Source organism: Sebastes umbrosus, chromosome 9, assembly GCF_015220745.1.
Source record: "Sebastes umbrosus isolate fSebUmb1 chromosome 9, fSebUmb1.pri, whole genome shotgun sequence".
Taxonomy (NCBI): Eukaryota; Metazoa; Chordata; class Actinopteri; order Perciformes; family Sebastidae; genus Sebastes; species Sebastes umbrosus.
The window spans coordinates 33,073,029-33,145,117 of NC_051277.1; the positions used below are offsets into that span (position 1 = coordinate 33,073,029).

Consider the following 72,089-nt stretch of genomic DNA (forward strand, 5'->3'; position numbering starts at 1 on the left):
ATTTCAGCTGTAACCGCCATATGAGAGCAGTGCAGAGCGGCGGTGTCTGAGCTAGCCAGTGGGGAACACTCACATGCACTAAAAGCACATGCAACGGGCCCGGCTACGTAAACAAAGCAGCTCAGATTACAACACATGCAGAGAGAGCGACTTCATTCTCTGCTCAGGTAGACATTACTCCTCTATATCTTTACATAGCTTATAATGGTTTGCTGCTATATTAATGCTCCAAATAGCATACAGAGCACCTTAAATATTGCGGTTTAAAGAAAGTCTCTTTGGGTCTCTACTGTCTCTGTCTCTCTCTGTTCTCACTCTCATTCCAGAGGTCCTCATCTCATATGTCCCCCGAAAGACTCCCTGGCACCAGACGCAGGTTTCCTGGCTCCTGTCGTGTCTCACACTCTTGGATGAAGTTGGGTCTGGAGCCTCCAGCAGCAACACATCAGCCACATTTTCATCTTTTGGAATCGTCAAAACATACATACGGGTAATTCTTGTTTTTTTGCGACCTCTACAAGATTGACCTCTGTTCCACTCAACCCTGGCTGGTTTGGATTGATGTTAGCTGCTAACATTAGCCAACATGGGGACTCCTTTGAGCAGTTTTCACACCGTTTCCTTTGACCTGGAACTCTGCCCTGCAGCGAGTCCGTCACTGTTGACGAACACTACACTCCGCTCTAAATTAATCTCTTTAGTACGTCTCCAACTGAACCCCTCCTGCCCTGCCCTCAACCTCCACCCCCCCCCCCCCCCCCCCCCCCCCACCCCCCTCCTCACCAGCCTCAGATTCCCTCCTAACCCCATTCCACCACCACAACCCCCACCTCAACACACACACTTGCCCCTGTCTTTGTGTTTGTGTGTAAATGTGTGTGTCAGCTCACCCAGAGTAGGGAGCGTCCGGCGACCGAGCCATGACTGGCAGCCTCACAGACACACAGCAGTTTGGCATTTGGATCATTCACACTTCCTGTTGGATCAATACGTTTGTTGTTGTTTTGAGCCTGCTGGGAAAAGGCCAGACCGGTAAGGAGGATCATATTTTGGTTTCTACAGTTGGGATAAAGTTGTGTTGAAGGTGCTGCTGGGCCTGTTTTGAATGTGCATGGCTGGATCAACACTGGAATTGCAACATATCACACTGAGATCCTTTCACTGCGGGGTGAAGGCACCTATTTGACACCACATACTTTTTGTTGCACATGGATGCTTCTGGCAAAGGTGGAAATTCAGTAAAGGAACGTTCTGCGTCATGGTTCACACGTAGCTCGCTGTCACAATAGATGCTGCTCCGGGTAATCAGATGATCAAATGTTGTAATTCACTTGTCGAGGGCCATGAGGTTCCTGATACTGCATGGTATTGATACTGCAGCCAGCGTTGGATTGAATGTGGTGAATTAGTTTGCAGTCAGAAAGAAGAGGACAGCTGGGATGATCTGTCTGGAGCTAAATTTATATGCTGTGTCATGTGTCCATATGCTCAACTATCTATCCATCTATATATCTATATATCTATCTAAAAAGCTCTATGTTTCTGTCTATATATATCTATCTCTATCTAAATGTGTCATATCTCTGTATCTACCTATACGCGTCCATATCTGTCAATCTGTAACATCCGTTTGGGAGTTTAAAGGGCAGAAGTGAAAAAATAAAGTGTGTCAGTTATATAGCCAGCAGGGTGAGGCAACACAAGACATACCAGCCGAAGCTGAGCGGGGGGCGGAGTGTGTGTGTGTGTGTGTGTGTGTGTGGGGGGGGGGGGGGGGGGATTCACAGTGCAAGCCTGGCATGCCAGTATGACGCAGTGTTCGGCCTCGAGCCCTGGTTGGCGGACAGAGAGGCCAGGTGATCCGGTCTGGGCTAAATCGGTCCCGCTAGCAGAGAAGTTGAGGAGTTGGGAGAATTGGAGAGACGGTGGAGGGGTGGAGGAGAGATGGTGGAGAGGTGGTGGAGAGGTGGAGGAGAGATGGAGGAGAGATGGTGGAGAGGTGGAGGAGAGATGGTGTAGAGGAGAGGTGGTGGAGAGATGGTGGAGAGGTGGAGGAGATGGTGGAGAGGTGGTGGAGGAGGTGGAGGAGAGATGGTGGAGAGGTGGAGGAGATGGTGGGAGAGGTGGAGGAGATGGTGGGAGAGGTGGTGGAGAGGTGGAGGAGATGGTGGAGAGGTGGAGGAGAGGTGGAGGAGATGGTGGAGGGTTCAGAGCTTTTTTCAGAATGTTGCAAATGAGACAATTTAAAATGGATTTACAGCAAGTAGAAGGCTTCCTTTCCTCCACCAATAGTCCCTTTCCATCCCAGTTTGAAATCCCATTTTGGAACGTAAAAAAACTGAAAGCTGCAGTTGGCAAGATTCTTATATAATAATGTAGGGGCTGTCAAGAATGAACGTGATAACGTGTTCACGCAAATTAATTTAACGTCACTTATTTCTTTAATACAACTTAGATTTTTAGGTTGTAACCGCTCAGTTTAAAGCTGGAGTGAAGGATAACTGGTATCATCACTAGCTTGTCGGAAGGAGGCTAAATAACGCTCCAAACTCTACATTTTGATGAGGAAAAAACTGGCATTGCCGTTTTTTCAAAGGGTTGACGGAGGACTCTTTTGACAATTCAGGAAGTTGTATTTTGGTTATCTGATTGTTTCCTGTGAAGCATACCATCACCCTATGTAGTGCTTTCTGCACCTTTTCCTGTAGGTAGCAGCCTCTGTGTTCCTAACTTAATTCCCTAATTGGCTCTAGGTAAACCTTATTCCTGTTGTTGTTGTTTTAGTTCAATAATCCATAATTATTTCCTCCCTATTTCTTATATATTTACCTAACAAAAAATCACAGGGCAACTATGTCCCCACCAATTAACATCAAAATGTATTAACTAAAAGGGAATGACATATCAAAAATTATAAAGTAAAAAAGGTTCACAAATACACTCAATAATTAGTAAACCAAGAAAATAGCACTTTGACCTTTCACAGAAATAAACAAGTCAGTATTCACACAAATCAATCTTCTATGTTCCTTTAACCTTCTGGGTCACTAGCATATATGTCACCCTTTAATGTCTTGGTCTAGCCCAAAATAACATAAAGAAATCCCAAAGAATAAGAAATTAACTCTTATGGTTCCTTTTACTTGACCAATAATAACCTGGTGCACTGATACAAGTATCGGGTATCGGGTCCGATACTGTGCTCATGTACTCGTACTCGCAAAGCGGCTCCGATACAACGGCACCGATACCACTTTACAGCAGCATGATGTTAACATCTCGTCACCATCTTTCGGGTCCTCACGCTCCACCCACCCCGACGGTGGCGGGCGAGACGGGCAGGGTGGTGCGCCCGAACCCGCGGGGCCGAGGATTCCACCTGAGCCGGTGCGCGCTAAGCCCTCACTTTCATTGCGCCACAGGGTTTTGCTTGCACCCTCTGACTCGCGCGCGCATTAGACTCCTTGGTCTGTGTTTCAAGACGGGTCCGGGTGGGTTTTGCGACATCGCCACAGACCCCTGGCCACCTTTTACATGGGCCAGCGGCACGCGTTTGGGGCGCCTGAGGACAGTTCGTCCTGGTTGACAGTCGCACCGGGAGCAGGGAGCCCCGTCACGGTGCGGTGAGGCCCTGGCGAGGAGCACTGTATAAGCTGCGTCCGTGAGCCACTTTGGCCGCCGAGCCTTTTCCAAGCCGACCTAGAGTCGGTCGCGGCGCCCCGCCTCGTATGCGGACTCCCCAGCCTGCCGGGTGTCGCTCAAACCCTCCAGCTGGCTGTTAACGAGGGTCTTTTGGCACACAAGTACTCGTATCGGTACTCGGTATCGGCGAGTACCCAAATGTAAGTACTTGTACTCGTACTCGTTCTGAAAAAAAGTGGTATCGGTGCATCCCTAAATGAAACCTTCTTTCTCCCTTGTTGTCAGAGGAGCTACCAGGCTTATCCTGGTCACCTGGAGCGCTATCTGGGAAGTCCAGAATGTCCTTTGTTGGTAGCTAGGCTAGTTAGCTGGAAAGGCTAATGGCGCATTATCAGCTACGGCATCGATACTACTGAACTACTCGCAATGTATACATTCGGCTTTTCCTGGCTTGCAGTCTTACGCTCGGACACACCAGGAACATCAGCAGTGCGTGGCGGCTGCGTTACCTGTTGCTTTTTTATTTTGGCGTCCGTGTTAACAGGTTAGAGCAGCCACACTGCCCGCGTGAGACGTGTGTCTCAGTTGCGTCTCTTCTAGAGAATAGAGGTCCTCGCCTATTTTTGACGCGTGCCGCACGCAATGAAGGTGATGTATTGACTGTATATTGACATCATACCAGCAAGATTACTATAGTTTTGATGTCTATCTGTAGAATATGTTACGGAGATGAAAAAAGTAGAGACTTATTTTAAATCAACACTTCCTGCTTTCATTTTCAAAATAAAAAGCCCTCAAGCGTTTTTTTCTGTGGACAGAATTCCTTCATTTGTTAATACGAGGCTTTTATTCTGAAATTTTGCCGGACAGTGTTTCTAGAACATGCAGTGACTTGGGAGAGCTCCATGAATGAATATAGTACGGAGTTTTAATTGTGGATTATTACTATTATTTACAAATTACCACACGTTTCTTAACCTTTCTCGGTCTAAAAATAAATATAAATGATATTTATAATGAAATGAAGTGGCCATTAAAAAGGCAAACTCTATGTAGAAAGAAAGGGCTGACAGCAGCAGCTGCAGCAGCAGACACGCAGCTGGTGTGACACCAAACGCGTGAATCACGCAGCCACCACGCAGCCGCCACACGCTCCTGACATTCCTAGTGTGTCCCAGGCTTTATGCTCTAGTTTCTACAGCGCTATAACTTGCAAACACACTTTACACCGTAAATCTCTAATTACTACGTCTCTCATTCTTCCTTCTGTTTCCACTCGCTTCTCTCTAACGTCTTCGTCGCTGCCGCTCCCTCACTTCTCTTACTCGACCACGACCGCTCCTCGCTAGCCCCGCTCCACAGCCAATCACAACCAGGTAAGTCACATGACACAATGACACATTATACAACAAATATAATACAATTAACAACATAGGTTGTCCTCTAAGTAAACCACTTGCTCACCAAGTACACTGCAACCAATCTATTTAAGTGACACAATATACTATATATCATAGAAAATTATATAGAGCCTCACAGAGCTGCTAGCATTGCAATAGACTCTTGTTGGAGGAGTGTAGAGTTTAATATTTATGTCATTACTGGGTGATGAAGATTTTAAAAATTGAAGGAACAGTGTTTAACATTTTGGGGGGATCTATTAGCAGGTCAAACCGACGGGAGAGAGCGTCCGGTTTCAGATTCTTCGAACCCGGACGGTACACAGGTTGAAGTCAAACATATTGAGAAGAGGGTGTTTTTGTTAGCTTAGAATGAGCCCTCTGGGCGCTGTGGCTCAGAGTAGAGCAGGTCACTCACCAATCGGTAGCTCGGTGGTTCGATCCCCGGATCCTCCAGTCACATTTAGAACTGTTCTTGAGTAAGACACTTAACTCAAACTGCTCCTGAAGGCATAGCCATCGGTGTGTGAATGAGTATTTAGATTAGATTCTGATGCATGTACCTACTATTTAGATTAGATCCTGATGCATGGTACCTACCTTGCATGGTAGCCTCTGCCATCGGTGGGTGAATGGGTGGGTGAATGGGTGAATGCTGACATGTAGTGTAAAGAGCTTTGAGTGGTCAGAAGACTAGAAAGACAATATACTGTATAAATGCAAGTCATTTACCATTTGCCCTTCATATCTACATAGGTAGCGGTCTTCTTCAGGGAGTCTGCCATGTTGCTCCTCCATGTTTCTACAGTACCAGAACGGAGACAACCAAACACTGCTCCTTACATCCCAGTTTGAAATCACATTTTGAACGTAAAAAGAAGCTGCAGTCGGCAAGATTCGTATATAATAATTAGGGTTGTCAAAAATTAACGCGATAATACATGATATGCAAAATTTGTTTTAACGATACAAATTTTTTATTGTCATTACGCAACTTGGATTTTTAGGTTGTAACGGGGCTCAGTTTTAAAGCTAAAGTGAGGATACTGGTATCATCACCAAGCTGTGTTGAGGAAAGAGGCTTAATAACGCTCCAAACTTAAGCTAATTTTGCGAGGAAAAACACGGCATGACTATTTTCAAAGGGGTCCCCTGACCTCTGACCTCCAGATATGTGAATGTAAATGGTTCTATGGGTACCCACGAGTCTCCCCTTTACAGACATGCCCACTTTATGATAATCACATGCAGTTTGGGGGCAAGTCATAGTCAAGTCAGCACACTGACACACTGACAGCTGTTGTTGCCTGTTGGGCTGCAGTTTGCCATGTTATGATTTGAGCATATTTTTTGTGCTACAGTTTTGTATCTGTTTTGAGTCACATGGATTTTATGCATGCATGAAGGATGGCACAGTTTCACACTGTGCATGCATATGGATTGTTCTTGTGCTTTTGACTGTTGTTGTCTGCTGCTGGATGCACAGATTTTGATGCCTGTCAATCAAAGAAGAGCCCACAGACTTATGTAATGATTGCTCACTAGCTGATTTCAGCTCTGCTGCTAGAATTGCCGCCGCCGCCGCCGCCGCCGCTGCTGTGCTAAATCTGTCCACAGCTGAGAGCTGCTGGGGGTTGAGGATTCATGGTGTTGTATGCAGGGCTTGGGGGTAGGTCTTTTTACTCCTGTTCTCTCATGTGCCTCGGTGTCCTCCGGTGCTCCTAATGGCATCTGCAAGATTTCACAGGACCGGAGAAATCAAGCAATCAGAGCCGAGCTGGAGCCTTGCCGTCTCTGAGCAGCTGTCCAAATCACTCGGAACTCTGATCAAAAGGTCAGAACCAGCAGCGCTGATCAAATATGAATCAATATTCTGTTACTGTATGCCTATTTCTCTCCTCCAATGTTCTCAGAAACATCTTATAGTGTACTGTTTTAGCTGTAAAATGAGAAAGTTTGTGAACCGGCAGCCATGTTGAGATCAGTTGAGGAAATACCAAGCACCGCCCACCAGCCGGAGTGTTTGATCGGAGTTCGCAAGAGATTGACATCTGCCTCTGTTTGAATGAACAGCCAATAGGAACGCTCTCTCTCTGAAATGACCTGTGATTGGCCAAAGTCTTCTGCTAGATTTTTTAAAGCATAAAACAGAGCCATGAGGAGGAGCAGAAATCTAGTTTTCTCTCAGAACACTTGAATTACAATAGGCTGAAAGGTTATTATTGAATGTTTGCCCAATGATGCCAAAAATATTCTGCCTACTGCCGCTCTAATGTATGGAATCAATTACACGACCCAAAGTGGTACAGGGCAAGAGGATATTTCTATAGCAAACAGCTGACACATGAATCACCTCGCAGTGTTTTCCTCCAAATTTCTACCCATCTATTACTGCCAGATTCTGAACACTTTACGGTATATATAGGAAACTAGATGACGAAGTCCCCTACCGTGACTCATCCTGAACGTCTGACTCTCTCTTGTCTGGTGAGAACAGGTGGCTCTGCCTTCGGAAACACGGTAATATACGACTCTGATGTCAGAGAAAGTGCAGCGACTCTTTCCTGTGTAGCAGAACAGGTTGGGAGGATGAACATCGTCCCAGGAGAATATACGCAGTGATATAAAATACCAGCCATTATTCTTCCTCGACACATAAAATACCGGGTTGTGTGCCATAGGTCCAAAACATACTGCAGCACTGCAATAGCAGAACATCTGTTGGTTGTGTTATGTTGTGTATTTGCATAGCAGAATTTGTTTTCCACTTTATAGGCAGACATAATATTTTAGAATGTAAACTGAGGTCAAACTGATCAGTTTTTCCATTTTTGACAGTCTAATCAATCAACCAAACTTTATTTGTATTGCACCTTTTATAAAGCTTAGTGGCAATTCAAAGTGCTTTACAGATGACTGACAAGCCAAAAATAAGACAGCAAGTGTGGACCGTGAAAATTAAATAAAAGACAAAACAATTCAGCAATTTAACAATTTGATGATTTGAAAGCAATGCACATGAGAAATTTATTAAATGATAAAAATGTAATAAAATAGAATTAAAAGCTTTAATAACAGTTAATAGTAGTAAAACAGTGTGAAGTAAAAACTAGATTAATAAAATAATAATAAAACAATACAACTTAAATACAATAAAAGTAGTGATTCATAAATAACAACAAAATAGAATAAAATTATACAAGTTAAATACAATTAAATTAGTTCTTCATAAAATAGCAACAAAATAGAATAAATTATACAACTTGAATAAAATAAAATAAATGATTCATAAAATAACAATAAAATAGAATAACATTTTACAACTTGAATACATAAAATAAAAGAATAAAACCTAAGAACCTTTGTTAATGACTATTAAACAGTGGTGACATGCAAACAACAGTGTAAATGTCCTACTCATTCAAAACCATACGGGCAAATATAAACCTGTTATAGCTATTTCTGATGTAGCTATTTCTGATCTAAATCAGTACAATGTGTTTCTTAAATTATGGCTGAAGATCCAAAAGCAGACTGCAGCGTTCACACATGATTCAAGGTCACTAGTGGAGTTTATTGGTCACTCAGGGACTACAGTAAACTCACTTTGTCTCCACATGCAGAGTGGGCTTGGACTGATACATTAATATGTCAGCTGATTAGACCACTGGTTCCGAGCACCACCACTAGGGGTCACCAAAGCTTCATGGGGAGTTGCGTTGCCTTCTTGATTTTAAGGGGTGTAAGACAACTTTAAAACGAAAAAAAATACACAATACAGAGAATTGTATTAAAAGTCCCTAAAAATAACAGGAAAACTCATCTCTGATGCTGCAATATTCACAGAAAATAATCTGCTCAGAATTCACCCAATTCATCAAAGTAACTGACTTTGTTGCTAAAACCTAAAGAAGCCTTCTTGTTTGTGTTCAAAAGGTAACGTTTCAGTCAGTTTTACATTTAGGAACATGTTGCTTTTAAGTTTCGCTTTCACTTTTACAAAGTTAGTAGGCTTAGCAGGTCCCTAATGACCCACATCTATGGTGCTTATAGCGACTGATACACCATTTAATGAGCTGATAACAGTCTAATCGGGTGCATATGTGGATCTAATAGTTCTAGTAAAACTGTTTTTTGTTTTTTTATGTCAGATCTGGTTCAGCCAATATCATCCACCTCTGAATTGACCAATACAACACTTAATATACAACATTTGTTTGTATATAAGTTGAATTAAACCTTAATTGATAATATTTCTATGGTAATTCTGCATTAGATTCCATACATGCATGAACACCATAGTAGTTGTGTTCGGCTAATAGGTCATAAAATACACAATTCACACCACTGTGAAACTTCTTCAGTGAATAGAATAGGAGTACAACGGACATTGAACTGTTTTCCATAGTCATTTGACTAGTATAAAAGTAAATGGCGATTTTTTGCCAGTTGGTTATGGTGACATCAGAACCACACGTCAGTGGGGCCATAAAGTGTGGTCGCGGCTTCGCCAGGAAGAGAACAAACGCAGCTCCAGATGGCTGGCTAGTTAGCTAGTTAGCTTGTCCTTTTGCGGAGGGGCGGGAGTGAGGTGGCGGGACAGTTCCACCTAGTGCTGCCGCTGAGGTGACCAGCTGTTCACCTCATTCTGGAATTTACAAGCTAGCTAACTAGCCAGCTGTCCACTAGTTAGCCAGCTAGCTAGTTGGTTAAATAGCTAATTCCAGCATGCTTTAATGCTACACAGGTTACAGAAAATGAGCTGAACAAAAGTTGTCACTCTTCTGACGATAGCAATGTGCTGTCGTGACTGACACGAAAGTTACAGTACCCGCCGTTTGGCCCTACGAAAAGTCCGGCTCGACGACCGGCGCACTTTCTGGGGGCTTGCTCTGACCATCCTGCAAACATTGATTTGAATGGGAATGTCCGTTCTATGCTATTCTATTTCTATAGTGAGGACAGTTGCAGTGTATGAGATGCCTACAGTCATCTTTTGAAATTACAGTCATAGATGACATCATAGTGATGTCATAAATGACATCATAGTGATGTCCATCCGGGTTGTCTCGGTTTGGGCCTGTTGAAAGATACTATCAAGTTGCATTATGGGAAATGTAGGATCCAGTTACTTTGGAGCCATACCAGACTTAAAGTCAGGATATCCGCTGCTGCTTCGATTGTTTCCATTCTTTTTTTAGTCTGTTTTCTTGTGACGTCCCCCAACTTTATAGCAATGCAATATTAAATTGCTGAAGTAGCCTTTTAATTGGAACATTTACTGCACCTTGATTTCACATTATGAATATTGTGTGCTCGTTTTGGTTGTCATTGAACTTGTCCACCACTTCCTGCATGGTCTCCATCAATGTGATGCTTGCCAGGCAACAGATTAGAGGGGATGTGTGAATGCAGCTTGTTGCCGCTGCTATAAACCCTTTGGTTATGTAACCGAGAGACAATCGAGACGAGGGGTTCAGCAGCAGTTGTTGTTTTATCAACAGGAGGCTTCACCAAAGTACACACAGACACACAAACACACCTGCTGGGAGTGATTATCCGAGGGGAAAACTGGATGTACACATGGATGTTGTACATGCTGCCGGCTATTTTTTCTTAAGCTGCGATCCTCTGGTGTAGACAGTGTTTAAACTTAGTCTATGTTGCAATCCCTTTTATAGTATATATAACAGACACAACAGACAGAGAGGAAAAACTCAATGAAGGAGGTTAAAGACAGAGCAGGGGCAAAGATCTGGTGTGAGGACAGTTTTATCCTCCACTGTTTATCTGTATGTATCTTGTTAAAAAAGAGACAGAGATTTATCTCAGGTCAGAGAGTCTGTGCTGTGCTCAGGAGGTGGCAGAGTTTAATTTAGCCTGGAAACCTGAACCTCAGCCTCCTCTGTCAGCTCCTTCTCTGGGTCAAGGAGTGAGCCACAGAGTGCAGCAGGCCGGGATCTGTGGGGGTCTTTTGGGCATGAAAAGGATGATTAGCTGCAATAGCCGATACTATTGCTAGTCACTTGATGCTAATGCATCCAGTGAAAGGGCATCCAGGATGGTTTGTCTGAAATTGCAAATTAGAGGTGAATAGTTCAAGAGAAACTGGTTTAAAAGTGGGATTTGGGATATCAAGGCAGCCATGTTTATTTTGTGAACTACAGATTTCATAAGTAAAATTGCAAAAGGAAACTGTTCTTTTCACTCTTCTTAAGCAACTTTGGCATCCATATTTTATGTATTCTTGTACTCTTCATTCCAGTTAACCAAGTCAAGTCAAGTCAATTTTATTGTATAGCCCAAAATCACAAATTTGCCTCAGGGGGCTTTACAATCTGTACAGGACTACAACATCCTCTGTCCTTTACAGTACGACCCTCTCATCGGATAAGGAAAAATTCCCACCAAAAAAAAACTTTTAACAGGGAAAAAAAGAAAAAATGGAAGAAACGTCAGGAAGAGCAACAGAGGAGGGATCCCCCTTCTAAGATGGAACAGACATGCAATAGATGTTGTGTGTACAGAGTAACAACAAAATGAAAAATACAACATAGACAATCCATATGACAAAAGTATACATACAATGTGACATACGGTGAGAAGATGGGTTCAGGAGGATGTCAAGCAGCTTCCCGGCATCTCTAAATGGATAGAGCCAGAGCAACACAACCTCCTCTCCCCGCCAGATAGCTAGAGCCAAAAACAACACAAACCTGCCCTCTCCACGCCAGATAGATAGAGCCAGAGCAACACAACCTCCTCTCCCCATGGAACCTAGAGAGAGGACCATATTTTGTTTTAAATTCACAGTTGCTTAGTAATGTAAACATATGTAACACATGCCAATAAGCCCCTTGACTGAGTAAGTTGGCTAAAGGTTAAATCTCCTGGAGGACGGAGGTCCAGGTATGTCATGTGAAATGAGGCACACCAGCCGGAGAGGCGAGAGAACGTCACAGAACGGCTGATGGTTCAGCACAGAGAAGCCTGAGTAAAAGGAGAAGAGAGGGGAGAGAAAGAGATAGCGAAGAGAGAGAGAGAGAGAGAGAGAGAGAGCAGTGCTTGTGGGACATAAACAACAGGGGGTTATTGAAGGCAGTGGTTAAAAATTAATATATTCTCGTCGGCAGGACTACTAGGCTGAAATTATACATTGAGCCTGAGACCGACCCACCAGCTAACTAATTGGAAGTTAGGGCAAAAAGATAGGTTTTGAGTTTGGATTTAAAGACCTCCACAGAATCAGACTGTCTGATGTCTATAGGGAGGTTATTCCAGAAGGAAAGGGGCTCGATAAGACAAGGCCCTTTGGCCTGCTGACTTCTTTTTCACTCTGGGGACAGACAGGAGCCCTGTATTCTGAGAGCGGAGAGTCCTGATTGGAGTATAAGATTTAAGTAGATCAGACAAGTAGGAAGGAGCGTGGCCATTTAACAATTTTATAGGTCATCAGAAGCACTTTAAAGTCTGATCTGACATGGATTGGGAGCCAGTGTAATGAAGCTAAACTGGTGTAATATGGTCAAATTTTCTAGTTTTAGTTAAGATTCTTACTGCAGCATTCTGACCATTTGAAGGCTTCTGGTACTAAAATGAGGCAGTCCTGATAACAAAACATTACAATACTCCAGTCTGCATGATACAAAGGCGTGGATTAGGATCTCTGCATCAGGCATGGTTAAAGAAGACTGATTTAGTGATGTTGCGTAGGTGAAAGAAGGCAATCTTGGTGATCTCTTTAATGTGCTGACGTTACCGCTAATGCTAGACGTTTCAGAATAAATATCAAATCGAGAATAGATGTGAACTAAATACAGATAGAGTCACAGAGTAGAAAGATAAGGGATTGGTAGATTAACGTTAGCACAGAGAATCAACAAGGATAAAAAGTGAGCAGCAGTGCGGTAGGCCTAACACAATCTCACGGAATCTTTTGGGAAGTGTGTCACAGGAAGCTGGTCCGTCACAGACGCAAATCACTGCTTCTCAACCAGCTGATTAGACTGTTATCAGGGCATTAAACGTGCATTAATCAGTGTTATAAGGCTCATAAATGTGGGTCAGTAGGGGCCTGCTAGGTTTTTATTATTGATTCACATGGTTGATTACTGAAAGAACTTTCACTTTCACTTTTGAAACGTAGTTATTTAACCCAAAAAACGATGATTTTCCCTAAACTTAACCAAGTGGTTTGTTGCCTAAACCTAAAGAATCTAGTTTTGTTGAAAATGTAGTGTTTCAGTTAGATCTAACGTGTTAGATCGTGTTGGTTTTAATATTTGCTTTCACTTTTACAACATAGTATGCCCCTACTGATCCACATCAATGATGCTTATAGCAACTGATAACAGTCCGATCAATGTTAACACATTGTTTATTTGCAGACATCAGACTTTTGGTGACAAGTAAAGTCAGTACCACCACAGACATATACACCATTTTGTGTTTTTTCCTGTGTCCAGACTTCAAATGTATGCATAGTATCTTGTTTATGCTACGTGCTATTTACAAGTTTGTTTTATTTTGTTTCATTATACTGTAGTATGTTTGTCTTCATATGTCCGTGTTGGATTGAAGCTGTGTTTTCTGTTTTGGGTTTTCTTCCCTTTTTCTGTGTGCGTTTATGGATATTGTCAAGTGTGTTAAATTATATTATGTCAGAATCAAATTCAATCAACCACCTGCTGTTCCCCCTAGAAAATGTGTTGTAATGTGTTTGCTCTAACAGGGATTTCCCAGGGAATAACCACACCAAGGCTTTTTCTTACAACTATGCCTATTCATGCCTATTCAGCTAAATCAAAGGTTTTCAAAGTGTGAGGCGGGCCTCCCAGGAGGGCTCCAAACAGTTAGGGGAGGCTCAGTGAACATAATACATTAGTTATTACATTAGTTATCAAAAAAGAAGATCACTTAGAATAGCCTAAAGGTGTGTGATTTGGTTATCCCTCTAAGACCCGTGGGATCATGGGCGATCCTGACCGGACTTTACTGTCTTTCGGAGGCTGTAGCAGGTTCAGTTTTAGAGGTAGTGTGAAGCTACATATATCATATGAAACTAGAAGATATAAGGAATTCGTAACAACCCTGTCATGCTGGCTTGTGGGAAGGAGGTTAAATAAAGCTCAGAGGTTAGGCTAAACTTTGCAGTTTGGGGCAAAACCATGCAGTTTTTTTTAATGCAGTAATAAATATGTAATTTTCGCCTATTCTAAAACGGTGTGTTTGAATATGTCTGCATACTGGGGTCCCTAAACAGTCTTGAATTACATAACTTGGGTATCACTGTAAAGCTGAGACTCTTGTGGATCCAATGAGCCCATTTATTCATGTGTGATGATGTTAGTCCCCATAGGAGACATTTCATTATAGTGAGACCATTTTTTTAAACTTGACCTCACTGTATAAAATGACCTGTGGTGACCTCTAGGATGGTCAAAGCCTCATGAAACTTTACAACCACAAACTAGAGACCTAGAGCATTCAGAGGATGGATGGATCAGACTAGAGACCTAGAGCACTCAGAGGATGGATGGATCAAACTAGAGACCTAGAGCATTCAGAGGATGGATGGATCAAACTAGAGACCTAGAGCATTCAGAGGATGGATGGATCAGACTAGAGACCTAGAGCATTCAGAGGATGGATGGATCAGACTAGAGACCCAGATCATTCAGAGGATGGATAGATCAGACTACAGACCTGGGTTTCTGAGCAGTTTCTAGAACAGAAGTGCTCGCCATCCAATCACCGAAAAAATGCAATTCCTGCAGAAATCTCAAAATGTAAAGAGTTTTTGATACAAATCACATTCAATGTGGTATTTGGAGGGATTACTGATCATTTTTTATCATTCTCGAGAGGTAAAAAATGTTAAATTAACACCAATCTGTGTAACAAATTGTATCAACCCTGAAATAGCTGCAACAACTTATGAGACATAGACTATGGGAATGGTCATCATATACTTCAATCATAATGTTCTAAAACCTTATTCACTTTTACAATTCATTTTCAATAATTAATTAATTAATTAATTAATGTTTATTTCTGATTAATGACTAGAACTTGTCACACAGTGCTGAGCTGCATCTCAAATTAATCTTCAGTTTCCCAGCTATGTGACAGGTAGATGTCTACATCTACCTGTCACATAGAAGTGGCAACTGTCACAACTGTAGAGTTGACCTGCTATCTCCCCCTAAAGACCCCCTGTACACCCCTAAAAAAGACAGAAACGAGTCTATTGTGGGTCTCAGAGGGGTAGGAGAGAAGAGTACATGTCTGACCCTCTGCTTCTGTCTTTCTAGAGAGTAAAACAACATCTGTCACTGCCTCCTGGAACGCCTGAAACATGGCTCAGTAAGTTAAACCTCCATACACACAACACACACACACACACACACACACACACACACACACACACACACACCACACACACACACACAATAATACTAATTATAGATAATACAATTATTAAAACGAAATTGGTTTTGTGGCAAACTTTAAAATAATTATGAAAAACACCCACACTGCCAGATTGGTCAGTAATTTCCAGTGTGCACAAAGTCTCAATAGCCTTTGGTCATGGACTTTATAATAACAAAATGCCAAGGCTACATATTTACAAGAAAACAACAAAGAAGAGAACATAAGCAGATATAATCATTTCCTAATTCTGTATCATGTGTTGCTATGTGATTGTGTAGCATCCAGAGGGTGCAGAAGAAGGACCAGCACCATGTCCCTGACCATCTCCTCTTCCTCATCTGCGTCCTCCTCCTCTCGAGAGCTCTCCTCCTGCTCCTCCAACTCCTCCTCCTCCATCGTCCTCGCTCAGAGACACTCCAGCCTGGTGCAGCCGCTGTGTGTCAGCCCTGACAGGGTAACTACATCCAATTCAAATCAACCTCATTTGATAGACATGATAATGAATAGACTTAAAGGAACAGAGTAACATTTTGGGAGGTCTATTAGAAGAAATGGAATATAATATTCATAGCTATGTTTTCATTAGTGTATAATCACCTGAAAGTAGGAATCGTTGATTTTTGTTAGTTTACAATGAGCCCTCAGATCTACATAGGGAGCGGGTCTTCTTCACGGAGTCCGCCATGTTGCTCCGCCATGTTTCTACAGTAGCCCAGAACGGACAAACCAACACTGATTCTAGAGAGAGACCTTTCGCGTTTTACGTTACCTGAAAGCCACCGTAGTTCTCCGACCGTAGTTACTCGCTCCATTGGCTTCCAGTTCGCTTTAGAATTGATTTAAAGCTCTCGATGTTTGTTTTTAAAGCCATTAACGGCCCTCAGCCCCACCTTATTTGGCCGAGATTTTAACTCTCTGCGAGCATAACAGGGCTTGCGGTCATTGGGTCAACTTTTTTTTTAGAAGTCCCAAGGTCGAGGTATAAGCTGTGGGGTGATCAGTGCTTTTGCTGTCGCTGCTCCTAAATTATGGAACAAGTTCCCCCCTGATATACGCACTGTCACTGACCTAGTACGTTTTAAATCTAAACTCAAAAACTTTTTTATTTAGATTGGCTTTTAATACCACGTAGCCCAGTGACATTTTTCCTGTGCTTTTTATGTACCTTTTTATGATTTTATGATATGTTGTGTTTTTATTCCTGTTATTCTTGATGTTAATGTAAAGCACTTTGGGTGCCTTTGGTTATTGTAAAGGGCTATACAAATACATTTTGATTGATTGATTGATTGACACGCTTGTGAAACTGCGGTAATGTGCGCCGCTCCTCTGAGCCGCTAAGCTTTTGAGTTAATTATTAACATTTCTTTTAACCATTTTAACCGATAGTGTTAATCGGTTAAAATGCTTAATGTCGGTTAAAACGGTTAAACGGTTTATTATGGACATCCCTATTGTCTTCCATTTCCAGACTCAGAGTCCCATCTACAATCAACAGTATTCAGGGAATGGAGTGGCCCCTACTTTTGTTAAGGTAAACCCACACTTATTCTACTTACACATACACTGCTAATCCAGCCCAACACTTTATTATATACATCTGATTAATCATTATTATTATTATTATTATTATTATTATGAAAGAATACTGATCAAAAGACTGAGACTAGTCCTTTCTCTTCCTCTCTCCTCCGTCTCTGCTTCCATCAACCCCACCTCTGCCAGAACCTCCATGACGTGTCCACAGTGAACGGTCAGCTGGTGGTGCTGGAGTGTCAGACTGAGGGGAACACCCCCTCTGCAGGTCCATGTGGTACAGAGAGGACGAGCAAGTGCTGGACTCGGATGATTTCAGGATACTACGCAAGAGTGAGTGTGTGTTTGGCAGTGGGTCGGGGTCACATGACTCGGACTTCAGATTCTAGTTACAGTCACCAAATCAAAAGTCTTTTTTGAAGCTGCATGACCAGATAACTTCAAACATTATATTACAAACTGACTCCTTATCTGGCAATATTATGACCTCATCCCTAATATACACTGCACTGTTGAGCTACTGAGTGATCCATTTCAGCGCAGCTTGGATTTCTATATGGTGATGAGTTCCCTTCAAAAATAAATAACTTTTCTCTCTTCTTGTTTTCCCAGAGGCCAGCTCTGCATCAGTTGCCAGGTAAGTACAGGATATTGGTAATACAATAATGATTTTATCCCTTTAATGTCCTCACTAAGAAAAAAGCAATGGAATTTTTTTCTCTTTGCATTTTTTTATGTCCAGTGTCCTTCCCTAATAACAACAATCAATGTTTTGTTTTTTTAATAGACCCCACAATTGGTTGAGATGTCACTTCATGGTAAACGTAAAATACAAATCATGTACTGTTAATATGCCAGTAATAGGTTAGTTTAGCAACAACTTGTTACCATGGAAGTAGTAGTATTACTAGTAATGGTAAGTAGGCTACTTTTGAAAACATCTCAGAAATGGTTAAAACATCCTGATATATTTCTTTTCATCAAATATATAATGGAATAACATTAAATATATGATATTAACAAATGATATTAACAACAGTGAATGTTCATTCAAATTTTTTTATTTAATAAAAAAATTTAATTTATTATCTTAGTATCATTACTTTTACAAAGGACAATTCAACCGTTTGGTCGAGAATGTTTTGGACAGTAAAAACGTATCAAATTATTCAGCATATATATAGTGGAATAACATTAAATGTATAATATTAGCAGCAATGAATGGTCAGGACGTTTTTTTTTTATTACACAGCAAGTAGTCAATTTTAATTACATTAGCTTAGCTTCACTACCTTTACCATAAAATTACAATCGAACCGTTTGGCATGTTTTTCAAGTTGAATAATTCTGTTCAGTAAAACCTCTGAAACTATAATATGTTGAAAATATGCTTACATTTGAAAATTGGACCTAACAGATTCTAATTATACATTAGACTCCTCATCCTCATCATGGATGTATAAAGAGAACGGTCCTCATGTCTGGAGTGACTTTTTTTGTTGCTAACTTACTGTAAGAAGGCAGACTAAAAAGGCATGCTATTTAAAGGTCCCATATCATGCTAAGTTTCAGGTTCATGCATGTATTTTGTGTTTCTACTAGAGCATGTTTACATGCTTTAATGTTCAAAAACACTTTATTTTTCTCATACTGTCTGTCATACTGTCTGAATATACCTGTATTCACCCTCTGTCTGAAACGCTCCATTTAGCGCATTTCAACGGAATGGCAACGGAATTGCGTTGCTAGGCAACAGCTTGGGTCCATTTCTACATCCTGTCAGCTGATGTCATTCACATACACTGCAACAGGAAATAAACTGGGACACATTTAGAATGTTAACGTTTAAAACTGTGAAATGGTCTAAATATTGTAGATTTGTGACATCACAAATTGACGGCTTGTTTCAAACGCACAGTTTCTGAATACGGGCTGTGTGTGTTTTTCCATGGATTGAGTGTTTTGATACTTTCACAGTATTTATATATCACTAAACCTGCTCTATAATATAAAACACATGAAAATCTCAGCTTTTACAATATGGGACCTTTAAAGACACAGTGGGTAGTGGATTTCTTTAGCGTGACATAACTAAACCGAGTGGTAGAGATGGCTCAATCAGGTTGAGCTAAGTTCAACACATTTTTTCACAAGATGTAGTGACTCAAAATGTGCTCTAACAATCAGTTGAGTAGAACATTAAAGGAAGTGCTTCTCAATGTTGGGGGTGGGGGGGGGGGATGGAGTCCCCAGATAAATCTGAAGAAAATTGTTTACTTTTTTCAACCTTTATTACATTTGTCCATATACACACAGGTACATAGTACATGGAATTTGACCTCTGCATTGAACCCATCCTAAGTATTTTAGGAGCAGTGGGCTGCTGTAAAACGCCCAGGGAGCAATTTGGGGTTTAATTTGGGGTTTCTCTGTGGTTAAAGTTAAAGAGGTTTCTTACTTTACTCTCTATTTTCTCAACATTAGTTTTGTTTTTTGTGAAATACTGGATACTTTCAACTCTATAGTACCCTAATATTCTTCATTATGACACAAATCCTATGTAAACATTGTTCTTTGGTTGAACAGCTCATAACTCATGTCCAGACTAAAGCCATGCCTGTGTAGTGAGTACACTGCTGCAAACAAATCTGTCATAACTGCACTGTTGATATTGACAACTCTGCCACTTGCACACTAGCGGCTCCATGTGGAAGAAAAGAAGGAACAGCTTGAAAATAGTTTGAACTTCAATTGTCGTGCAATCATGTAAGATTTTGTAGTGACGTGTATCAAGGAGTAAGGGACAAAATAAGGATTGGTAAATGTATTACATCACTGGTCATTGATTGGTTGATTTCAAGAGATCATTTCTATCTTGATTTGTCGCCTCTCTTGGGCCATAAAACTATCAGAAGCCTTTAGCCTAGCAGCAAACATTCATACAAACATGGCAAGAGCTCATGGCAAGAGCTCAAACTGAGCGTTTCAGGCAGAGGGTGAAAAGAGGGTGCTGCAGCACAGCTGGTATGAGAAAATAAAGCTTTTTGGAACATTGAAGCATGTAAACATGTTCTAGTAGAAACCCCAACTATGTTAAAGTAAGTAGGTATGAACCTGAAAATAAGCATAATAGATGTAAAGAGTATTGGTCTTTAGACACAGTGCAGCTTAAATCCTGTGTGGAAATGACACCTTTTATTTAATAAAAAAAATGCATTCATGTTTTGGTGTTACCCTCTGCAGAGGAGCTGTGTACACTGGTGATCACAGAGGCTTTTCCAGAAGACTCTGGCCTGTTTAAATGTGTGGCCATCAACTCCTTCGGCATGGTCTCCTGCTCAGCAATCCTGGAAGTTTACAATGGTCAGATACTGTATTCCATTTATGTAGCACCTTCATTTCTCTATTTCAAGTTCACTGTTCAACTGTATTAAACAATAAAAATGATCAGTTTTGCTTTTAGGGTCACTCATTTCTTGCTTTGCACCCCTCCATGCAGACCTGGAGGAGCAGCTGGAGATCGAGGCCGTTCATCAGCAGGAAGCAGTTTCTCTCCGACAGGAAAAGGAAGCCGTTTTCCAACAGGAGACTTCCTCCTTCAGAGAGAGCAGCGATGACTTTCCGTCTGAGCTGCCTGACTCCATGACCCTCCCCCCTCCTGAGTGGCCCGACAGCCCTCTGGAAGATAACATCCCTTATGCAGAGTGAGTAGATGGTACACACACACATCAGTCTCAGTCAGACAGTATATGAACATGTTACATAACACTGAACACAGCATTATTTCAAACCAGCAATGCTTCTTCTTTATGGTGCTATCTATTGTGTATGATAGTGAGTATGTAGTACTCCTACTTGCTAGAAAATGGTCTTGTTGTGAAGTAAAAAACAATTTACTTAATTTTTTCTTGCACTCATTTCTCACATGCAGGAATGACCTCTGACCCTTATTTGTAGTTACTTGCAACACAGTGATGTAGTAGTTGAAGCGTCTTGTACAACTTGCAGTGTTGTCCTCACCGCAAGTCATTACAGTAGCAATCACTAAAATGATGATCAATTGTATGGACTTTATTATATTTAATGGAAACACAATTTATAATTTTAGTTTATGGAAAAGGTTAAAAAGCATATGTATTATTATTATTATTATTACCGTTATTATTATTGTTATCAATATTATGTATTCTTCTTATTCTTAGTCTTAGTACTGTTATTGTTATCAATGTTATTATTTATTTATTTTTATTTTTATTATTATTTATTATTATTACTTTCCTATGGGGCTCAGTGAGAACTTCATGATAATGATGAGGATACTATATTGATTTATAATAATAATAATAATGCAGCTTTTTATTAGGGCTTTAAAACACAAATGTATATAAACATTGAATGAATCGAGCAGTGAGTCAGAGAGGAGCTCCTCTGTGTTCACTGAGGTTCAACAGATGAGGTTATGATGATGACGATGCAAAATGAACCAATCAGATGGACCCGCGCGACCCCGACTCTCCGCCTCGTGAGCGCGCGGTGTCACCTGTTGCAGTGCACCCCCCCCCCCTATGGTGCAGCCTCCCACTTCAGACCGGAGTTTGGAGTGAAAAGTCCAGTTGCATTGAGCCAGTAGGTCTGCTGCTGAAGTTTAAGGACAGAGGTGGAGAACCGTTAACCGGGTAAGAGCCTCCTCTCTGGACATGCACCGGCTGTCTATTGCACCGGACCGGAGCTATTAGGAGTCTCAGTTGTAACCCTGTGTAACTTCAATGTATTTCTATATTGACGTTAATCTTGAAAACAAGCTAGTTGTCCTGTCTTGTTTATATCCTGGAGACAGAATATGTGATGTCCTCCTGAAAAGGTCAAACTATGTTTGGAGCTGTGGGACAGTGGTCTATTCTGGGTTTTTATGTCATCTGGCTGGTTCTCTCTCAGACAGGCAGGAGGAGATTCATTTAAATGAAACTAACTAACTGTTAGCTAACGTTATCCAACAACCCCATTCATCTCTTAGTGATTAGTTTGAGCCAGCAGGTTAGAGCTCTTCATTACTAATGTGTCGGATCAGTGTTTTTCAACACTCTCTTGTGTCTGCTTCTCAAAGGTGAAGCTGTAGACCCGAAACACATTTATTTGTCGTAAGAAGCAAGTTTTACGTTTTTTTTTTTTTTATATATATAGGCTAATGTTGCAGTAAATGCGACGCCTGGTTTGTAACTAGCTGTAGGTAGGGAGATATGTGACACATCTCCACACACATCTGGTAACGTTACCTGAACTGAACTATGATATTAACTCTCACTTTCCTGGGGATCCTCTGGAGCTCTTAGGGAAGCAGTAGAACTGTGCTGTTGAGTTGTGTTTGCTGTATGCAGGACAGTCCATCCATACTTTAGCCAAGTGGTACCTTAGAATGGGCTATGAGCTCATCTGTGAAGTGGTGATCTGGCCTGTGTGTCCTTCAGACTTAACCCTTTACCAGCAGTCGCACAGAGCTCATGTTGCTGAACAGATTTTGCACTACAGTACTCAAAAAGATTTTTGTTGTATTTTTGTGTGATGAAATCCTCAAACCACTGTCTGAGGAGTCTGAAGTGACTGATTAGGAATGGTGCATTAATGTGCAGTCTTCTAATCAGACACTAGCCTTGTGAATACAATGCTGTTTTGCAGTTTTTGATACTGCACCACAAATAAATGTTCAACATGTGTGAAATCCAGAATAAGATATTCGAAAATTTACCACCAAAAGTGCAGTAATATCTAGGGATGCACCGGGCAGGTATTGACTCAAATAGCTGGATCGGGTATCGGTGACAATGGCACCAATCTGTTCAATTCAATTTTATATTTATATTCTATATACATTTTATACTGGAATTTTAATTCCTGTTTGAGTTTTCACCTATTTGTTGCTGCATTAAAAATGTTTAAATTTCAATTATAATTCCTGTTAATTTTGAAGATTTTTTATCAAGTTGCGTGTGTACGATTTATTATTTTGATAATAAATCTATGTATTTTTTTGTTAGGAAAGCAATGTTTAAGTCAAGCCTGATGTTGCCTTACACATAAAAGAATGATCCAGTCATTTCTACAAAGATTGGCACAGCTTATTGATTAAATACTGGTATCGGATCGCTCCTCGGTATCAGCCAATACTCAAAGCCACGTATTGCTATCGATATCGGGACTGAAAAAATTGGATCGGTGCATCTCTAGTAATATCACTGCAGATGTAAAATACCACACAGATGCTACTTAAGGAATATAAAGTAATATGTTGAGCTTTTGTATCATTGGTGATTCATTTCAGCAAGACATGTGTCTTTAATGTTGACTTGGTTCATGTTCAAATCCAGTGGTGTGAACTGAGTGCAATGTGCCCACTCTATATCCGTGTCCGGGGCTATGATCTCATCTGTAATGTGAAGAGCAGACATGGCGTCTGTGTCCTTCAGATACCCCTACCTTCCTCAGTGCTGCACACAACAACAGTTGTTCATAAACTGTTGGCAGCGGTCTGGCTTTTAAGGTCATGTTGAGGTTCTCTGATCAACTTGAAGTTGATTGTTGTATTGATTCGATGAGGAAGATGAATTGCATCGTCTGTAGCGTGAGGCGCTTCTCTTGGTTTTGACTATTTACCTACAGTAATAATAGAGACCTTAGATAAATGATGAGAAGGTGTCTTTATTATGGTCGGGGTAAAGATTACTTTCAACTGTGAAAACAAATTGTGGTTTTGCTTTTAGACATTTTGTAAGACATGCTAGGCATATCTAAGTAACTCTTAACTGGCTGTCACCAAAATATGGTAAAATAACATCGTAAATGTTCCAAATTGATCAAAATCAACTTGATGGATCAGTTTATTGCAGTAGTTTAGACTGATTTGTAGATAACTTACCAGGTTGATTTATATAACCTTATGCACCCTGTGATGCTTCATTTGTCCAATTTTCATGAATGAATCCAATTTTGTCTCTGCTCATCGGATAGACATATAATTGGACAAATTAATGAGTAAATGAAGAAAATGATGCTCACACAATCCCTCTTTCAGTGAAAGTTGTGTTTCTTATCTTTTGCCACCCAATACAAATAATGTATCTCACTACACAGTGTTGAGGGATTTTCAGAATCCAGCAGAGACTTTTATTTTCCAAAAGTCTACTAGATTCTGTTTAGTGTTCATATTGTCTCTGTTGTCACTGGTCATACAGAGGACTTAGTACAGCTTAGCATTCTCCTACTCACAATGCCATGCATATCTTGTGAGTGTGTTTTTAAAAGGGTTGGGTCACCAGTAGAGCGTCTGCACCTGCCAGCTGATGTCCGAATTCCAAGACCAATATAGCTTTGCCCACTTAATCGCACAAACACAAATACACATACTGTATACCATCACAGTACTAAATCTCTCTCTCACACACACACACACACACACACACACACACACACACAAACACATCACTTTCACATAGCAGCATTTAAAGGAAGGTAGTAGGCCGACAACACATACTAATTAACACACTATGGTTTCTGCGATTTACTCGTTTGCTTATTACTAGTGCAGTGCCCGTTCAAAACATGCCTGTTCAGAACAGGCCCAATGCCTGACCTGTGGTGTTGCTGCTCTCAGCTTTCTCGAGAACCACTCATTCAAAGAACTTCACACTCGACACTGTGCTTCCTTTGGTCCTGAGCAATAGACCCTGCCTGACATACGTAGTTGCATCACACACCCAAGTCTACTCGCCGTCAGAAACACCGGTGAAATACGAATACGAAATACTTATTGTGTACTTCTACTTACTGACTTTCTAATAATTGTACTAATAGTTAGGCTAAAAGTTTCACTTCAGAAAGAAAGTTTAGAGTACTGTTAATAAAAGCTGTTAATATGTCACTTGACAAGTTTCAATATGTTTTCATACGAGAAAGTAACAATTTAGATTCCCAATATATCATCAGTTTATCCAAATACTGCCTGTTTGCTCTGCTGGTAAAATCAAACGTAATGGTTCATTTAGTTTGCAGTATGCAGTAGGTATGTACTGTCAGTATGGGAGCATGGGACTGTCGATAAGTAACAAGAAATTTCAGTTCAGAAATACCAAAAACATCTTTCAGGTTATGTAGATATAGTTGCTAGTACATAGTATGTCCCCCGAAGAGCACTTACAAGTTTAGTTTTTATCTGTGAAATGGCCCAGTCAGATCTTAACTTGGTCATATTTCTTTAATAACTAAATCTTAAGATTCTCATCAAAAAATGTTTATATTATGTGTTTATGTTAAAAAAAGTAATATCGGCCAGCACAAACTTTCTGTCTTAAAAAGTACAAGTCGGACTATAGACTGCATCCTCCGAAGAGCTTTTAGATTTCCATTTGTCTTTTAGTTAGTTAGTTTCAAAGATGACTTTTGGCCATGCAAACAGAACATTTAGCTCATTACTTGCATGGTATATAGTCCAAAGAGACTCCTTGGTCTAACGTGTATCCATCCATAAACGCCTTTTAACTACACACATTTTCTGCCATTCAGAAACCACTCTTTCTACGGATTTAAGTATACATAGGGTAAAAATCAGGATTGTCCGTCAGTGTACAGTATTTTCAGAGGTCAGCTGATGCTGCTGGCCAACACAGTGTTGTGCCCTCAGGGGACCAGGAGAAACACAGAAAAACAGTGAGCAAGTGTGTGTGAGTAAATGAGTGTGTGAGAGAGAGCGATGAGAGAGACTGCTATTGTCATTATGCTCCTGCGTAGCCCCGACTACGTGGTAGTCATGGGAACAACATTCTTTCCTAGAATAAAAGTAGGGGACCAGCCAGGCTTGGTGTTACAGGAAGAAAACTACTGAGTGGGCTGAAATGGGAGCAGAACCATTGATATCTGTTGCTCTCATTAGACAGTCCCAGTAGTACGATGCAGTAGTACTGGAGTATAGATTCTGTAGTTAAAGATACTTTTTAATGTTGTTCACCAGTTGACGTAAAGATCTTGATGGAGAGAATCTCAGCCATTGATAGTACGTACAGGCTGTGTCACAAAGTTGTCCGCTGAAATAATATCATGGTGAGGTTCAGAATCAGCTTTGGATGAGTGTAATGCCAACATGACAACCACTGGGAAATAAATGAGATACATACATTTTGTCTGTTTGCATGGTAGCTTGTGCAGCCTGTGTCAACATTCTTCAAAATAGCTGAACAAGAATTTCTGTTTTTCAGAGTTCTTCAAAGCAAAATGATCACACTGACTCATGTAACTCTGATCTAATGATCAGAGGACCATCTTGTTCTAGTTCTCCAGCGTGCTGCCCCCCCTCTTAGTCGATTAGTTGACTAATCAGTCTTTTTGGTCTTAGTTGCTACAATTTCTTTTCTCGATCAGTAATTTTTTTTATGAAGGAAATTATGAGCACATCTCTAGTGAACACAAGATTTAAAGGGACTGTTTGTAAGAATCAGAAATGTCTTGTTAACAGGGACACCTGTTGCCGTTAAGTCAACGAAAGTCAGCGTCCTGTTGCTCGCGCTCGTGCTCGCTCTACATAGACATGAACGAGCATCGCTCAAAACAGTGAGGAGACACACGTCAGCTAAAAGCACAATATCACTCTATATTTCAGCTGCTTGGCAGTAATGTTAGCTGACCAGACGAAGGTCTCTCCATGAATCAATGCTTATCCTAGTGTTGGCTTTTCCTGCCTCAGCCTCCCGACCGCGGCCGGAGGGAACAGGGGAGACGCCGGAGTTTTGGTCGGAGACGATAACGTTTCTCTCTGCGGAGCCCCGTCACTTCACAAGACACGGGAAACCTCTGTTGGTCTGGAGGAGCTGCAGCAGTTATTTCTGCACAAACGTCCACTGAACATTCACTAGATATTCTCAGCGCTAAACTAACTCTTCTGCAGTGTGGAGTGTGCAGCATGCACGTGAGAGTGGAGCGAGAGAGTGAGAACGAGCGCGGTGTGTGAGTGAAGACAGGCAGAGGAGCAGAGTACAGCAGAGACTCCGGTCCTGGAGACCAAAGCTACGGTCTCCCCCGCGTCCTCCAACCGTAGCCAACACTGTTTAACGGACGGGCTTCACTAGATACAACCAAGAGGTTTTGGTGCTTCCGTGTAGTTTGTGTTGGAGTCTGAGTCTGAACAGCGTAGAGACACAAGCACACATGGGACACCGACCCGGGAATGATTTATACGTGTAAGAAGTTACAAACAGTCCCTTTAAAATGATGCCTTTTTTTTGCCCATCTCTTCCACTGTTTTACTTTGATATTTTGGGTCTCAGTTTAGTGTTTTCGGAAAAGACTAAAAAGCGAGTTTAACCTAGTCTCGTTTTTTTATGTGTATTTCCCCCAAAATAAGTTCACTATTAAAAAATGTGATTTTTGAAATTTTGCAAAATTAAAAGAACTTCCCTGAAAAGAATTTCCTGACCTTTTGCAAACCTAATCTCACCCTCCTGCTTCTCATCCCAGAACCTGTAGTTTTTCTGAATATATTCAAATCTTTACTTGCCTACATGTCTGTTTTTGTCTGTCAGTTTTCCAGAGCCTCAGCCGGCCAACCACTCCTCTGAAGAACCCTTCGGTTACAGCGAGGAGGGAAGTGCGCTGAGCTCAGAGGGCCACAGGTCACCAGGAGTCACTGTCCGAGCCTGCACTCCCAGCCCTCCCCCTCCACCCTCACCACCACTACCACCAACCCAAGTCAAGGAGAACACCCAAACAACCAAGCTGTTCACCCCAAGCAAGCTCAGTTTCACTGTAAGAAGAACATTCCTTACACGTTTTGTGCTCTCGGATACGTTTTTTGCACAGTTATTAAAGGGATAGTTTGGATGTTTCTCAGTGGGGTTGTATGAGGTACTCATCCATACTCAGTGTATTACCTACAGTAGATGGCGGTTGGCACACCCCCAGCTTTGAGAAGCAGACAGGAGTTAACGCGTGGGAGCAACGCAATGTACTTCTGTGGACGGGGCTGTCAGCAAAACATATTTTAGCCACCTAAATGAAAAGTTCACCTAAAAAAATCAATATCATTTTAAGTGTACGCTATATTTAGAATACTTTCGTTTACCTTGCTGTGAGACCGCTATACAGTCTATGTTTCCAACAGGGAACTGAAGTCGTTATCTAGGCTCTAGCCAAAGCAACCAGACTCCATTGGGAAAAAAATAAAATTTGACCTCGCAGAACACAGGAACTGCTGGTCTACTGCTACCGCTGCCTCAATCGGTTAGTAACGCAACATTGTTATTGTGTAACTGTGGTTAGTTCGGAGTCACCAAAATCACACAATAACACAAACTAACCGTTTGAGGCAGCAATAGACCAGCAACTCCCGTGCTCTGTGATGTCAAATTACAGTTTTTTTCAATAGAGTCTGGTTGCTTTGAAGAGAGCATAAATGGATACAACAGCCTCAATTCCCCATCGGAAAGTGTTATCTGACGGCAAGGTAAAGAGGTGAAAATATTCCAAATATAGTGTAGGTGAGCCTTTCTTTTAGGTGGCTGAAATACGTTTTGCTGCCGGCCCCATCCACAGCAGTACATTGCTTTGCCCCTGTGCTGTAACTCCTGTCTGTTTCTCCAAACTGGGGCCGCAGAGAGAAACGTTATCGTCTCCGACCAAAACTCCGATGTCTCTCCTGTTCCCTCCGGCCGCGGTCGGGAGGCTGAGGCAGGAAAAGCTAACGTTAGGATCAGCATTGATTCATGGAGAGACCTTCGTCTGGTCAGCTAACATTACTGCCAAGCAGCTGAAATATAGAGAATCAGACATTAGTGGACAAGAACAAACAACTTCCCCAACACTGATTGTCCTAATTCCACCTTGAATTCTCTTTTGAATGTGTTCTCTAGATTAGGTACATTTGGCATTCAAGACACATGTTAATTAGCTTCATCCCAGCAAATGTAAATGTGTAAAAGTTTCTGAATGTCTCTTCATTACACCGTGTCCTAACCGGATGTGACGCAAGCGAGCGTCAGCAACAAAATCAGCTTGATTACATTGCTTTCTATTGGAGTTTCCTAACTGGCCGTGAACGTCTGGTACGTCTGGTAACGTCTCCAGCCGTTTTGAGCTGAACTTTTGGTCGGACGCCCTGTTCCTATTTTTTTCCTGTCGCTCGCGTTGAGAGCGCCGCAATATGGCTGATTAGTTTAGATTAAATGAGCCGTCAGGGACGCGGACAAGAAATGTAACAGCCACCTCACTAATGGTTAAAACTATAAACCAGCACAAATGTGACAACTAGCCTACCAAAGAAGAGCATCCTGTGCTCCTCTTACATCTTATTTCTGCTACCTGTTTGGATTATTCTGTTCAGTATTGTGGAATACACAATGGATTAATGTTACACTATGCAGCAGGCTGAGCAACAACTGATGAGTGAAAAATCCACAATTGGTCTTTATTAACTTGAATTGTGGTTAAGAAGAAATCAGTCAGAATGTTAGATTAATCAGTCGTTTAACTCCGTTTACCGGATCTCAACACCTGTGTCATTGCCTGTGGGGTTGTCCCATCTTGTCCATGGCACAAGCAAGATGCACGGCGGACCAGGGGAGATATCGGTACAATACCTCCTCATTTCATTACAAACACCTCAATAAAGTGGCAGCTGGCTGGAGGAAGATCGCTAGATAATAACCTACTTGCTGTTGGTTATATTGTATGTTATTAAAATATCACAATATAAAACGTGTGTTTTCTGTTTAAAAAGTACAAATGTAGGAAGATAGTAAGTACTACTAACCCATCTTTTAAATGTTTACGTCTCCAGTCTGATCTGGAGCACACAGCTGATATGTACGTGGTTTGTTTACATGACAGAACAGAAGTGCATCTCCATCCATCCATCCATTCATCCATTTTCTTCCGCTTATCTGGGGCTGGGTTTCGGGGGGCAACAGGCTTAGCAGGGAGTTCCACACACAGTAATGTTTTCTAGCTCTCTCCAGAAGTGCATATTTAACGTATTCAGTGTGGACAGAGAGAGCCCGGTTCCACGCGATGCAGCACAATAGTCAAATGCTCGCGTCAAGTTAGGACACGGTGTTTGACTCAGACATGGTAGAATCCCACTTTTTATTCATTTTTTTTTAATATGTTTATGTCTTTTCCCTTCCAGTCCTCCCAGTCAGGAGGTAACAACATGAACCTGTCAGACCTGCCTACCTTCACTCCCAGCGTCTTCCCTCCCAGCGCCTTTAACTATGAGCGACCGAGGCATTTCATCCAATCACAGCCGGCCTTTCAGGCACCCAGCTATGAAAGCGTTCTGAAAGAGGCCCAGGAGAACCAAACCAACTCCCAACAGAACCTCAACAGTTACCCAAATAGTCCAAATGCTACGGAGACACAGAGTCAAGCTAAAATGACACAAAGTCAGTCTTTTTCTCAAACTCAGTCAGTGTCCAAGTCCTTGTCACAGACCAAGTCTCAGTTTCAGTCACTAAGCCTCAGTCAGAGCCAAGCCCAGATCCAGACCCAGATCCAGACCCAGACCCAGTCCAACGGCACAAGCAAGTCCTCTCCCTCCTCATCATGTCTCAGCTCTCCGATCTCCACCTTGGCCTCCTCCTCTGCTGCCCCTCCTCATTCCTCCACTGCCCGGTTGCTCAGTTCCTCTGCCACCACCACCCCCACCTCCCCATTCCCTGGCCCCCTATCCTCTCTCCCCCGCACCACCATGCGTTCCACCATCACCCTCACCCCCAGCATCCCCAGCGCCACCGGTCTTGGTAGCGCCACCCTGCCGGCCAATCAGGACACCATGTCAGCACCTGCCGCCTACCTCTGCTCTGTGCTGCCCTCCCCGTCCGCCTTCTCCCCTTTTTCCTCCTCCAAGCTGTCTCCCAACTCCAACCTCTCCCACCCCTCCACCTCCCCCTCCCGCTCCCCACTCGCCCCCTCCAGTCCCCTCCTCCCCATAAGGGCCTCCTCCTCTCCTTCCTCCCTCCCTCAGCAGCGTCTTCCAGTGTCACTCCCTTGCTCCCCTCTCTCTCCCTCCTCCTCCTCCTCTCTCTCACAGCCCATTACTCCCAACGGTCAGAACAGAGTACCGCCTGCTGTGGTCTCCTTGCCTGCCAGCTACAAGGGACCGCCAAGCATGTGAGTCAAAGAATACATCTATTTGACATGCAGATACATGTTACACTTGGAAGTTTCCCACACTTAAAAAAAAGCATTGCTTTGAGGAGCAAAATGTATATATTTATTAGGGCTGTCAATTGATTCAAATATTTAAGTGCGGTTAATCGCATGATTGTCCATGATTAATCGTTATTAATTGCAAATTAATTACACATTTTATATCTGTTGAAAATGTGCCTTAAAGGGAGATTTGTTAAGTATTTAATCCTCTTATCAACATGGGAGTGGACAAATATGCTGCTTAATGCAAATGTATGTATATATTTATTATTGGAAATCAATTAACAATTGTCCAGAAACCCTCACAGGTACTGCATTTAGCATAAAACAGTATGCTAAGATCATAACATGTCAAACTGCAGCCCAACAGGCAACAACAGCTGTCAGTGTGTCAGTGTGCTGACTTGACTATGACTTGCCCCAAACTGCATGTGATTATCATAAAGTGGGCATGTCTGTAAAGGGGAGACTCGTGGGTACCCATAGAACCCATTTACATTCACATATCTGGAGGTCAGAGGTCAAGGGACCCCTTTGAAGATGGCCATGACAGTTTGGATGGATTCTTTAGGTTTTTTATTTTCATATGATACCAGTATCTTATCTCTGGCTTTAAACCTGAGCCCGCTACAACGTAAAAATCTCAAGTTGTGTTAATGTGTTAAAGAAGTTAGTGGTGTTAAAATTTGCCTGAACGTGTTATTATCGTGTCAACTTTGACGGCCCTAATATTTAAGCATATTCATGTGTATGTGAAACTGTAAACAAGTTGTGCCTTCTCTTTTCAAGAGAGTTTATCCAATGATTTAGCATCACCAGGGACATTCTTTGGCTCTTTAATTTTAAATATTTTGATCATTTTGGCTGTGTTAATGCATTTGGCATAAATTTCGGCAAGGGTGTGTGCCAAAATACGGACACTCAGACCCGTGAGGACAAATATGTTTTCACATGCTATTTTACTTTTTTTGGGGGGGAGGGTCATAAAAAACAACAGCAATATTATGTAAACAAACTGGCATTTAAAGGGTTAAAATTCTGAAAATGAATACATATTTGGTATTTATAATCTGGACTGATGCTATTTAAAAGATTAACTCAGTGAATGTGGAAAATAATATAAATACATCATTTTGTCATTTTTGACATTTTTATCCTCATCAGAGGACATCAGAGCAACTTGTTTTACAGTAATACTGGTGAATACATACCATCCCTCATTGAAGTGTTTCAGATGAATGGTGAAATGTTTAAAACTGTAATCCAGTTATATGAATTCATTTTTCTGCAGATTGCATAACAGCTGGATGATTGAAAAGAACCTTCAATGAAGCATAAAACAATCTCAGACTGTTTTTCATCTCAGGAAGCCAAAAACAATCACAGAGCAACTTTGACTTAGTTATGTTTATGGACCATCCATGGTGTTTTACATCTAATCCATGATGGGAACTCTGTTGTATAAAAGCATGGAGCAGGTGTGGCAATCACTTCTTTGCAGTCTCTGCATTCAATGCATTTAAAGGAACAGTGTGTAACAATTAGGGGGATCTATTAGTAGAAACGGAATACAATATTAATAAGTATTTTTTCTTTAGTGTATAATCACCTGAAAATAAGAGATGTGTTTTCGTTACCTTAGAATTAGCCAAAAACTGCAACCTCACCGCTAGATGTCGCCAGATCTTACAAACTGGACCTTTAAATAGCAAATGTCCCCACGGGGACAATAAAAGTATATCTTATCTTAGCTATTAGTAAAACATGTCCAACACAGATGTTTGTGCTTTCTTTCATAAATGAGGTAACCTATATAGGTCAAAGCACATTTCCACTAGTCAGCTAAAGCCAATTTATTTCCAGGAGTGTTGGATACAAGTCTGTTGCAGCATTATTGTTCTTTGATGCCTTTAATGTCTTTTTCATCTTTGCTTCCTTCTTGTGCACTAGTTAATGTCTGTTCCTTTTATCTCTCTCTCTCTCTATCCCCAGCCTTCCCAAGCCCATTCTGAAGAAGTCTGTAGCTCCTCGGCCTTCTTCCTCTCGCTCCACAGATGACGACATCCAGGGCTCCAAAGACGCCCTCATCCAGGATCTGGAGAAGAAGCTGCGTTCAAAGGAGGCCAGGAGGAGTAACAGCCAGGTGTGTGTGTGCGTGTGTGTGTGTGTGTCTCCTGCAAAGTGTGTTGTAAGAGCAAGAATCATAAAACAACAACCCACGGACACTCATGCTCCAGCCCATTCACACTTACACAGTGTTATTATACATTTATTATCTCACACTGATTGCCTTTTATGTATTGTGTTGTTTTTTGTGTATTTATTGTCATGTGGTTGTTTTTTCTGTCTACCTGCCAACAGATGCAAATTAGCTTCTAGCTAACTCTGGTGCAGTTGATTTTAATGGTGCGCTGTCCCTGCAACAATTAAAAAATAGTGTGTGCCTGTTTGAACGTGAAAGAATACAGAATTGCAATAGGTTACCAAAACACATCACAGCACGCTTTCTATTTGCGTGAAAAATTACAATTTAACAGTATAAAGCTTCATTTTCAAACAGAAACTGTCCTATGAGGAGCGTATGGCTCGTAGGCTGCTGGGTCCAGACAACGCCAACTACATGTTTGACCAAGACAGTCTCTCAGACTCACAACTCGACCAGGTACGACAACACATTTTTATTTAGTGAGTGGACATCGTAATTACTATAACCAAATCCTCCAATCTCAACATTTCTAGCAGTGTGTTTCAGATTGTACTGCTGTGTGTTGCAGTGCTGACTGTGCTGCACAAACATTTATGTTGGCTCTGGTCCGAAGCCCATTAGCTTTCATGTTGCTATAAAGTAATTACACACATTATTACAGTCATTTGGGTTTGAATGGCTGCACAGAGAGCCAGTTTCCCTCTCAGGGCCTCCTGACAGGCTCCCCAAACTCAAAGCAGCCCCAGTGAGCTGCCTCATGCTGTCATTTTGACCAGTTGTGTGTGTATGTGTTTGTGTGCAGGATTGTTCCGTCAAAAAGCCTCGGCCGCTCACAGGGCTTTGCACCATCTATTTTCTCTCTCCTTCACACACAATACCAACACACAGAGGCACATTTTGTCAGCGGCTATTTCTTGCCTGCTTTCTGAGAGTGAGCCCCTTTCACTGGTGACAACAGGAATATTGTGAGAATAGAAAACACACACACACACACACACGCACAGTTACCCTCCTGGCATTTTGTCAAACCGAAACAGTTCATTTTCAAAGTTCAAACCTGTGATTACCTCTTAAATTGGTCTGTTTTCTGTTGCAGCCAGATTCACCAGAAGGAAGACACACGGGTGGACTATGGTAATAGAAATTATTCATTTATTTATATTGCTCATGTATGTGTGATATCATGTGAAAAAATCTTCCACTATGATGAGATTAGGGATGCACCGATACTACTTTTTTTCAGACCGAGTACGAGTACAAGTACTTACATTTGGGTACTCACCGATACCGAGTACCGATACGAGTACTTCTCTGTGCCAAAAGACCCTTGTTAACAGTCAGCTGGAGGGTGTGAGCGACACACGGCAGGCTAGGGAGTCCCGCATACGAGGCAGTGTGCCGCGATCGGCTCTAGGTTGGCTTGTAAAGGCTCGAGGCGAAGGTGGCTCGCGGCCGCAGCTTTACAGCGCTCCCCGCCCGGACCTCGCCGCACCGTGGGCAAAAGACTCTGCGCCCTCTCTCCCCGCCGGGGACGGCCCCCTGCTCCTGGTGCGACTGTCGACCGGGGAAGATTGTCCTCAGTGCGCCCCAACCGCGTCGTGCTGCCAGATTCGGGCTCGGCCCACGTAAAAGGCGCCAGGGGTCTGCGGCGATGTCGGAAACCCACCCGACCCGTCTTGAAACACGGACCAAGGAGTCTAACGCACCTGCGAGTCAGATGGTGCAAGCAAAACCCTGTGGCGCAATGAAAGTGAGGGCCGGTGCGCGCACTCACTTTGTGGGATCCCGGCCCAGCGGGGTCGGGCGCACCACCGTAAAGTGGTATCTGTGCCATTTTGCGAGTACGAGTACATGAGCACAGTATCAGACCCGATACCCGATACTGGTATGGGTATCGGTGCATCCCTAGATGAGATAGTAATTACGTACTTATTTCCCAGATATGTGTTTCAAGTTTTCTGGAGTTCTTGAAACTGAGGAAACTGTGTTGTATCCAGTGGTGGGTAGATTAGCCAAAAACTGTACTCAAGTAAAAGTACTATTACTTTGCAAGAAAAAGTACTCAAGTAGAAGTAAAAGTAGTTATCAAAATAACTACTTGAGTAAGTATTACATAAGAAGTAAAAGTATTTACTGAAAGCGTTACTTGAGTAGTGAGTAACTTAAGAAGTTAAATGATAATGAAAACCACTGGCACACCACTGTCTTTTATTTGATGTGGATATGACTGCATTATTTCAACCACAGATGGTCTTCCTCAGGTAAAGCTAAAGAAGTGAACACCTGTATTTATTTGTGCTGAAATGACAAGTCGTCATCTCCTAATAAGATAACCTGCCGCATATACACGAGACAATATCAGCAGTCTGTATCTCTCAAGTGTGATCACAAAATATTATATTAATATTATAGGCTACTCTATTAAGTTCACCAATAATTAAAGATCTTTTTAAAATGACATTATTTGCTTGTTGTCTCTTATATTATGATTTGGCAAATAAATCAGCAAATGTGAAGATGTCTCATATCAGCTGACTCATTTAGGCTAATTGGGAAATAATGATGGGATGTTTCATCATGAATTGCCTATTAAATACTGGTGTGTTCACTTCTTCACTTTGACCTGAGGAAGACTATCTGTGGTTGAAACGTTTTATCAGCCATGTCCACATGAAATAAAAGCAGTTTGTCTTTTTTTCGTGTGCATAATCTGGTCTCTACTCTTCTGTCTGTCTTCATCAGGCTACACAAAGCATGACGAGTTCAATGAATACCACTCACATGCCGTTAGCTTGAATATTTACATTACAAAAGAAAGCAAAAGTAGTACTAATTTAGAAGTATGATATACTGTGTGTGTATATCATTAAACTTCTTCAGACCAGCGTTCATAAACCGAGCCCACTGCACTGTGCGCTGTTAATTCATCTGTAAATATTAGCTGCTACTTGAAGGCCATAACATGCCTGCCTCTTAACGGATCATGAATTCATCAAATAAATAAAAGTAGCACAATGAATGCATCCAAATGTAACGGAATAAGAATAATGATTTTCTCTAAAAAATTACAAAGTACAAAGTATGCTGCATTTAAACTTCTCTGACAAGTACATTTTACTCCAAAAAGTTACTAGCCACCTCTGGTTGTATCAAAGTGAATTGTATTCACTCCATCCCAATGGCAGATTGTTGCACCAAGAAGAACCAAGATTTAAAGGGACAGTTCACCCCAAAATAAAAGCACATATTTTTCCTCTTACCTGTAGTGCTATTTATCTATCTAGATTGTTTTGGTGTAAGGTGGCGAATGTTGGAGATATCGGTGTGTCTGCTTTCTCTCCAATATAATGGAACCACACCCCAACCATATCCCTGCGCAGAAGGAAGCGTGCATCTACTCACGGTCGAGAGGCTTGTGCTCGTGATAGTGAGGGATGTAAACATTAATGACTTCCTCCTCGGCTGAGCTGTAACGTTAGCTAGCTCAGTGGTGCTAGGTGAGCTAGCAGTATCGAGTATAGATGAACTCTTCCTTCCGTGCATTGATACGGTTGGCCTGTGTAGTTCGGTAGAAAGAACATAGTTCCTAACTGCGTCATGATTTCTAGAAAGAGACATTGCTGTTGAGTTTTATCAAATGTATTTTGTTTGCGCTTCGAGCAGCACAAGCCGAGTGCCGTCTAGTTCCATCATATTAGAGAGAAGGCAGACATCTCTACGGCCGATATCTCCAACACTTGGCAACTCACACCAAAACACATCTAGATTGATAAATAGCACAAGATGTAAGAGGAAAAATATGTCATTTTGATTTTGCGCCCCAATATGAATGTGAATATTAAAGCCAAGCTAAATGACTTGTCCCGATGTTTGCACTGTAGTAGGAACCACCGGTTGAAATAAAACCCAGGCAAGGAATTAACCATTCTGAATATGACACTATTTGAATGGGATTTAAAGTAGAAATAGGAGGATTTTATACTTGACAGTTTCCAGGAAAGTATTTATTCATCCCTAATTTTAACCCATGCCATAAATGTTTCTAGTGTCTTATAACTACAACTGTCTGACTCAAGTCCCTCATTCAGTAGCCATGCTGTCAGAGGACAGAGACAGAACAGGAATCAGCATTCATGTGGTTGCTTGTTTGTGTGTGTGTGCTGTCACTAGTAGTCTGTGAATCCAGTCATTGAAGGTGAGGTAAAGTGAGGTTGTGATAAATAATCCCTCTCTCCCTGCAGGGGGAGGCGCCACACAGGGACAGATGAGAGGGGAAATGAGGGCTCAGCTATCCAGGAGAAATGTTACGCTCCTCGCTTCCTGCAGATCCCTTCAGACCTCACTGTAGAGGAGGGACGCTTCTGTAGGATTGACTTCAAGGTGAATCACTCAATCACACACACGTGCACGCATTAACACCAAGGGCTTCACGTTTTCAAGTTTATTAATACACTCAAGTGCGTATCACTACAAGGTCAGGGGATCCCTCATAGAAATAATACCAAACAATCGATGCAATAATGGTGCGGTCAGGTAAAGGTAAATAAAGAAGGAATACAAATGCAACTAGAGGTGAAAGAAAATATCGATACACTTGAGTATCGTGATATTATATTTTGTGACTGTATCAATTCTCAAAAACACTTAGATTTTTTATCAATGGTATACATTACAAAAAGATTTGTGGCAGACAGTGGTTCATTTTGTGTTGTTTCAACCCCCGGCCACTAGATAGCAGCGTTGTAATCTATCTTCAGGCATTTGACTCTTCCACTCCAACTAAACAACGTAAACTGACACAGGAAGTAGTGTAAGGCCGTACGTTAGCATTAGCAAAGCTAGCTGGCTAGTAACGTTGCCAACGAACCGAATCCGAAAGAGCTAGACCGGTGTTATGTTGAAGTCTGTTCTCCTGTCGAATAGTGTTTCCCTCCTATTTAAATAATAGCGCCCCCCCCCTCGGTGGTTAGGGTGAGGGATAAGAGTTGGTTCAGCTTTAAGGCCCAGACACACCAACCCGACATCAGAGTGGCGACGAATGCCACTACTTGCATCGCCTCACGTTGCACTCAAACGGCCAACTACATTACGACGTACGTTCTGCACCTGCCTGAGCTGAAATAACTCTCCACACCAGCAGGCGGTGGGAGTCTGTATTTGTCATTCAAAAAGGGAAACCAGAAGACCGAGGACTATGGATATACAAGCCGTTGTTATGAAATAAAGCAGCGTTTGGCGACCATTTTCACACCACTCTCACTCATCACTTAGCTTCATTCCAGATGTTCATGTCGTTGTGAAAATATCCGTGTGTTGGAATGATCAGATGAGATGAAGATGAAAAATGAGAAGAGCCTTCTGGGTTTTTACTCTTGGCTTTACTCGTTTGCTTGTTTTCCTCACTTCTGTTTCTCTCCTCGTGCACTGATTCGTTTAAGCTGAACAGCCAATCAGAGTGATTTCTCTCACCAGCGGGCGGCGCCGCTGATTCAACATGCTGAATCGGCCAAAAAAACTCTGACACAGGCAGACTAGAGCCGACGGTGAGGGACACACCGAAAAACTAGGCCGACGGACGCTCACCGACGGTCCCAAACTGTCCGACAGCCAACCGTCGGCTCGGTGTGTCAGGTGCTTTAGGGAGGGGGAAACAGTATTTGACACAACACCGGCACCCCGCGGCGTACAAGAGCCGCGCCCGTGGAAAAAAGGGCCATGCCAAAATCAAATACTCAGGGAACACACCGAGTCTTAGAGCAGACTTGGCAAGACACTATTTATATAATATTAAATATGTAACACTGTCAGTTTACATTTTTTGATTTATTTAATTTGTTTACCTAAGTAATCCTGCTTTTATTTATTGATATTGTTTTACTGATATAGGCAAATGTTTCTGTTCTGATTCATAAAGAAGTCAACCTTACTCATCATATAGTATAGAATGTGTTCTTTACTATGACAGTTTTCCTAAAATTAGATATAAAAAAACGCTCTAATAGCAATGTCTCTCTTTTCTCTGTCCAGGTGGGAGGCCTCCCTACACCAGACGTCTGCTGGTACCTGGACGGTAAAGCCATTCGTCCAGACGACTACCATAAGATGTTGGTGTGTGAGAAAGGGATGCACTCGTTTATCATAGAGATCGTCACAGTGCACCACGCCGGCGTTTATGAGTGTGTGGCCAGGAACCGAGCAGGGGAGAGCAAATTTACCATGAGGCTCGATGTAATAGGTAAAAATGTCATGACAGTACATCCTGTTTTTGGGCTGGAAATGCTGTATTATTTGAATAGAACTTCATCAATAATGATCATGATTGATTTATTAATCTATACCAGTGCTGCTTTGTAAAGTTCTTCTTCAGGGTGGGAGAGAATTTAATCACTTATGCTGTGCAACCTCCTCCCTGCAGCCCAAGAGGCTCTCCGTCCTCCCACCTTTGTCCAGAAGATGTCGAACTCTAGAGCTCTAGAAGGCGACACTGTTCGGTTAGAGTGTAAAGTGGACGCTTCCCCTCCTCCACAGCTCCACTGGAAGAAAGATAAAGACATGCTGCGCATTGACCCGAACAGAATGAGGTGGGTTACCTTATTATACCCAAACTCTTTAAATGCACTCCACTGCTGCACATTAAACTCCATAGACGATACTGAAGGGACACTCTTTTGGCACTTTTCCATTTGATTTGCGTCGTTTTAGCATGCCAAGTCGCGCCCAAGATAGACCATCTCCGGAATGGGGGCCAAAGTGCGCCCCCACCTTCCTCCAAGCGGGTCGCGGTGACGTCTCGCCGACCGCGGCCAACAACCCCTCTTCCCCCCCCCCTGGTGCGAGACTAAACCCATGTCTGAGTCTGCTTTATTTTACGGTTTGGTTTTCAGCTGTATAGGAGTCGTGCTAAGTTGCTGCTGATGAAAACCCAACATTTCCTGATTTTGCTGCTTCATAATAAAAGATTTTAAATAACAAAATAAAACATATCACCAAAGTAGCGGAGCTTTGTTAGTGGCTATTCATCAATAACAACAAGTCTACTAATACTGGGAGGAAGAGTACAAGCAGCAAAAATAACAAGGGACTTGTATTGTGAAGAATATAGGAATTAAATGTGTTCATCCACTGTTTTACAGCCACTCCTTTGACCACTAGTCACAGCCACGGTTACACACACCCTCAAGCGGGTAGCCCTGTTGTAATGGAGAAGCAAATTCCTGCTGTGATGGGCTGATATGCCGAGTAAAACCGAGTCAGGCCAAGCCAGCACATGTGTATGGATTTTGGTAAACATACCAAATCTAACAAGTCATTTTATTTTCTGCCTCAATCCTGTTCTTGAATCATATTCACATTTACTTGAGAAGTTTGACTCAATATTTCCTTTAATAGGCCATATACCCGTCTGTCTCTCCCCTTGTTTCTGTTAACTATCAAATAAATGCAAAAAAAAGAAAAAAGATAGGGGTTGCTCGTAGTAATGAGCCCACTGAAAATTAGCACCTGACTCTGCGGTTCCCCAGAGGTCTACAGAACTTTACTGTATAGTCAATTTCAGGTTATTGTCCTGGTTTTACAGCCTGCTACTGTACTGTTTGATTCACTCTCGCCACTATCATCAGCATCCTTTCCAGCCTGAGCAGGCAGTTGTTTTCAGTGAAAAAAAAGCATCTCTAAAAAGCTGCTCACTACACGACCACTACCTGCCCAGCACCAAATGACAGACAGACACAACATAGTGGTGCAACTTAGTGGAGCAGCTAAGGAGCCAGATAATATCCCTCTGGAGTTAAAAACAGAGCTAAAACAGAGTGAATATTGGACTGGCGTTAATCAGATCAGCTGAAACGCAACTCCAAATGAATGTTGCTTCATATAGCTGGATGTGTAAATAAGCTATTCCTCCATATCAACTTAAAAGGTGATTGTTGTATGTATGTTGTATGTGTTGTTCACAACTTGTTTCTGCTGCCCCCGAGTGGCCAAAAAGTCTGTTATTGCAGGTTTACTGACGGGCCAGTGGCGCCGCAAGATTTGTACATTTCCATTTCTTTACTGTATTTTTTTCTTTTATGTTTTTAAACACATCAGAACAGAAGAAATAGGTCTGTGTGCCATGAAAAATAATCTCTATGAAAGGGTAATGTGGTTTTAAAAAAGTGATGTGCACAGTGAGCTTTAATGGTATTAAAACATGTTTGAGAATGAAGACTTAAGAATTATTAACTCATTGTGTAGGTGATTCCTGATGGCAGGTCACAACTGTATTTTGAAAAGAAAACTGCACCTATGCACAGTTTACCCGGACTCTAGTTCCTGCTGACTTTCATGGGGAAATATATGAAATCAATTATGCACTAATTCATTTCTCAGTTTATGTGTGTGTGCTGTTATTTTTTAAAATTGTGTGTGTATTTGTTCTTTTGAATGCTCAGCCTGCATCAGGATGCTTTGGTCACCATGTGTAGTGAAGATATAAACATTTGAACTTTGTTTGTCCACAGTCTGTATCAGGACGGTTCAGGCCGCCAGTGCTTGTTGCTAGAGAGGGTGATGAAGTCTGATGCCGGTTGGTACACCCTCTCTGCCATCAACGAAGCCGGAATGTCCACATGCAACGCCAGGCTGGATGTCGGCAGTAAGTCCACCTCATGTGTGTTCCTCTTTCTATGCAAATGAGCTTTAAATGGCCCATCTCAGCTATCTAGTTCCCATAGTAGCCCAGGCTGTAAAATCAAACAACAGATGGAGAACGCCGTGCGCTCTACGCTTCAGTGAGTCCAGCTCTCCAGCCTGGAACACGTCAAACAAATGCTGATATGTGATCGAGCGGAAACTTGATGAAGGTACGAGGCATCGAGCTGTCGGCCTGTTTCCTAAAGAATACTGCATTAATCACTGAGTCCGAGTGATAAGTATGATGAGAGAGGAAAATACAACACAGCTATTAGGTTTCTGCTCGATCACATAACACACCATCTGCTCTGTGGAGAGGGAGCTGAGTGAGAGGCTGACAAAGGCTGACCCTCTGTTTCACATGAGCTGGACTGTATACCTTACCACTTCATCTGAACCAGGATTCAGACATTGTGCAGTAGTTGAACAGGACCTCATAACAATACAAGATGTAATGTGTTTACAGGGTGTTTTCTAGTGTATGGAAGAGTTTCATCTCAAGTCTTTAACTTAATCACTACAGACCTATAGTTAGTGTAATAGTAAACATAGTAATAGAACTAGAATTGTTTTTTTTTTTTTTAAAGTTATTTTTTTGGGGGCATTTTCCATTTTTATTGACAGGACAGTGGATAGAGTCTTGAAAGGGGGGAGAGAGAGAGTGGATGCGGAAAGGGCCACAGACCGGATTCGAACCCGGGCCGCCGCGGTCAGGACCAAGCCTTAATACATGGACGCCCGCTCTACCAACTGAGCTAACCCAGGCGCCCGAACTAGAATTGTTAGCGATATAAGTTAGTAAGGAAATTGTTGTTCTTGATCCCATTTAAGGGTCAACAATAAACCTTTGAATGATCGTGGAATACGACGTGCCATGATTGGTCGTGGTCATACGTATAGTCTTGCCAGACCGAGACACTGCAAGAGTTTATGGTGAGTCAAAGACAAAAATATCGTGTAGTCTGATCCCGGCATTAAGTGAAAATATAGATAAAAAGGATATAAATATAGCCCTAGTCTATATCGCAATACAAACGATATATAAAAATATATACAATAAAAATGATTGTAGCGTTTTCACAACATACTGTATATCGCCATCTTGCCCAGCCCTACTTCCAATAGATCCTATTGATCTGTTTGAATTTTGTGAATATTTGCACACAGCTAGTTGACGTTGGCATACAGCTGTGTGTCAGTATTCAGATGTGAGTGCAAGGGGCAGAGCTCTTTCTATTTAACATGCCTACACTGCTTCGGTCTGTGTGTTATTTGTGTTCTATTATTTGTACATTTTGAGTCTTGATGCAGTGTAAATCGTTGTGATTGATTACAATTACTACAACTGATTTGCAGTGACAAACATATAGTCTAACTGTGAACAGTGACTCACCCCAGAGGACATGTACACACATACAACACATCAGGCCCAGATGCATGAAACTCTAACATCACTAGTGAATCATTCTGTGAGTTTGACAACAGAAGGTGAACCATGGAGACCCATTGTCTCTCTACAAATGAGTGTTGATTCCATATCTGGCTCTGAGCCGTGCCATGCCGTCCTGTGCTATGTAGTACAGGGCAGAAGAGTTATTTTCAGACACCTGGCATGAAAGGAATGTTTAGCCGGTAATCCACCAATAAAATCTGTTGCAGTGACACCAGTAGTGTCATTCCTATTATTAATATCAATAAGCAAACAAAACAAAACCAAAAGTCTTTTTCACCCTGGTGGGAGGTTACTGAGCATCACAACTCCACTCTCACTCTGGTCTGCGCTGCCTTTGTCAAGGTTGAAAGGAGTTTGCCGTCTTGGTTCGGACTACGGAGCCTCTGTGTTGTTGTTTCATAAATACAGGAGCAACTCAACCCATTCCGCAAAGTGCCTTTATTAGTGGTACGAAAGTTCAGGAAATTTACATTGTTCCAAAAAAAAACCCCAATTATGCTGCCTCTTAATTTTCAATGCGTAATGTTCACATTCTGTGTAAAAGTACTCATGACAAAAACAATAATTCATAAAAATATATTGAGGTGGGAACTATTCGCACAAAAACAAACGCTTCCATTGCGTAAAGGCCATTACACATGAAGTTTTTAATTAGCTATAAATTTAAAATAATAAAGTAGTGGATCACAGCATTAGACATTGTTTTTAAATGACATTACATAACTGCGACTGTAGGGTCATACTGCAATAAAATACTAACAGTTGTAATAATTACAGTTACTTCTTCACGTTTAAAACTGGTGTTCGTCAAACAATGTGACAGTGAAAACATCATACATGTATCACTGATCTGTAAAACATCAGACATGTATCATTGATCTATAAAACATCATACATGTATCATTGATTGTTAAAACATCATACATGTATCATTGATGTGTAAAAGTACATTTGAATCCATTGCACCCCTCTTCTCTGCCTCTCGCAGCTCGCACGGCGCCGGCCATGAAGACGGCGCCCCCTGGCTCGAAGACGTTGAAGCTGCTGTCCTCTCTGAGCCACGTGCCCTCTCTGACCGTAGAGAGCCCGGCCCAGCACACCGCCCCGCTGTACGAGAGTGAAGAGCTGTAGACCCCCCTACTGAACCCAGTCAGATAACCATCACATATCTCAGAACTGTAAAGCTGGGCCGGAGCCTGTATTATCTGTCACCTCGAGGCAGATGCGGTACAAATCATGCTCCGGTCCAGATTAACAGCATCGCAGCAGACCAGGACACAGAACACTTTTAAAGGCCGATCCAGGTCAGGTCAATTAAACATAAAAGGCCGATGAACGTCACAGTTTACTTTAAAATTTCTTGAACAATTTAAGTTGATACATTTTCAAGATTAAGGTACATTTACAGGGAACATTTTTAAATAAACTGCAATATGGTATTTTTCTTCAATTGGAAAAAGTTGAAACTCGTCATGCTAACACGCTCAAAACAAGCCTTCCTCCATCCATTACATGTTGAGGAAACAACAACCCGAAACATGAGAAGCACTTTGTAGCTGCCTCCAGACAAACGTTTTCACAGTCAAGTGCCTTGAAGAGTTCAAATAACGACACCTCATACTGTCCATCTGCTGCTGTTTGTCACCACTGTGCCTGTCCTCTGTCTGTCTGTCTGTTGTTTAAGGCTGCAGAGCTGATGTTTGATACATGCCTATAAGCCTCTCTTCATCTGCTCTCAGTTAAATGCTGCGTCTAGGTATTAATAGACCTGGAGTCAGACCTGCTGCCACTTTTAACCCAGAGGCCTACTACAACACTGCAACACAAATACCCCTGTAGTCAAGTTTCCCCATAGAGAGGTGACCACCAGGGAACCTTATTTAAGAAAAATCTGAACAGTGGTCAACGGTGAGAGACAGATAATTTTTTGATCCCGTTTGAATTGCGCCGTGAATCACACATTTGTCCATTTTGTCAAGAAAGTCTCAGTTTGTTGTAAAACTGTTGAAGTATCAGACTGTGAAAATACGTAATTAGAAAGACGACACACCCAAAAGTTGCCTAAGTGACGTCTCTCTCTCTCTGAAGCTACAATGTCTGTGTGTTTCCTACTGGGATGAACTAAAAAAAACAGGAGTTTCTGGATAAAACACATCAGGCGAGATAAGGTTTCATCTGTGCGTTGTCATAGCTCAGTTAGCGTGTTAGTGACGTTTAGTGTGTGAGACGAGAGATGTAGTTCACTGAGCGGTTTCACATAAAACTAAATGATACTACAACAAACTGCGACTTTCTTGACTAGCAAAATTATGTTTTAAATTGACAAACATCATGTGTGTGATTCATGGTGCATTTAAAAATGGGCTAAAAAATTATTTGTCTCTCGCCGTTGACTACTGTTCATATTTTTTCCAAAATAAGGTCCCATGGTGGTCCACCGGAAGGGGCATCTTAAAACAAATCTATGAATTCGACACTGGGAAAAGTGTTTTCCCACTCTCTTCCGTGGCCTAGGTTAGAAAACAGGAAGCAACCTATAGGAGTCCAGTAGCCACAGTCCACTTTAATCCTGACAACATGTCTGCTGGTCGCTCTCTCTCATCCAGCACCTGCTCTCCTGTCCTCCAGCTCGTAGCCGAATGAAGCTCCATTAACTGAAGAGGAAGCTCAGATCGGTCACTCTCTTCAGACTCTCTGCTGTGGTATAAATTCAGTGTAATATGTGTTTTTAAAGTTGGTTTCTAATATACAGTGTATGTGAATGAAGCTATTTATTTGAACTGGAGTTAATAGTTATCAGTGTTGGGACTTGAAGTTGCCCCCTCTCTTGGCCTGCGACCAGAGGTGTATCATATCAACGAGTGTTGGTCAAAGAGCAACAGGCTGCCATTCTGATACCCACTGAGCACAAAACCTCATCTGCACTCATCAGAACTAACTCAAGTCTACATTTGATCACATCTGCAGTGCAGATAAGACATGTTTTTAACAGTATACTCAAGAGGAAAAAAAAATCTGTTTCTTTCTCCTTCTGTATGTTCAGGTGATAAATAGGTATCAGTAAATCAGCCTGTGCCCAGATTTGCCAAACTCTCCATTATGACCAGAGCCTTACATAGAAAGATCCATCAATAAGAGGCTGGGTTCACCTGCTTACCTTGGAGCTGCTCATTGTTACTGCTAGCCAGGAAGAAAAAATGCTATTTTTGGCTGGATCTGCATGCAAACAGAAAATGTCGTATTTAACTCTGTATGGCCACAGTTCAGTCTGCTCATCGGCAGGAGTCCCTTTCAAAATGCCCGTAAAATCACAGATTGATGTCTCAAGATGAAAACTGCCTTTTCTGCTTCAAATGCAGCGTAGTTGGGCTGCATTTAAACATTTAAACATATAAGCTGCCTTTCGCTAAGAAGAACTAGATAAAGGATGTTTTCAGTTTGTCATGATGTTTGGATCAGAGGGTTAAACATTAGATTTGCTTCTTAAAGCATTAAAATCGTTTTGGTAAGTTCGGCCCTTTCTGTTGAGATTTGAAACTGCAGGTAGTCGTGTGTGTATTCTCCTTCAGTATTGTTTGTTGTGTAAGTTCTACATATCACTGGATGAATGAGGAATAAAGTTATGTGACCTTAGCTTTGCCTCCTGGTGTGTATGTTTTTAATAGTTTAACACTGTGGTCTAGTGTTAAAAGATCTCAGAAGGCTAGATTCTTTATTCTTGCAGTATTAATATGTCCTCTCTGCCTTGTCCCTCGCATCGATGAGCAAAAGTGCTGATCTTTGAAAGGTCTCCTTTTGTTTGTCTTTCTTACCTAAAAGATAAACCAGGTCCTAGATCCTAGGTCCTAGGTCCTAGATCCTAGGTCCTAGATCCTAGGTCAGGGGTCTGCAACCTACAGCTCCCTCCACATTGGCTCACTGTGGATTTTCAAAAATGGAAATGAATAACTCTTTTTTTGTTTACATTTTCATTGTTATTTATCATTGTTGTAGGGCTATGGTACGACAGTAAGACGGAATATTAGGGCCACATTGAGGAAAAGAAAAAAATCTGAGATTTCATGAATAAAGTCATAATATTATGAGAATAAAGTCATAATATTATAAAGTAGTAATTTTACATGCTATTTTCTTTTTTTCTCGTAAAGTTATGACTTTATTCTTGCAATATTGCAACTTTTATTCTCGTAATATTTTTACTTTATTGTGTAAATCTCAGATGTTTTTTCCCTCAATGTGGCCCTAATACTTCATAGTACATTGTCTCTTTGGCCCTCACTGCATTAGACTTATATACTATATACTTAGACTATAAACTGTGTTACCTTCATTACAATGCTCAAATGTTTTGCAGCTCCAGACAATTTTTTGTTGTTGTTTTTGCCTAAAATGTCTCTTTTGATAGTAAAGGTTGCTGACCTGTGTCCTAGGTCCTAGATCCTAGGTCCTAGGTCCTCAGCCTCAGAGATGCTTGATTGTGTCCCCTCAGTCCCTGTGTTGGGCTATTTCAACTTCCTGCCAGAAGAGGGTGCCGTTGCTCCATGTAGCCATTTCACCTCTTTTTCAGACAAAGAGTTCAAAAGTGACATTGAAGAGTGCAATATATCTTTATAACAGTAAAAACTACATCATTTCCTCAGGATGCACAAGCCATTTGAGATGACTCAATCATCTGCTAGACTTATTCATTGATTCATTATAGTCCTGACAGATTTTTTTCAGATACTGTACAACAGTCGTTCTCAAAGTTTTGATGACCAAGGGCCAATTTATGGAGCCGGCATACGATGGAGGGCCACACGGGAAAAGTGCACACATAAAACAAAACAGCTTTTTTTCTTCATTAAACTGTTGAGTTGTCCACCGAAATTGCTAACTTCAGCCGAGTAGTATATTTAATGTAATATATTGAAAGTGAAAGTATTGAATGATAAAAATATAATCCATGCTCATACCATGACTTTTTTTTACATAGTATACTATAACTGTTTTGACAAACAATACTATGACTTTTTGACATACTATACCTTCACTTTTTGATTACTTTTCGGACATAACATACTATATCCTTTTTCACATACAATACTATGGCTTTTTTTTTTTTTTTTTTTACTTTTTCGACATACTATACTATGGCTTTTTTCCACTATTTTTGGTGACGAAGTTTAAAGAACACACAAACACAAAGTTTTCATCCAGGAGACTGGTGTTCGCTTCCTGTGCGTCACGTTACAATCAGCTGTTCGTTCGTGTCCCGTGTTCACAAAGTTCAGCGACATCTTCACTGTACAAACGTAGTCGTTTTAAGCCCAACCATGTAGTTCTTTCCTAAACCTAACTGTAATGGTTTTGATGCCAAAAATAAAGCGACGCCAAGGGCGTGACAAAGCGGCGGTGTGTGACGAGTGGTGATGAGAACGTGTTGGTTGTGTTGAAGCCAAGAGCAGCAGCACGGACCAGACTTCCCTGGACCTGGACCTGATCCCAGCTGTGTGTCCTTGAAGAGTGTCCTGTCCATGAATCCTCCACCTGCTTTTAAGAGACATGACTGTGAGACAGAGTAAGTCAACAGAATGTCTCTGAATAGTTCACATGTACAAACCTCAGTCTGCTGCTGCTGTTCCTTCACCTCAACTGACTTTATGGGCTTTTCTGCAAACTATAATAAGAATGTGAGACAGCAGTAGAGCCACCTGATTATTAATCTCTCTCAGTGTGTCTAAAGTACACACTACATATTACTGGTATACAGTATATACTATACTATACTCATTATAATAGCAGTTACTAAACAAACAATCAATACACTTTACTATATTATACTAATTATTAGGGCTGTCAATCAATTCAAATATTTAATCGCAAATTAATTACAAATTTTGTATCTGTTCAAAATTAATCTTAAAGGGAGATTTGTCAAGTATCTAATACTCATATCAACATGGGAGTGGACAAATGTGCTGCCACTAGGAGACCAGAGGACACTCCCTCTGCTGCTGCTGCTCCTCAACCCGTTCCTCCACCCACTAACGGGGAGGTGTCTTCAGGAGGAGATGAAATAGTGGACTTGACAGAGGACAATCTAGACACACTGTTAAAGGTCTCTTATTATGCTCATTTACAGGTTCATAGATGTATTTTAATGTTGTACTAGAACATGTTTACATGCTGCAATGTTCAAAAAAAAAATTATTCTTCTCAAACTGTCTGAGAGACTCTGATTTAGAGCCTGTCTCCTCCCAATCTGCTCTGATTGGACAGCGTTTCCTGCTGTCCGCTGTCAATCAAACGCCCTCAACACAGCGTCACTTTCTCCCCTGAGCTCTCCGTGCAGCAGCAGCCCTGAGCTGGAGACTGTAGCCGTAGAGTTTTACATATAAACTACTTCAAAATTTATAAACCAGAAACTTCACCCAGCGCATGTTACCGGAGGAATCTGATCAGAAATCGTTGAGAAATGATGAACATCTGCGGTCCAGACTCCAGGTTTTCCTGACGGTTTCTCTCAGGTACATAATGCTATTTATAGCTCTGTTAGTTAGCTCAGTGTTTACCTTATGCATCAACTCTGTAAACCGTAAACATACACTCTGTTTTACGTCTGTCTTTACAGATCCATCTGTGAGAAATGACCGACAGAATCATCCCAGAGGAGAAAACATTAGCTGTGAGCAGATGGGACATACAGAGCTAACCCGTTAGCATGTAGCTACATGCTACCGCTATGTAGCTACATGCTACCGCTATGTGACGGTGTGTAAACACAGCGAACATCAGGGTGGAAAATAGAAGATGTGAAACAGTAGTCAGTTCATTATTTCTGGTAAAAGACACCTGATAAACGTAGTAAAGTAATCAGAGTAATGGTATATTAATTACTGTAGGAGCTGTCTCTGTGTTACCATGACTACAGGCCGGTTAACGTTACACTCGCCGGAGCTTAGCTCGCCGGAGCTTAGCTTGCCGGAGCTGAAAGACTTTCTCCTGTACCATGTCAACATAACTAACTAACAGGTGGGATTAAAAATGCTGTGAATAATTAATATTGTCATCTGTCTACTCAAATCAAGTTTGACTGTGAAACAGAAATGTGTTGTGTTGCTTACAGTCCCTACCTGTACTCTTCTACATGCATGACATCAAATTAATGTTTCATATCAGCTGTTTAAACAGTGTAATCACATAAAGCCTTTGTGAAAGAACATGTTATATTTAGATGATGGGACTCATGAAGACTGTTCTGCTGGTTCTTGCAGACTAACAGAAGTAGGAGCAGATGTTGCTTATAGTTAGGAGGCGGACGGCCAGTGACACTCTGTGGGCGGGGTCACCTAGCTGGAGGTTCTCCTCTGGTTCTAACCGTTGTTCTAACAGGAAACCCTTATATGGCTTGCAATTCGCCCCCCACGTCACCAGTGTAAGGAAAAGCTGCTCAGCTGTTTTTTAGACTCATTTTCTGAGAGATGGAGAAGGAGAAAAAGAGAGAGGATGGTCTTTTATGATACTATGGTGGCCTGTAGACACACTGGGGACAGATATTGATGTTTAAAAGACATGGAAAGGTGCATTTTGCATAATAGGTGACCTTTGATTCAACTTTTTGTAATTATTCCCTCGCAGTTTGTTTCTTTATTTGTTATGGTCCCAGAACCAGGACATAACAATATACCAACATAAATACAGAGATGGGCCTGCAGGCGGACCAAACAGTCATGAACAGGTATCCGGACAGGTCAACACCCCATACACTTACCATGATGGAGTGTCATGGTATGGGGGGGCATCTCCCTCACTGGCAAAACAAGGCTTGTCATCATTGAAGGCCATTTCAATGCAGTGAGATATCGGGATGAGATTCTGCAGCCAGTGGCGATCCCATATCTCCACAATCTGGGACCTAACTTCATCCTCCAAGATGACAACGCTCACCCCCACAGAGCCAGGGTTATCACAGACTACCTCCACAATTTACAATGAAGGCACAATATAAAGCATACTTTCATCTTAATTGACGCACATAATCTCTTCAGCAAGACAACCTTCATCGCATACATATGCATTGAACTCACTGCAGTGAACTAGCAGACCAGAATACAAAGGCTAACGAGCCAATATACCACTTATAAACTCCAAGTAGCTGATTGGCTCCTGACATGCTGTCCAATGTAATGAAGGGGCTGCTGTGCCTGAACTCTAAGTGAACTGCAAATCTTCTTAACACACCCACTGCTACTGAGGCTCCTGACGGTGTATTAAATGAATAAAGTGTAAAATAGCCAATATTTTTATAGCAATTTTTTCTTGGGCGCTACCCACATAATCAGCTGTGCTGCTCATCCCACAAATGCATGATCCTTACAAGTTGGACATCATTGTGAAGGTAAATAAACAGGCTTTCCAACGATGTAAAATACAATGCCAATTAGCATTGTAACAACAGAGAAATAATCCACCAAACACAAGTTTCCGAACTTTTTTTTCCGAGTTTATTTATATTTTCTATTGTATATTTTATTGCTCTTCTATGAATTTGACCTTTTATACTATGCACTTTGTTTAATTAGTACTGTTAAGTTTGAACAGTGACGATGGACGTAACCTGGCATCTTTTAAGGTTGGAGGGAATCATTCTCTTACACATTGACGCCATCTACTGGGCAAATGTTTTTATAACAGCTCACTTCCCATATATCACATTATATTGTTTTCAAGCTTCTTTTAATAAAGACATTTTTCTTAAATAATAGTGCTTATTTTTTTACATATATTTATATATTTAATACTAACTCACGGACTGCAAGACTTGTTGTGTTTTAATATCCTATTCACAGCACTTGTAATATCTTTTTAATAGCACTTATATTAATATATTAAACCACGGCATGTATTGTCTGTTGTGTTTTACATATTATCTATTTTTACCTTTACATTTTAAGAGTAAATTATTTATTTATCTATCTAATTACTTGAGCTGCTATTTTAACATTTTCTTTTAAATTAAAGGGTTTTAGCAGGACATATTCAGGGGAACCTTACAGTCTTTTAAACCGCTCTCTCCTCTGTCCTTCATGAGCTAGTGGACCCTATGAATTCTAGTATTTTTGACAGCATTTTAGTCCTTTTAACCTAACCCTAACACCGTCTTAGACCCTTACCCTAACCATTCAACTACAAGAAACCAGGGGTCATAATAATAATATTAAAAAAAGAAAAAAAAACAGATTTTAATACAGTATATCGGTATATCTAAGTTATGATATTGCAGTCTGGACTCCTGGGGGCTTAAAATACTACGAGTTTCCTTTACTTCTGTTGGGAATCTATCACTTTGAACTCGACTTCCTACTCATCTCTAACCCTTTTCCAAATGTTGAACATAAACCAATAAGTATAAACCATAATGGATTTCTATTAGAAAAAACTATTTAGGTTACATTCTATTTTGGTTAATATGAGGATGGAGAGCTGCAGATGACGTGCGCCAGCCAGTGCTTTACCTTTGGCTCCCCAGTTCAACCGCCCAGTCGATGGACAAAGCGGGGGGAGACATCGAGACATCTCTCACTAACCTAACCTTTCCAGTGCCTTCAGAAGAACGAGCTCTCTTTAAACTCCAGTCAATATTACCTTTCCAACTCTTCCATCTCTTCTGTTTTCATAGGTTTCAACCATGGCACAACCAAAGGTTCTAAACAATTTCCAACTCTTGTTCCGGGCATTCTCTCAATCCATGAAGGCCCAGCACCATCTACAACATGCAAACTGTCTATCAGACACTCAGACACCTGAACGACTACAACGCACCCAAAACAAAATAATAAGAACAGTTCGCCCAGCCTGTCCCACCGCATATACGGACCTCCTCAAAACCTACAATGCAAAGAATTTGACTTACACAACACTCCAAATGCTGGAAGAACATTACTGTTCAGTACTAGAAGACGCTCAAAACAAGATACGCTCCCTGCCTAGCAATGTTTGGGGACGAGCACTTACCGTGGCAACGCAGAATGAAGACACCGACCCTGGAACAATCAACAAAAAAACTCTGTGAACTAATGATTATTGGGGACTCTAACCTCTCCCGGATCCCAGCATTTACAGACCCACACATACAGATTGAAAGGCCATCCTCAAAAAACTTCCCCCATGTCTAGACCCCCAACACATCATTCTTTCAGTTGGACTGAACAACTACCTTTCAGAACAAGAACCCACCACCACAATCAAACAACTAGTACAGTTATGGAAAACAAGCTGTACCACTTTTCCCAATGCCCATGCTACGAAAAGGACATCCTGTCCTGAGGAAACCTGCGCCTGGGTGCAAGAATTGCCTGTTTCATTCTGTTCCGTTCTTCATAAACCATACAGAATGGACGGTTAAAGCATTGTACTTGCTTACTTGTGACTTTATTAAATCAGACAGTCCACACATCAACTCAGCTCTCGCTAGTATTACTTTGGTCTGTGTCACACTCTAACAGTTCCCTGGAACAACATCAACTAGGAACAAACAATGCTATTGTTACACTGCCAGGTTCTGTTTGCTGAACTAAAGGTGGTGAAGCAGCTGCTCGAGTCTGAAATTGAAAGGAATGATGAGCTCAAGCAGCTACATTTCTCAACAAAGCATACAAACATGAGTATTGTGTTATTCCACTGATGGAGTATGTCGCAAAATTCTGTCAGTTACTTTTTATAAACAAATCTGCTTCATAGACTTTTTTTTATTTCAGACAGTTAAATATAGCCGACGTAAACCTTTTCCGCCCAGCAATGCCCCTCGTTATGGTAAATATAACACTCCTATCAAAGTTACTAGTGTTTAACTTATTAAATGGAGAGAATCTTGTGTTATGCATGCCTGTCCATCCTGGGAGGGGGGTCCCTCCTCTGTTGCTCTTCCTGAGATGTCTTCCATTTTATCTCCCTGTTAAAAGGTTTTTTTTTTTGGTTAAGTTTTTCCCCTCAAGGACAGAGGGTGTCGTATCCTGCAGATTGTAAAGCCCCCGCCCCCCCACCCCCCCGAGGCAAATTTGTGATTTGGGGCTATACAAATCAAATTGACTTGACTTGATCCCTTCTCTGTTGCTTTCCATGAAAACTTTTTCCTTATTCGATGTGAGGGTCTAAGGATAGGGGTTGTTGTATCAATGTGCAATAGTGATGTGTCGGTCACCCACAGAGCCGGCTCTTTTAAATGAACAATGGGAGTTCAGACAAGGATCATACCATCAAGGAGGGAGGGGTGGGGGTGGGCGGCGCGCTGACGTTCTGCAGGTACAGAGCAGGAGGGAGAGGAGGAGAGAGAGAGAGAGAGAGGAGTACGGTGCGCGAATAGCAGACAAGATGAGTGACAGTCGGAAACGAAGCAGCATGTAAAATTATGGTATTCTGGAAATTATAAGGTTTAGTATAATTATATTGAATCATTTAAGTGATATATGTGCACACATACTAATCATAGGTCAAAACAGCGCTAAATTTAGCTGAACTATAAAAGGCAAAAGTGGTAAAACGAAGAGTCGTTTGGGAGCCGAAAGAGCCGGCTCTTCTTGGTGAGCTGAGCCAAATGATCTGGCTCACTAAAAGGAGCTAGAATTCCCATTACTAATGTGCAGATTGTAAAGCCCCCTTAGGCAAAGGATTTAAGAATGTAGGCTAAGCAAATATATTTTATTTGATTTATGTTCTCGTCTCTTCAGTAATACTGGTCGAAGAGTTAAGGGGCCAAACAAAAGGCGCGAACCAACGCAGGAAAACACGTGAAAATGCAAAGCAAAGCAAAGCCACTCATGTAATCCAGGTTATTGTATTTTTGACTCAAGTTTTGTAGCGCACCTCCAAGCAAAAGGGTTTAAACCAACAACCCAGAGACGTCATTTGATGGACGCTGTGGCTTTCATGAAATACTGTATGTTTCGAACATGTCACCACCACCTGTCAGACTCGGAAATAAAAGGATCAACGCCCTCTTGGTTGAACTGAGGGCACGTATCAGAGATATTGGCCGGGACGTAGTTGGACACCAGCTCAGCGTGCGCCGATCCAAGTCTGGTAAGTTTAAGATGCAAACCTCCACCTCCATTTATTAAAGGTCACCTATTATGCAAAATGCACTTTTCCATGTCTTTTAAACATCAATATCTGTCCCCAGTGTGTCTACAGGACACCATAGTATCATAAAAGACCATCCTCTCTCTTTTTCTCCTGCTCCATCTCTCAGAAAATGGGTCTGAAAAAACATTGATCAGCACTTCCTTAAACTGGTGACGTCGGTGACATTTTTCAGGCCATATAAGGGTTTCCTGGTGGAACGGTTAGAACTAGGTAGAAAAACCTCCAGCTAGGTGACCCCGCCCACAGACTGTCTCTCTCGCCATCCGCCTCGTAACTATAAGCAAAGACTGCTCCTACTTCTGTTAGTCTGCAAGAACCAGCAGAACAGTCTTCATGTACTCCCATCATCTAAATATAACATGTTCTTTCGCAAAGGCTTTATGTAATTACACTGTTTCAACAGCTGATATGAAACATTAATATGATGTCATGCATGTAGAAGAGTACAGGTAGTAAATAGTGACTGTAAGCAACACAACACATTTCTGTTTCACAGTCAAACTTTATTTGAGTAGACAGATGACAATATTAATTATTCACAGCATTTTGAACGTGAACAGATAACCTGCAGCTTTGACAAACATTTCACAGCATAAATATGGCAATAACTGTCTGACAAGTAAAACCGTTACTCTGAAACATGGACACACTACCCTATAACGTAAGTCCTCCCAGTAGCTGCTGATACTGTGGTTACTGAGCAGTTTTATATAACATCAGTAATTCTACCTTCACTTATGTTGACATGGTACAGGATAAAGTCTATCAGCTCCGGTAAGCTCCTGTGAGTTTAACGTTAACCGGCCTGTAGTCATGGTAACACAGAGACAGCTCCTACAGTAAATAATATACCATTACTCTGATTGTAAACCAAGCTGATTGACCAAGCATGTAGCTACATGCTAACATGTAGCATGGAGGGGAAGAAAGTGATGCTGTGTTGAGGGCGTTTGATTGACAGCGGACAGCAGGAAACACTGACCAATCAGAGCAGAGTGGGAGGAGACAGGCTGTGAATCAGGGGCTGTATTCGAAACCGCATACTACTGAGGAGCGCAGTATGCAGTATACAGTATACAGTATACAGTACATACTGCATACTGCGTTCCTCAGTAGTATGCAGTATGCGGCAGTTAAAGCGATGTATTTGCAGTATGCTAGACGAGGCTTTAGCCTTTAAACCAGCTCTTAAAGCACTGGACGAAAAAAACAAACTCGTACCACTATTACAATATTATCTAACAATACAACTTTGATTTTGTTGTTTATGTTTGTTTACTTTTAAAGGTACTGCAGGTTTAAACTATTTATTCTAACAGCTCATAATGAAGTCCGACAAACAGGATCATCAACGAGGGGAGACGGGAAATATAAAACATTCGTCCACAACATTTACTGGTTACTCAAACTGCTTTTTCAGTTACAGCAACCAAACAGTGGACTGATCTCCCTCCAGATATTAGAGGAATGGTAAAAAGGGTCATGTTGTCTCAGCAGGTATCTCTGCCCCGTCAGAGGCTGCTCTTTCCTCTCCTCTCTCCTCTTCCCTCGCCACTCTGCTGCTCTGTATCCGCTCGGTGAGCATCACTGGCCAGCACTCCAGCGAGCTACACCCGCGGGCGATTGTGGAGCTTTTTAACTCCAAAAAGGCAGATAAACACAGATTCCTGTTAATTTATATGGACATCTGTGTTGTGATATTTAAACAAACTATCCGTCAACAAGGAAATCAAAGCCTCTCGTCTACAGACCGATCTCTAGAGAGCTCCAGCCAGCTCATAGCGGTCTCTGAGCGTGACTACCCGGCTGGAGAGGCAGTGACCCCGGCAGGCGCTCGCTGGCTGTCACAGCATTTTATGGAGCTTCTAAACTCCGACAACGGTGGAGCAAATGTTCGATTCGCAATCTAACTTTGTGAAACTGCCAATATTAATAATCTACACAGTTGATTTCTCGCCTCAAAAACTTTCAGAAGTGAATTTAGTGATGAAATGGCTACAAAAAACGTAAAAAACAAGCAGCTTTTGGCTGCTGTTTTTGTACCCGTAGCCTATACTGTTCCAGAGCTTTGCATTGTGGGATACAGTAGGCGAGATAGACTGGTCCTATGCATACTGGAGAATTTTTCCAAATCAGTACGACATCCGGGTATTTTTGGCATACTGTAGATTTTGCTTTTGTTCGCATACTGCATACTACATACTACATACTACATTTTGGCCAAATCAGTACGTACTACTAGTATAGTATGCGGTTTTGAATACAGCCAGGGTCTCTCAGACAGAGGGTGAAAGAGGCTTCATGCAGGCAGACCGAGGAAGACAGTATGAGAAGAATACATTTTTTTTAAACATTACAGCATGTAAACATGTTCTAGTACAACATAAAAATACATCTATGAACCTGGAAATGAGCATAATATGAGACCTTTAACATCACATCATTAAAGGCTGGAAAAGTGTTTAATAAATTGTATCTAAAATTGTTTTCAGATAGACTTGTCAAAGTAGAAAAAACATACTTTGTTTATCGAGCAGGCTGCTCAGAAGATTCCTGCCGCACTGGTTATGGATTACTGCTCACTGCAATTATTTGATCTGTAAATAAAATGTATATTTTACTAAAGAGGGATTATACAGACTGGAGCTCTGTGGTTAAGATGGAGCCCTACAGATTTTTACATTACAGGGACTTACATGTTGAAGCTGGGTTTTTAGGTATATGTTGGTCTAATGACAAAGATGTCTTCCAATTTCTATAGAAGAATACTGTGGTGCTTGGTGAAGTAGCGGTGACATAATCAGTGCACTGTCCATGAAAACGGACTCTGAGTTAGGACTGAGGCAGCCACTCCATACCGCAGCCCTGTTCCACAATTAACAATTTAATTTCGTCCCTGAATTGGGATCGGTGATTCAAAAAATTAGACTCTATTGTCCTTCAAATACTAAGTATTACCTCTGTTGCAATGTTTCAGAATTGTTTTTCCTTCATCCGGCAAAGGCAGACTGACTGGTCTTGTATTCTGACCTTTATAGGGGGCTCCTTTTGGCTCCTCCGGTGAGCCGTGCACACTTTGCACTCTTGTTGCAAAAGTTGCATTTGTCTATGAATTTTTACATGTCCAAATTAAGCTCATTAGTACTCTGTATTGAGTTACATATGTTGTGCTTAGTGTGACATGGTAATCAGGACTTTATTTCGTACTCGGTATTGAGTTTCGAACATAAGTACTCTATTTTGAGCTTTACTTGTCCAGATTTTAGTCCTGTCTAGAGTCTTATGGTACACAAAAAAATGATGTTTGGCCCCCCCACACTAATGTTAGGTTTAGGGAAAGGTCAACGGGGTCAGGTTAGCCCATTATGGGATTCCGTGCAGCAGGTCCGGGGCAGGAAATAACCACCGCAGCGAGTACGGTCTAGGCATGGGGCTGGTTAGGAATTATAGGGGGTTGGATTCTTGCACCGCGAAGCGGTGACATAATCAGTACACTGTCCATGAAGACTGACTCTGAGTCTGGACCGAGGCAGCCATTCTGTACTGCGGCCCTGGTTAGGGGTTAGGTTACCGACTAACCTACTACAAAAACACTGAGAGAGAATGCACGCAGAGCACTACCGAGCGAGACGGCATTATCTGGCAGAGTGGTGGAGTGAAGACCTGGGTTGCGTTCGAAAAGTCAAAAAATGACGTCCTAACGTCTTTTCCTAACCACTTTTCCTTGACCGCGATGGAAAACGTCATGAGGTCTAGGAAAGATGAGAAGGAGAATTCAGAAGGAGTTAGGAAAAGACAACCGTGGTGTTCAGAGAATCTGACTGTTCTTTCACTAGACTCCGTAATTATGATGCGACGGTGGTGGATGTTAGTGACGTCAGTCTGCTGTGGTGAAACTACAATGTTCTGAAGATGGACTACAAATGGCGCTGCTCCCTCCGTGTGTTTTAAATAGGTCTTTCAGTGACAGACTGCTTCACCCGCGGTGTATTAAAGAGAGATACCACAGGTCCTCCTGCTGCTGGAACACTTTACATCAACAGATAATAAAGGATCATCTGACCTAACGAGGACCACCGGTGAAAAATATCACTTCATTACCAATAAACAAAGAAATATATGATAAATATTGAGTTAATTGTTGGAGTTCTGGAGAAGGTGTAGGACCATATACTTCTTCCAACTCCTTTTTGGACATGTAATATTTATTTATGTTGATTACTTGTTAATTGATTGTTTACTGTTCATTTTATTAGTTATTCTTGTTCTAAATCCAATGTCTATAATATAAGCGCTGACCAAAGTGTTGTTCAGCGCTGTCCCATCACTGTTAAATTCATACTGGGAAAAGATGGCTATCTGGTTCTCAGTTTGATAAATGATGACTCTGACAGTCCATCACTTTAATTGTGTATTTATTTTACCTGAGGCACTTTCCAATAATCACAAGGCTTTCAGTCAGGAGACCGCTGTTTGTGTCTCGTGCGGCTTTTTGTATCCTGTGCTTACAACGCTAAGTTTCAGTTTCACTTTACAAATGTTGTAATTTTAAGCCAAATCATTGTGTTTTCCTAAACCTAAATGGTTTTGTTGCCTAAACCTAAGGGAGTGTTTTTGTTTGAATTGAAAATACTAACCACGTGTTTACTGCGAGCGTAAAGTGACGCAAAGGGGTCCTGACAAAAAAAAAGAAAAGTTGGGATGAGAATGTGTTGTCACATTCTGTTAATAATGTTATGCATTATTTGTTTATGTTTTAACTAAAATTCTGTCCATATCTTACACATTGCACCTTTACACTGAGTTTGGGGTAAAGCTCGGCTGTTATGTAGCGGAGGTAACTAATCTAGTGAAAGACATATCTCAGTAACGCTGGCATGATGATGGACATTATTGATTCTTAGAAGAAACATGACAAGCCAATTACATGCCATTGGATGAATGAAGTGGGCAGGCACCTCCTTTTAGTAATCCTGTTGTTGCTCATTTGAAATAGGCTATTAGGGGTCTCTATCTATCCTTCCCTTGACACATTAACCCACTAACAACTACAGTGAAGTACTAAATGATACTGATGGTGATTTAAAGAGATGGGTTCCATAACATATATATTACGAATTAAACAGCAATGAATCCCATTCTCTTCAAACCCTCACTCCCTGTGTCACTGCCTGTGTTAGAATAGGGAAAGAGTCATGAGGGCAACAAGTGGTAATGGAAACCAGTGAATGAGGACCAAGCGCAGACACAGACACAGGGAGTGAGGGTTTGAAGTGAATGGGATTTATTCCTGTTTAATTCGTAATATATATGTTATGGAACCCATCTCTTTAAATCACCATCAGTATCATTTAGGACTTCACTGTAGTTGTTCCAACGATGTAAAATACAATGGCAATTAGCATTGTTACAACAGAGAAATAATCAACCAAACACAAGTTTCCCAACTTTTTTTCCCCAGTTTATTTATTCATTAATTGGCAGATTACAGACGTAGGCAAAGTTGTTGGTAACGTTCCGTTAAAGAGAGAAAAACCCACAATGGTCACTGAAATAACTTGAAACTGACAAAAGTAATAATAAATAAAAATTCACTGAAAATGAACTAATGAAAATCAGATATTGTTTTTGAATTATGGTTCAGCAGAATCATTTAAAAAAACAAACTAATGAAACTGGCCTATACAAAAATTATGGTACTCTTAACTTAATATTTTGTTGCACAACCTTTTGAGGCAATCACTGCAATCAAGTGATTTCTGTAACTCTCAATGAGACTTCTGCACCTGTTGACAGGTATGTTGGCCCACTCCTCGTGAGCAAACTGCTCCAGCTGTCTCAGGTTTGAAGGGTGCCTTCTCCAGACTGCATGTTTCAGCTCCTTCCACAGATGTTCAATAGGATTTAGATCAGGGCTCATAGAAGGCCACTTCAGAATAGTCCAATGTTTTGTTCTTAGCCATTCTTGGGTGTTTTTAGCTGTGTTTTGGGTCATTATCCTGTTTGAGGACCCATGACCTGCAACTGAGACCAAGCTTTCTGACACTGGGCAGCACATTTCGCTCCAGAATGCCTTGATAGTCTTGAGATTTCATTGCACCCTGCACAGATTCAAGACACCCTGTGCCAGATGCAACAAAGCAGCCCCATAACATAACCGAGCCTCCTCCATGTTTCACATTAGGTACAGTGTTCTTTTCTTTGGATGCTTCATTTTTGTGTCTGTGAACATAGAGCTGATGTGACTTGCCAAAAAGCTCCAGTTTTGTCTCATCTGTCCAAAGGACATTCTCCCAGAAGTTTTGTGGCTTGTCAATATGCATTTTGGAAAATTCCAGTCTCGCTTTTTTATGATTTGGTGTCCTCCTCGGTTGTCTTCCATTAAGTCCACTTTGGCTCAAACAGTGACGGATGGTGCGATCTGACACTGATGTACCTTGACCTTGGAGTTCACCTCTAATCTCTTTGGAAGTTGTTCTAGGCTCTTTGGTTACCATTCGTATTATCCGTCTCTTCAATATGTCATCAATTTTCCTCTTGCGGCCACGTCCAGGGAGGTTGGCTACAGTCCCATGGACCTTAAACTTCTGAATAATATGTGCAGCTGTAGTCACAGGAACATCACGCTGCTTGGAGATGGTCTTATAGCCTTTACCTTTAACATGAAGGTCTATAATGTTCTTTCTAATCTCCTGAGACAACTCTCTCCTTAGCTTTCTGTGGTCCATGTTCAGTGTGGTAAACACCATGATACCAAACAGCACAGTGACTACTTTTCACCCTTTAAATAGGCAGACTGACTGATTACAAGTTTGAAGATACCTGTGATGCTATTTACAGGACACACCTTAGTTTAATATGTCCCTATGGTTACATTATTTTACATCTTTTCTAGGGGTACCATCATTTTTTGTCCAGGTCAGTTTCATTAGTTTGTTTTTTAAAATGATTCTGTTGAACCACAATTCAAAAACAATGTCTGATTTTCATTAATTTATTTTCAGTAAATTTTTATTTATTATTACTTTTGTCAGTTTCAAGTTATTTCAGTGACCATTGTGGGTTTTTCTCTCTTTAACGGAAGGGTACCAACAACTTTGCCTACGTCTGTATATTCGGGGCAAGGGTATTGTTTTAGAGTTTGGGAAAATTCTCCAAAGGTCATTAATGTAAAATCGTCTATATGGGCAGAATGAACGATATAACCCACCAAGCTGTTCCAGATATTGCTGTTCAGGTAGAAACTTGAGTTATTGGAAAAAACGAGAAAAACAAAATTAGTTTTCAAAACTCGCAAAACACCATGATGATCCAAAACAGCTTAAACCCAAAAGAGAAGGTTTTTCATCTATCCACTGCACCTCTCAGCTGTCAATCACTCACCAATCTATGCCTTGAGAAGTCAGTCTTTTATCCATCATGCTACTTGGGCTGCAGCTGTCATTCAAGATCAAGGTTCTGTTACATCGCCCCCGGGACCTCCCCTTCTATGCCCTCCACCTCTAATTCAACACCTTCTTAATTGCTGCCACTCCCAGAGTGGCTCTCGCCTAGTGATGGGAATTCCGGCTCATTTTAGTGAGTCAGATCATTTGGCTCAACTCACCAAGAAGAGCCGGCTTTTTCGGCTCCTAAACGGCTCTTCGTTTGAACTCTTCTGCCTTTTATAATTCAGCCAAATTTAGCGCTGTTTTGACCTATGATTAGTATGTGTGCACATATGTCACTTAAATTATTAAATATAATTAAACTAAACCTCATAATTTCCAGAATACCATAATTTTACATGCTGCTTCGTTTCCGACCGTCACTCATCTTGTCTGCTATTCGCGCACCGCACTCCTCTCCTCTTCCTCCTGCTGTACATGTAGACCGTCAGCGCGCCGCGCACCCCCGCCCCCCCCCTGCTTGATGGTATGATCCTTGTGTGTCATCACCTGATTGGTCGCACGGACGTCATTAACAAAACATTCAATCACAGTCAGTGCATGGAGAAGATCATCCTATCATTCTGCCTTGAATTAATAAAAATTTAAAAAAAAAACGGCTCTTGGACGGAAGCCGGCTCCCATCATTCACTTTAAAGAGCCGGCTCCTTCACGACCGACACATCACTACTCACTCCTTCTTTCTCTGTGTGATTAGGCTTGTTGGAGATGAGCTGCGCCTCGCCTGGAAAGTAGACGAAATCAGGCAGCAGCAGCAGTGGGCGGAGACTGAAGCTGCGGCCCAGTCAGACAGTTTCCAGCCGTTTTGAGCAGCCTTCGCTGAATTTACAGGAAGTTACAGAAAAATGTACTTCCTGTAGGCTACTTGTATCAGACCACGTTGGGATTTATTTATATTTCTTTGTAAATATATGTGGAAATCTGCGTGTATCTGGCATTGGATTCTATCTTTTATTATTTTTATGTCTGCCGGCTGTCAATCACTCGCAAACAGTCAAACTAGGCAGCGCTGATCAAATATGAATCAATATTTTGTTACGTTAATGCCTATTTCTCTCCTCAAATGTTTTCAGAAACATCTTGTAGTGCACGGTTTAGCTGTAAAATGAGTTTGTGACGCTGCCGCCATCGTGAAATCTGGTGAAGGAACGCCAAGTACCGGTCACATGACCGGAGCACAGCCAAAAGGAACGCTCTCTCTCTGAAATGCCCTGTGATTGGTCAAAGTCTCCCGTCACGGGCTAGATGTTCTAAAGCCTGAAAACAGAGCCATGAGGAGAAGCAGAAGTCTAGTTTTCTCTCAGAACACTTGAATTACAATATGCTGAAAGGTTATTATGGAATTTTTGCCCAATGATGCCAAAAATATACTGCCTACTGCCACTTTAATGAGCAGTAAGTGTTATATATAGATAACCTTCATTATTATAATAATTATTATTATCAACCACACAAGATGTGTTTGTTAACAGATGAAACCTTCATTGCACAACATGAGACTAATATCCTACAATCTAGCGTTAAATATTACAATTGCACAGAAAGTTCAGATTTTCTACAACACGTGGTGTTTGGTGTCTAAACTAAGAGCCAATCAGTTCTTTGATCAGATGCGAGCTAGGCGTTTCCCATAATGCCCTGGGCCTTGCAGACGCTGGAGAGCAACTGCGGCGCCTGGCTCTAAAAACTGTGGCCGCCTCGATCTCGTGAGGTTATCGTTGCCCACATGTGCGTGACGTCGGATCAAGTCGGCATCAAGTCGGACACAAATCTAACCGGCGTGCATTGCGCAGCGATCGCCGGTGATGGATTCTGCGCAGGCCTGGCTCATCTCCAACGAGCATGTTGTCTACGGGTGTGCTGGAGTCAGAGCAGAGCCCCACCAGCTGTAACCTGTTCCATAATCAAGATTTCTATTTCTACTCAGCCCTGCCACGTCCACGCTGCCAGATCACAGTACCTGCTTCCTCAGTTTATGCAGCAAGTCAGTTTTTGCAAAAGTTTCTAGTTTTCAGAAAACCTTGCCTTGACCCTATTTTTCCCTGTCCCTGCAGTCCCGTCTGCTCTGATCTGCTCCAGCTCCTGCCATCCTCTGCTCTGGACACATGCCTAGCTCCACTACTCACTGGATTCTCACTCTGCACCAATTCAGATTTCAATCATCGACAAACTTGAATCTCAGCTCAGGTCTTTCCACTGTCGACCCCGCATTCTACAATAAAATTCCTACCAACCCATCCCTGCCTTCCTGTCTTTGGCTGCACCTGGGTTCACCAGTTCAGCATCCCCCATGTAACAGGTTCAGTAATGATGAAAGAAATAGAACTCCTCTATAATTATTTGCCAATCTAAAGACCACTTTGCTGTCTGTTTGGTTGTTTAAATGAGCTGTTTCCGCTCTCTCTCTCTCCGTCTTCTTATTATTTGTACTTTTCATCAATTTTTTTTACTGCACAATGCATTAAACTTGCCCCTGAAAATGTGATATACTGTATGTGTATTTAGAATACTGAAATACATAAAAGACATTTATTGGCTTTAGTTAATCTAACAGCGGTAACATTTAAAAGCTGTAATAGGATTCCTACTTTATGGAGGTTGTGTCTATCCTTTTATATTATCACTTCACATTGAACTCCCAGCCCCAATTTCTGAAGCACTCGAATAGACACATACTAAACAATTTTCCAGTGTCTTTAAATGTTCATTTAACAAGCCCGGTTGCATGAAAAGGTGGGTGAATGACACAATAATGCACAAGGCAAAAGCGTGTAGTAAGAATGCTGTTTTTGCTTTAGGCGTGTAATTTCTACGCCATGAAGTCTATACTGACTGCAATGTAAATGCATCCACGTGAATATGCTACGCTCAGAGCTAGTGACGTAGAATAAAAAGGGAGGAAGACTGCTTATTGCGGACGGGAAGAAGGGGAGGTGAATGGGTCCAACAAACACAGTACTTTCAACTAGGAGATGTGGTTTTGTTTTGTAAGCTACATTACATTTTTTCTGTGTGTATTGTACTTAGTTTACATCATTATTTTAATGCCAACCATGACGTTTTTCCAAAACCTACCTAAGTGGTATTGTTGCCTAAACCTAAGTGAGTAGTTTTGTCGTGGTTCTGTTGCTGTCTGCTGGTACTGCACCTTCACACACGCATGTAATATTCACACCTCGGTGAGGCAAAACGTGACACTGCCGCCCTCCTCTGGTGGACAGGCGGGTCTGTTACAGGCTTTGACGTGATATTGGGTTGCTTTAACGGCTTCTGAATAATTTTGATTTCTAAATATTTAAAGCCAAAAGTGGCCTAGTAAACTAAACTCCCCAACAAATATGCAGCACTTTAAAACTGATGGATTTAACTTCTTCACAGTATAACTTTTATTAGGTACAACTAAGGAAACAGTAAAGCCTAATTTAAAAATTTCAAAGGTTTAGGATCTGGATAAAATCCAGATGGAATTCAAGACACTTTAATTTACACTTAGCCACATATATGTGTCTCTGTTGTCCGGATTACAAATCTGATTCCAATCTGTCTTTGTTTCCCGAGCTATATGTAAATCAGGGTCAGCACTCTTCCAGAAGCAGGTGGTAATGCACCTGAAGCTGTTTGGTAATTGCCAAAAACTCCAAGAACTTCTGCACTTCAGCAGTTTAGTTATAACAGTTTAGCTAGTGTTAACTTACATCAATTATCTATAATCTTTTGTACTTACCAAGATTCTCACTCTTTAATTCACATTTTATCACCAACTTCTGTTCTTAAGTTATTTTTACATCAAGTTACGAAGTGCAGCTAAAAATCAACCTACTATGACTTTCTGTTGCACATTTATGACACCAGTCATTCATTCTTTTTGTCCTCTTAGAAGGCGGGCAGGCTGCAACCTTTCTGTCACAATAAATAACTCGGACAGCAAAAAAAATAAATCTCTAGAGGGCTCTCGGTGTACTTTGGAGTCAAGTCAATTTACATTTCTGGCAAGGCAGAGGGTGGACAGTTGTCAGGGGCTGATGTAGAGTCACGGCTAGCTTCTGAGGAGTGGGAGGAGAAGAGTTGCACTCAATGACATCAGCTCAAAATGATCCATCGTTTCATGCCTGCGTCTGTTAAAAGATCAACCCTCTAAACATACTCAATGAGCAGTGTATTGTAGGTGTAAGCAGCACAAGGTAGGCTGCCCACATAGATGCTAAATGATGATAAAAAAAAGTCAATCATAATTTTTAATGGAAAAACCATGAGACCTTTTTTTAACATGTCATCTAAACCTCCTTCTCAGAACTGATGATGCTTTCTCTGTGTGAACAGGTCTTCTCCTCTTCACTGAGACTGTTTGGCTAATGAATCTAACTGCTATCCTGATTGGAAAATTGTTCTCACCTATTGGGATCTCCCATTCAAGCAGAGAGATAGGCACACAAGGAGGAGCTATACATACAGACATAGAAAGGAAGAAGGCAGAGAATGAAGATAGATAGATAGATAGATAGATAGATAGATAGATAGATAGATAGTAACGATGAACTGAAGACAAAAGCTAGAATAAGTGAGTAAAAGTAAAAAATATGACAAAGGAACAATGGAGAAGAAATAACATGCAGGACATAAACAAGAAGCCAGACTCAGAAGAAGGATAATTAGGTAAGATTAAATGTAATCAGAAATCAACATTGCTCATCAACAGCAGGGTTACATCAACAGTATTGATTCATTTGATTAATCGGGCCCGAGCACCGACAACGTGCCGCGAGGCCGTGAGGGCCCTATTGAAACTGTAATGTTTATTTTGAGGGCTCAAGCACCGACAACGGGCCGCGAGAGCCATATTGAAACTGTAATTTTTATTATTATGGCTTGAGCACCGACAACGTGCCGCGAGGCCGCGAGGGCCCTATTGAAACTGTACTGTTTATTATTATGGCTCGAGCACCGACAACGTGCCACGAGGCCGCGAGGGCCCTATTGAATCGGTAATGTTTATTATTAGGGGTCGGCGAGGCCCTTTTGAAATTGCTATATTTACTATTCTCTGAAATGAATTCAGGAAGTTATTGTAACTTCGACGTACATTCATCAGTCAATCATGCCTGATAAGAGCCTCGTCCTGAGGACATTCATATGCAAATTTTGTCTCATAGTCACAGCGCCACCTACTGGCAACAGGAAGTTACAGTTTGCGTACTTTTACAACCTACTCCTCACAGATTAATCAGATCCATCTTAAAATTTGTCAGAAAAGCTTTAACAACTTGATGATGCTTCCTTGTAAAGATTGTGAGTTTTTGTCAAATGGCAGCGCCGTGGCTTCATGGCCAATTTTAATGACTCGCCATTACAAAAGAAACTGTTCTAAGTCGACTCCAGATGGTCAGATCTTTTCCAAATTTCAAACACTTAATGAGCATCCTGACCTGAAGACATCTACAGGGCAATTTTGAATCATACTCATAGCACCACCTAGATTTCGTGAAATGCCGTTGCCGTGGCAACGTATTGTTCGCCATGAAGCACGGAGTTGTTTTTGAAGAGCTAGGGGTGCAAACAAACGAAACTTGGCACATTCAATAAAGGTGCTAAAATGTGTTAACAGATATTTTTTTTGTGCTTGGGTGTGGCAAGGCGCCCCCTACAAAATTTCAACAAAGCAACCCTCGTTATGTTTCACCGAGATGTACAAAATTTGGTAGGCACATGTATCACATGTAGACTCACAAAAAAAGTATCTTGGGGCCATGCTCTATACCCAACAGGAAGTCGTCCACTTTGAATTTTGTGCAAATTTTTCGTGTCACTCATCACTCATCTTCTACCTCTTATCCGGGGGCTGGTCGCGGGAGCGGGGGTGCCCGAACCACCTCAGCTGGCTCTTTTCAACGCAAAGGAGTAGTGGCTCTACTCCGAGTCCTTCACGGATGACTGAGCTCCTCACCCTATCTCTAAGGGAGACGCCAGCCACCCTCCTGAGAAAACCCATTTCGGCTGCTTGTAAACGCGATCTAGTTCTTTGGCTCCTAACCCAGCCATCATGACCATAGGTGAGAGTAGGAATGAAGATTGACCGGTAGATCGAGAGCTTTGCCTTCCGGCTCAGCTCTCTTTTCATCACAACTGTGCGGTAAAGCAAATGCAGTACCGCCCCCGCTGCTCCGAATCTCTGGCCAATCTCACGTTCCATAGTCCCCTCACTGGCGAACAAGACCCCGAGGTAATTGAACTCATTCACTTGGGGTAAGGACTCATTCCCTACCCCTACCTTTTTCGGGTATTTTTGGCCATTTCCAGGCTCTGTACTTTAATGAATTCCTCCTACAGATTTAACCGGATTGACTTTAAATTCGGTCAGTACAATCTGAAGACCTTTGTGATGAAAAGTTCTTAAAAGCTTGAGTTTTTATGAAAAAACGTTGATGTGCCCTGGCGTATAATTGAGATGATTCGCCCAAAACTTGACCTACTTCATAGTAGTTCAGGCCTGAGGACATCTATATGGCAATATTGACTCATAGTCATAGCGCCACCTACTGGCAACAGGAAGTCAGCGTTATGTGACAAACATCGTCCGATTTACTTGAAATGTACATTGTGTAATCTACACTTGATATAGAACAACATAATGCATGTTTAGCGTGTGTTCTCTAGCGCCATATAGTGGACACAGGACGTGGTGCAAAATTTTCAATCCGTCAGTTCCTGTGCCACTCAATCCACGCAGGAAATAACGTCTAACTTGTGCGTGCAGTGTATGATGGTTACGGAAATGCATATTTGCTACAACCGGTGTCACGCCAGTAGCCCCGATGTGTGTGAAGGTGCAAGGGCCCAATCATGGGTGTTTGCAGCTTTAATTTTTTTAAAATACTACTCATTTCTCAAGGCTTGCGGCTATTGGTGTATATTTCTTACTCTTCCCTTACCATGTGGTAAAAAAAGAAGAGTCTAACGTTAGTACGTTAATACACAGTTAGAAGCCGATAAGAGGAGGATGGAGGAACACCTGACACACAACGACCCACGGAGGATGTGGCAAAGGTTACAGCACATAACTAACTACAAAGGTTGCACTACCAGTCCTGTAAACGCAGACGCCTCGCTGGCTGAGGAGCTTAACCGTTTCTTCGCCCGGTGTGGGGCTAATAGGCCTGCTACATTCCCACTGCCCCACCCACCTGCAGGAACAGGAAGTGAGGCCTTAAATTTACAAAATGATCACATACACAGTTAATGCATGTGCACTGTAAGCCCAAATGCAGTCATTCTAAAGTATAGAGTGCTACAGGGATGACGTATTTTTGTAGGCCAGCCAGGAAGTTAGCATCGCCAGGGTTCCCTCGACAAAAAGCCAATGGGATTTTTCCATTGGGTTTTGTATTATTGCAGAAAATCTGCTCTGTGGCAAACAAACGTTTTTGATACTTACACGTTTTAATCCGCAAGATAATCTCCACCATTGAACACCCCTTTTATGATTCTTGAAGTGTGAATGTAATCACCAGAAGTAAAAAGCTAACGTTAGGCTATAAACGAAGTACACCACGTTCGCATGAGCGTGAGTATACACAACGAGGCTGTAAAGGAGGACGAGTCGGCGCGATGATGTTCATTAGTCACATTTAGAGCCTTGTTAGCAACTGTTTTTTAAGACACTTAAAGGCTTCAAAATTCACTAGTGGGATGTTTACTAACATATTATATATCATAGAGCAATACATTCAAATCTCTACAGCTTGTGTTAACCACAGACCTTATTTCAGGCATCTAACTAAATACCCATTCAAAAAACGTATTGACTTCCAGACGAAGTGCTAAAATGCTAATTAATTTCCGGGTTTTTGGACTCATACCTGTAGCACTCTATAGAATGGTGTAGCAAACCATAGAAAACAAATGTTGAGCAATATTTATAATATAATATTCATGTTTTATGATCAAAATGCTGCATTGTGTGCTGGAGTTTTCCCTTTGTGTTTGACACTGCAATGCTTTGTTGTAAAACAGTGAAATGGATCACTCATTTCTCTCTTTCCCTCCTCTCCTGACTTCCCCTCCACCTCCCTCTCTGTCTCTCTTTGCCTTTACTGAATCCAACTTCCTGTTCCCTCAGTTACAGTGTAATTCAGTCACAAATCTTGTTTCCCTGCCACTCCCCTCTCTCCATCTCTCCCCATTATGTTGTCATTTAATGTGACAAGCCTTTTCCTGGAATTAAATTCACGCCTTGCTCCCCACTACTACACTTGTTATACACCTTTATCTTTCCTCTGTGGGTGTATGTGTTGAGGCTGACAAGTGATGTGAAGATCTGTATGCCCCCTCAGCTATTTTAAATGATAGCATGACACATAATCCTCATACACACCCAGAATATGAATTGCAGGCACACGCGTTATCTCAAGTCCTTTACACAGGGAATTAGTTGTACCCACTTTGAATTAAAAGTGTGCTAATGGCTAAGGATTACAGCAGCTTTTTGCTCAAAGACATTATTTTGCAGCAGAGTGTATGAATATGTTTGGCCAGTTGGACCTTACAGGAAGGGTTAGGGTTTAGGGATATAAATGTATGTATGTATGTATATATTGTATATATACACACATATATACATTTATATATAAATAAAGGTCAAAAGGTCAACTTTATTATCCCGCAAGGGGAAATTCATAGGGTCATACATGTCTCATAAAAAACATAAAACTTCACACACTCCCAGGATCCTGTGCATAGGGCACTCCCATAAAATATATACTCTATGGATAGTGCAATCCAACAGTCTTAAAGGGACTGTTTGTAACTTCTTACACGTATAAATCAATCCTGGTCGGTGTCCCATGCGCGCTCGCGTGTGGCTACGCTGTTCAGACTCAGACTCCAACACAAACTACACGGAAGCACCAAAACCTCAAAGTTCTATCTAGTGAAGCCCGTCTGTTAAACAGTCGGACGACGCGGGGGAAACCGTAGCTTTGGTCTCCAGGGCC

At 41.6% G+C, this 72,089-nt stretch overlaps 1 protein-coding gene across 2 annotated transcripts; it reads left to right on the top strand.

Moving 5' to 3' along the window:
* Positions 1 to 871: 871 nt before the first annotated feature.
* myot (myotilin) lies at positions 872 to 47,164 on the top strand. 2 transcript variants are annotated; one of them, XM_037779715.1, is made up of 18 exons: positions 872 to 1,032; positions 15,358 to 15,407; positions 15,755 to 15,930; positions 16,948 to 17,010; positions 17,202 to 17,345; positions 17,625 to 17,649; positions 20,256 to 20,375; positions 20,512 to 20,716; positions 27,575 to 27,797; positions 30,175 to 31,157; positions 33,192 to 33,342; positions 33,760 to 33,861; positions 34,502 to 34,539; positions 37,647 to 37,785; positions 39,433 to 39,640; positions 39,821 to 39,986; positions 41,907 to 42,040; positions 44,520 to 47,164. In XM_037779715.1, the coding sequence occupies exons 3-18, from the start codon at positions 15,787 to 15,789 to the stop codon at positions 44,660 to 44,662; spliced, it is 2,988 nt and encodes a 995-aa protein (XP_037635643.1). In that variant the 5' UTR covers positions 872 to 1,032; positions 15,358 to 15,407; positions 15,755 to 15,786; the 3' UTR covers positions 44,663 to 47,164. The 2 variants fall into 2 exon arrangements, with proteins under 2 accessions (XP_037635643.1, XP_037635644.1); XM_037779716.1 differs by lacking the exons at positions 872 to 1,032; positions 15,358 to 15,407; positions 15,755 to 15,930; ... (3 more) ...; positions 20,256 to 20,375; positions 20,512 to 20,716 and adding an exon at positions 21,489 to 21,688.
* The last annotated feature ends 24,925 nt before the right edge of the window (positions 47,165 to 72,089 follow it).

Excerpts from the sequence above, each read along its gene's own strand:
- myot (XM_037779715.1), top strand. The coding sequence starts at position 15,787 with ATGTCCCTGACCATCTCCTCTTCCTCATCTGCGTCCTCCTCCTCTCGA. Across the intron at positions 15,931-16,947 it reads TGTGTGTCAGCCCTGACAGG|ACTCAGAGTCCCATCTACAA; the intron begins GTAACTACATCC and ends TTCCATTTCCAG. Across the intron at positions 17,650-20,255 it reads AGCTCTGCATCAGTTGCCAG|AGGAGCTGTGTACACTGGTG; the intron begins GTAAGTACAGGA and ends TACCCTCTGCAG.